Below are 72089 nucleotides of genomic sequence, written 5' to 3' on the forward strand. Positions count from 1 at the left end.
GAATAGTTAATCAGCACACCTATCACTTGAGCAGTATCTCCACAGCCAAGTTCCTGTCCAACTTCTCCAGATGTTACCTGACGACAGAGACACTCTTTCCTCTACTCAAGGCTTTTTGTCACTTATCCAGTCTTCGACTCACAGGGCTTACCACCGGATCATGGATGTGTTAGATCGAAATTGTAGACCTTCAATGGGTGCCACATCTCATCCTCAACATGACACTATAAGACACAGCAATTCCACTTTCGACACAGCAATGGAAGCAAGTTCAGAGGAGATGACTGCCATGGATGCAGCTTCATTGAGACGACAGATAATCAAGCTGAACAGACGTTTGCAACATTTAGAGGAGGAGAACAAAGAACGAGCCAAAAGAGAAATGGTCATGTACTCAGTTACTGTAGCCTTCTGGCTGCTGAACACCTGGCTTTGGTTGCGCCGCTAGAGGTGACCTCAAATCTCAAAAGTAATGTCTTGTCATCTAGGAAAATAGAGCTTGCCAACTTCTTTTTTGTTTCTGTCTTTGCTTTACAATGCCATTTCTACAACCCATGCCTCCTGCTAATGAATTTCTTCCAGGAAGTGGGAAGGGAGCGGGCAATGGAGATATAGTCTGTCATTCAGCTGTATTTACTTTGGACCAGTTCTATATTGATGGGATGTTAAGGAAGTCTTCCAGTTCTTGTTTTGAAGGCAAGAATTTAGCCATGAAGCATACAGTCTACGCAGTTTATTTAGCAAAGTTAAGCTAATCAAACACTCCAAAGAGTATAGCGTGGACTTCCTCAGAGTAGAACCCACTGAGCTCTATTTTGATAAAGGTGTTTATGAATATTTATGAGGCTGCTGGCACAATTGTGAACTAAGTAAGGAAATTCATTTTCCCTTCCAAATCATGATGGGCCAGATCTCTTTTCTACGGTAGTTTTGTAACGATTTCTCAAAAACCCAGGGGTCAAAACTACAATGCCATTGGGTCTTTTGGGAATGCATATCCTACATTAGTGCATATGTGTGGGAGAACGTTTTGTTGCCTTACTTTCTGAAGTGAGAACAACCTAACTGCAGCTTCAGGGATTCTTAACCACAAAAGCTTATCCTGATCATCAGGAAACACAGCCACCAAGACATAACTGGAGTTTTTCTCAGTTGCCCCATATCTAACTTCTGGCCTACCTCATATCAGTAATATCAATTGTAAGAACTCTTCCTGTGGGTTTTGTTAGGGAGATCTAGTTTTTTTAAGCACTTGCTTTTGTTTTGCCTCACTAATCTGTACAACTAATTAACTGAGTGGGACAGAAAGTACAGAAACAAAGGATTCAGAAAAGCAGCTGTAAATGAAAAGCAATATTCTGACCTGTTTCTCAGACACTTTTAGTTTGAATGGTTTCCTTTTTTATTTTTCTTTTGTTTTTCAAGACAGGATTTCTCTGTGTAACAGCCTTGGCTATCCTGAAACTAGGTCTGTAGACAAGGCTGGCTTCGAACTCACAGAGATCCACCTGTCTCTGCCCCCTGAGTGCTGGGATTAAAGGTGTGCACCACCACCACCTAGTGAATGGCTCTCTTATTAGGTATTCTTCCATCCAACTTTTCAATATTAGCACTTTTGAAATTCTGATCTGTTCTCAGGTTTAGTTTGTCTTTGAGAAGGAAGAAAAAGAAAAGAAAAGATAAAGGAGATGCAACTAAGGAAAGCATACACCTAAATTGAGTTGTTTTTATTCAGAACATATAAAGATATATTTTTTTCTTCTATTTTGAAGTATTTGAGCTTTGTTCATGTCACACTGGTGCTTCCTGAGATGAATTCCTGGCTATTGGGTTTGGGGATTTTGTTTTGAAATGGAGTATTGCTATATAGCTCAGGATGGTCTTGAGCTCTCAATCTTTCTGCCTAAGTTCCCTAAGTAATAGAATCATAGGCGTGGCATGGTTTTGTGGGACTAAGGATGGAGCCCAAGGCTCTATTTATGCTGTATCTCGAGTTCCTGAAGAACACAATGAGAAGAAGGATAATTTAATTATAAATGAGAAAAAGATTTAGAGATATTCATTTTAAAATACACAAGAATGAAAAATAAATAAATAATAGAAAATTGGAAACTTCACTCCTTAGAGAAATGTATCTTAAAATCGCAGCAAATGGATGAAAAGAAGGTTCAGCTATTAAGATTGCTTGTTGCTCTTACAGAGGACCGAAGTCCATGTCCAAGAACATACATGATAGCCAATGACCATAAGTTACTCCAATTCCAGAGAATCCAATGACTTCTCTGGTCTCAGTTAACAAGGAACAAACATTGTACATAGACATACATGTAAGCAAACACCCACACACATAAAATAAAAAAAATAATCTTTTAAAAGTGAAAGGGTGCCTTAACTACCCTTCCCCTATAAGTCAATTAATGACTACCAGCAATTGCCATCATAGTACCCTCATCCAGTAACTGATGGAAGCAGATGCAGAAATCCACAGCTAAACACTGGGCTGAGCTCTTGGAGTCCAGTCTTAGAGAGGGAGGAGTGATAATATGAGCAATGGGGTCAAGACCATGATGGGGAAACTCACAGAAACAGCCAACCTGAGCTAGTGGGAGCTCACTGACTCTGGGCTGACAGCTGGGGAAGCTGCATAAGACCAAACTAGGCCCTCTGAATGTGGGAAACAGTTGTGTGGCTTAGGAAGATTGTGGGGTCACTGGCAGTGGAACCATTATTTATCCCTAGTGCATGAGCTGCCTTTTTGAAACCAGTTCCCTATGGAGAGATACCTGGCTCATCCTAGATAAAGGGGGAAAGGCCTTGGTCCTGCCTCAAGTGATGTGACAGACTTTGTTGACCCCTCATGGAAGGCCTTACCTTCTTTGAGGAATGGATAGGGGGAAGCTGGGAGAGCAGAAGGAGGGGAGGGAGAGGGAACTGGAATTGATATGTAAAATGTAAAAAAGTTGTCCTGGTAAAAAAAAATGACATCTTGAAATTTGCATGCAAATGGATGGAACTAGGAATCACTATCCTGAGTGAGGTAACCCAGACTCAGAAAGAGGAGCATGGTATGTACTCACTAATAAGTGGATATTAGACATAAAGCAAAGGATAATGAGCCTATAGTCCACAACCTCGGAGAAGCTAGGTAACAAGGAGAACCCTAAGAGAAATACACATAGCTTCCCCTGGGAAGGAGAAATAGACAAGATATCCTGATTTCTCTCCTGATTGGGAGGGTGGAGTGGGGGTAGAAGAGAAGGCAGAAATGGATGAGGAGAGAAGGGGAGAAAGGAGAACTTGAGGGAACAGGATGGTTGAGATGGGGAAACAACAGAGAGAGAGGGACAGCAAGGAAAAAGATATCTTGATTGAGGGAGCCATTATGGGGATAGCAAAAAAAAAAAAAAAAAAAAAAAAAAAAAAAAAAAACAAAAAACCCTGGCACCAGAGAAATTCCCAGGAATCCACAAGGATGACCTCAGCTAAGACCCTAAGCAATAATGCAATAATGGAGAGGGTGCCTGAACTGGCCTCGCCCTGTAGTCAGATTGATGACTATTTTAAATATCACCATAGAACCTTCATCCAGCAAGCAATTGAATCAGATGCAGAGAACCATAGCCGAGTGTAACAATGAAAGGGCCTGCTTGTTTGTTGGGGTTTTCTGTCCTGCCCTGTTCCCCACAGCCGGCAAGCCCCAAGGAAAATCACACTTATAGAGAAAATATAACTTATAGAGATCTCTATAAGTTATAAAGCTGATTGGCCCATTAGTTCTGGCTACTTATTAGCTCTTATAGCTTATATTAATCCATTATTCTGATCTATTTTTGCCATATGGCTCAGTACCTTTTTCAGCTGGCAGGTCACATCCTGCTTCCTCAGTGGTCTGCCCAGGACTGGGAGGAATCAACTTCCTCCTTCCCAGAGTTCTCCTGTTCTCATTGCATCATTTCTACTTCCTGTCTGGTTTTCCCGGCTATACTTCCTGCCTGGCCAATCAGCATTTTATTTAAAACATGATTGACAGATTACAGACAATTCTCCTGCACTACTTCCCCCTCTTTAAAAAAAAAAAGAAAGGAAAATATCCATAGTCCATTTTTTAGGACTGTGGGCATAGTATTACAGGCTACTTCCAGCTGGTTGGGGGCACTAATAATCTTATGGGGACCTAAAGAAAATTTAGAGTTATGATCAAGTCCTAACTGAAGTATCCTGTGAGTCTTGATCATCTCAGAGGCAGCAGTCTTGAACCTTTTCTGGATGAAGAACTCAGACATCTGGGCCATCTATTCCTGCTGGAGATTTCTCAGGTAGTCTTCCCTGATCAAAGCTGATTTTTCTTAATTCGGAATAAATCCAGAGCCTCTCATTTTCTGTGGAAACAAAAGTAAAATCTCTTCTCCAAAGTAACATACCTTTTGACTTCAATTTTGAAGTCAAGGTATTTTCAAAATACCTATCTTGGGTTAATTCTGCAGCATTTATAAGCAAATATCTTTTAGTAACTGTTGCTCCTTCCTCAACATTCAAACAATTTAAAGAGAACATAATTGCATACAGTATCAAGATTCTTTGTGTATTTTCCATCTTTACGTGGCTTTATTTTAACCTTTATTTCTCTTATTTTTACTTTTAACTTTTGGCTTTTTGAGACAGGTTCTCTGTGTATCTTTGTCCTGGAACTCCCTCTGTAAACCAGGCTATCCTTGAATTCACAGAGATCCGTCTATCTCTGCCTCCCCGGCAAATCCTACTGGTGTGTGTCACCACAACTGGCTACTCTCTTTTTTCTTTTCCTTTTTTTTACTCTGAGAATGTTAACCTTTAACCTGTATATATTTTAACACACTGTAAACTATTTAGAGGTTTTCTTCCTCTTTGAATCTCTCTTTACTGTATATCTCTCTTTTTTTGACCACATGGGTCTTTAATTTGCTAAGGAATATAGAGAAGTTTTTTGCCACAACTCTATGGTGTTTTAAGGTCCTTGCCAGCAAGCAAGCTGCAACAGTGTGTCCACAGCTTCATAGTCAGACCACTTGCTTGAAAGAGTCAGAGTTTTCCCTGGCAGGACGGCCCAGAAAGCCAGCATTTTAAAACAGAGCAGCTTTTTTTTTTTTTTCCTGATACGGCTGAAAATCAAAATGCTTTACTCTAGTCTTTACCAAGCTTTCTCGGGCTTTCTGTGGTTTCAGTAATCCACGTGGGTGCCATTTGTAACATGAGGGTCCTGCTAGTTGGGGTTTCTGTCAAAACCAGTTCCCCACAAGCTGGAAAGCCCCAAACAAACAAGCAGGCCCCTTCACTGTTACAGCAGAGCACTGGACTGAGCTCCCAAAGTTCAGTCAGAGAGGGAGGAGTGAGAATTCAAGCAAAAGTGTCAAGATCAGTATGAGGATACTCACTGAAACAGCTTGCCTGGGCTACTGGAAGCTCAACAACTCCAGTCTGACAGTAAGAGAACTGGCATAGGACCAAACTAGGCCCTCTGAATGTAGGTGGCAGTTGTATGGCTGAGGCAGACTGTGGGAACACTGGTAATGAGACCAGGATTTAACCCTACTGCTTGTATTGACACTCTGGATCCCATACACTTTGGAGAAATACCTGACTCATCCTAGATATAGTGGGGAGGGCCTTGGTCCTGCCTCAGAGCAATGTGATAGACTTTGATGACTCCCCATGGGAAGCCTTACTCCTCTCTGAGGAGTGGATGGGGCTGGAGAGGAAGTGGGAGTGGGAGAAGGGAAAGGAGTGTGAACTGGGATTGGTATGTAAAATGTAAACAGAGAGTTTCTAAAATAAATAAATTTTAAAAAATGAAATAAAAAAGTTGAACATACACACACACACACACACACACACACACACACACACACACACACACACATAAAAGTAATCACCCGGGCAGTGGTAGCACACACTTCTAATCCCAGCACTCGGGAGGCAGAAGTAAGCAGATCTCTGTGAGTTTAAGGCCAGCCTGGTTTACAAGAGCTAGTTCCAGGACAGGCTCCAAAGGCACACAGAGAATACCTGTCTCAAAAACAACAACAAAAAAGTAATTGTAAAAAACTATTTATGACCACTAGTGTAACAAAAACCAAAAATGTTTCCCAATACCCAAGATCAGTATGAATGTAAACCAAATGAGCTGCTAAGTGTAGATAAGAACAGAAAGTGGTACAGTCGTTCTGGAGAACCATTTAGTAGTTTCTTATAAAAATTCAAGAAGAGCTACCTGCTTATGATTCTCAGTCACTTTCCTAAAAGAAAAAGAAATATGTGTCCAAAGAGAATGAGTGCTCATGAAAGCTGTGTCATTGTTAAAATCTCAAAACAACCAAAATGTCTCCTGGAATGGGAAGAAATGAACCAATTGTGATTGACCCATGCACACACTTCTAGTCAACAAGACAAATGAACAAATGGCAGACAAATATTACATGACTGAATCTCAAAATACTGTGTCAAGTCAATGCAGCTCAATTAAAAAACCTACAGATTGCAAATGCACATTTATATAAAATGCTAGACAAAGCATGGAACACAGACCAGTGTGTCCTGTACATGTGTGTACATGCATTTGGGGAAGGGAGTAGTGGGAATGAACCTAAAAAAAGCACAAGCGAGATTTCTAGGATGATAAAGTGCTTCATATCTAGATTGTGACATCAATTTATCAAATTCCTTCAAATCATATGCTTTAAATTGCTCTACTTTAATGTATGCAAAGTATGCATCAATGAAGTTGATTCTCTTAAAATCAATGTAACTCGCTACATTAACAAAACAAAGGAGCCCCAAACCAGATGATTATCTCAGTAATACAGGAAAAGCATTAATTAAAATTAACTATTGACTCATAGTAAAAATTATCAGCCTCAGAAGACCAATAAACTGCACTGAAAATTCTGTTTTACAAAGACCCTATAGTAAACATCACACTGGAGAGATGCTGAAAGCTGTCCCTTGGAAATGGATGTAGATATTTTCCACTTACTAGTCCATTTAGCATTGTAGTATATATCCAAGCCAGTGTCATTAGGAAATAAAATAAATATGATTCAAATGGAAAAACTAAAACTTACAGATCTGTGCCTGTAGGAAACATCTAGTTCATTTTAAACGTAAGTTTATCAACATTAATAGAAATTTAACTCCTCCTCCTGTATTTTTATATACCAGGAAAATCCATTACAGAGTGAATTTTTCAGTAAATGCAATGTACATCATCATAAAACATCAAATACTTAAACTCTAATCTAAAAGATGAGATATAATAACTCTACACAGAAAACTGAAAGAGAGAGAGAGAGAGCAAGAGAAAGTTAAATACTACACCAGTAGAAAGATCCCAATTGTAGCACATCAGGTAATGCAGTAAAATCTGAATACCACTTTTCTCAGACATATCACTGAAATTCCAATTAAAATCATAACTTTCTCATCAAAATTAAAAATGGAGTCCAAAATTTGTAACAAAATGCAAAAAGCCTAGAATATTCAAAGCAATATCAGAGAACATTGACTAAAGTAGCCGTCAAAACTGTAGTCCTGATGATAAGTACAATGTGGTATTGTCACATGAATAGGCAAATAAAACAGGAAGACAGAATAGCTATTGCAGAAATACAAATAAACAGTCAAAAACATTAGATTCATTATGAAAGGTGTTTTGCAGAGCAGTGGGAAACAACTTTTCAACAATATTGGATAAAGTGTTGGATTAAATTTCTACATTAAATTTCATGACTAACACCCAATTTAAAAAAATTTAGTCTCAGGAATATCATAGATTCAAAAATAATAAAGCTTTTGAAGTAGAGAAAGATTTTAGGAAGGGCAAACAAAATTATCATTTATTATTCAAGGGTTGATAGATTAGATTACATTAAAAGTGAAAATATTTCATTGTAGCCGTTCACTTACAGTTCAGACGTTCAGTCTATTACCATCATGGTGGGACAAAGCAGTATTCAGGGAGATACGGTGCTGGAGAAATAGCTGAGTCTTCTACATCTTGAAGGCAACGGGATGTGGTCTGTCACATTGGGTAGTATCTTGAGCATAGGAGACCTCAAAGCCCATCCCCACAGTGACACACACTTTCTCCAATAAGACTAGACATATTTCAACATGGACACACCTCCTAATAATGCCACTCCCTATGAGATTATGAGGATAATTACGTTTAAATGATCACAAATAACAGAAGACTTGTATCCAGAGAATTTATATAAAAAAGTCCCTGTGTAACAACTCTACCCAATGTAAAAAGTGAGCAAAATTTGAACAAACAAATCACGAAGGTGGATATTTAAATGAAAAATACACATATTAAAAGTACTCAAATTCCAACCATCTCATTCCCCCAAGCTCTCCCCATCCTCCCATTCACACTTTTCTCTCCCCATCTCCCCTTAGCCCCATCCCACCCCACCCCCAAGTTCCCAATTTTTTGCCTGGCAATCTTGTCTACTTTCAATATCCAGGAGGATAACTATATGTTTTTCTTTGGTTTCACCTTCTTATTTAGCTTCTCTAGGATCACAAATTATAGGCTCAATGTCCTTTATTTATGGATAGAAACCAATTATGAGTGAGTACATCCCATGTTCATCTTTTTGGGACTGGGTTACCTCACTCAGGTTAGTGTTTTCTATTTCCATCTATTTGCATCCAAAATTCAAGATGTCATTGTTTTTTATTGCTGAGTAGTACTCTAATATGTATATATTCCACACTTTCTTCATCCATTCTTCCATTGAAGGGCATCTAAGTTGTTTCCAGGTTCAACAAATAATGCTGCTATGAACATAGTTGAACAAATGCTTTGGTAATATGATATGGCATCTCTTGGATATATTCCCAAGGTGGGTGGATATGGGAGCAGGGAAGTATATATCCATTTTAGGGTTGGCAAGAGACTTGACTCTAGAGGGGTTCCCAGGTGTCCAGGGAGATGTCCCCAGCTAGTTCCTTGGGCAGCTAAGGAGAGGGAGCCTGAAATGGCCTGATCCTATAGCCATACTGATGAATATCTTGCATATCACCATAGAAGCTTCATCTGGCGATGAATGGAGATAGAGACAGAGCCCCACACTGGAGCACCAGACTGAGCTCCCAAGGTCCAAATGAGGAGCAGAAGGAGGGAGAACATGAGCAAGGAAGTCAGGACCGTGAGGGGTGCACCCACCCACTGAGAGGTGGGGCTGATTTAATGGGAGCTCACCAAGGCCAGCTGGACTGAGACTGAAAAAGCATGGGATAAAACCGGACTCCCTGAACATGGCGGACAATGAGGGCTGCTGAGAAGCCAAGGACAATGGCATTGGGTTTTGATCCTACTGCATGTACTGGCTTTGTGGGAGCCTAGCCTGTTTGGATGCTCACCTTCCTAGACCTGGATTGAGGTGGGAGGACCTTGGACTTCCCACAGGGCAGGGAACCCTTACTGCTCTTCGGACTGGAGAGGGAGGAGGAGGGGAGTAGGGGGAGGTGAAGGGAAATGGGAGGTGGGGAGGAGGTGGAAATTTTTAATAAAAAATAAATTAAATAAATAAAAAATAAAAGTACTCAAATTGTGTATACCACCACATTTAGTAAAGTGCTAATATTAAAATGTTAGATATTAAAAATATTTTAAGTGCTGATGAGGATATAGAACAATAGGCACTTCCACCCACAGTCTGTAGGAATGCGAAGTATAATGATCACCACGTAAAACTGTTTGGAATTATCTACTAAGGTTGACTTCACCATAGCCCACCACCTAACAATTCTGTCTCCACATATAATCCAAAACAAAGAGTGTATATGTACCATCAAGTTTCGACTGAAATATTTTTATCAAGGTTACTCAAAATAAAGCACACAACTGGAAACATGAGCTTACTAACATGGGGTTGTAGATGTAACTCATTGGTAGAGAGTGTGTGAGGCCCAGTATTCTATCTATTGCACTGCCAAAAGGTAAACAGAAGTTTACTTATGGATTAAAATGGAGGCATGAAAATGAGGAAGCTATACCTATAATGGTTTAGATAAAATGATGTGGTTCACTGAGGGACAGCGGCAAGCCATGAGGGGTGGCCAGGTCCCACCACCCAAGGCCTCTGTGGGTTCAGAGAGGGTGGGAGGCAGTGGGTGAGAGACCTTGGACAGTTGGCGGGGTAGCAGATTCCATGAGGAGATGGATAGGCATGCCATGCAGAGAGAGGGTTTGGGTATAGCTTATTCAATGGGTTATGGAAACAAAGGAAGGGGGAAGAAGGGAGGGAAGAAGAGAGACAGAGAGAGGGGGAAGAGAGATAGAGGAGGGGAGAGGAAAAGAGGCAGCAGCCACCTCTTCCAGAGAGGGAGGGAGAGAGAGAGAGAGAGAGAGAGAGAGAGAGAGAGAGAGAGAGAGAGAGAGAGAGAGAGAGAGAGAGAGAGAGAGACTGGCAGAGAGAGAGAGCTCACAGGCTGGAAGAGGAAGGAACATCTGCTTCCCTGGGCAAAAGCGGGGAGTGGGTGGGCTTGTCTCTTAAAAGGACAGGACAGACCATTACATTTCCATCTCTTTTTTAATAATAAAATGACGGGAGGTTAGGCACCACAGGTTAAAGGAATTGGGATGGCTGATTCTCAAGACTTGGGGGGTAGAATCCTGAGAAAGCTGGGTGCTGTTTACATCCTGGGGTAGCTGGTCTCTTTACTCCTGTCCAGGTTTTATGATATGGAAATGTCCAGTGTCTCTTAGGCCTGTTTAAGGTGGATCCTTCAATTCAGCTCCCTGGAACTCACAAGAATATTTTGGGTTTGTGAACACATAAGTTTTAAACAGCAGCATATTTATATCAGAATGACTGTGATGAGGGGAGGCTACAGCTACCTCTTGTGAAGAAGGACAGGGCAGAGAGAGAGTTTATAGGCTGGAAGGGGAAAGAAGATCCACTTGCCTTGGCAGAAGGGGGAGTGAGCAGGGCTTGTCTCTTGAAGAGACAGGACAAGTCTGTAGCAGTTCATAACATTCCCATATCTTTCTTATAATAAAATGCTATTATGGTTTAGATAAACACTGTGGTTCCCCAAGGGGTAGCAGCAGGCCATGAGGGGCTGTGGGGTCACACTATCCAAGGCCTCTGTAGGTTCCAGGCAGGTGGGAGGCAGTGGGTGAGAGACCTCAACACATTGACAGGGCAGCTGGTGAGAGACAGAGATGGATAGGCATGCCATGCAGAATGAGTATTTAGTGGGTTATTAAAGGGAAGCGGGGAGAGGGAGAGAAAAGGGGGAGAGAGAGAGAGGGAGAGAGGGAGGGAAAGAGAAAGAGAGAGAGAGGGAGGGGGAGAAAGAGAAACAGAAAGAAAGAAAGAAAGAAAGAAAGAAAGAAAGAAAAGAGAAAGAGAGAAAGAAAAGAAAGAAAGAAAGAAAGAAAGAAAGAAAGAAAGAAAGAAAGAAAGAAAGAAAGAAAGAAAGAAAGAAAGAAAGGGGGAGGAGAGGAGAAGAGGCTTCAGCCACCCCTTCCAAAGAGAGGGGGCATACAGAGAGCTCACAGGCTAGAAGAGGAAGGAAGATCTGCTTGCCTCAGTGGAAGTGGGGAGTGGGTGGTGTTTGGTCAAAAGTGAGATCCCAGACCTCTAAGACCCCTATATCCAAAGAGTCTGGAATGTAATATTGAGTTAGACTACAATTCCCAGCCTGCCAAGTGTTTGGACTCCAACTCCCAGCCTGACAAGCACTGACCCCTCCCTGAGAAGGGTCAGGACCACTTTAGGCTTGCAACAGAAAAAGGAACACATGATTTTGGGTTTGGGTAGGCTCCTCTCCCCACTACGCTGTCTCAGTACACCCAAGAGTGCCACATTTATTAAACACAGGCATTTGAATTAAGACTAATCTGGCTTGATTGGAGTTCTTTGTTGGCAGAGTGGCTTTTCTTAAGATTAAACCAAACAGGTGGGACTTGTCTCTTAAAGGAACAGGACAGACCATTACGATTCCTACAAACAATATGAATAAACCTCACAGATACTTTTAAATTAAAACTATTTTTATAGTAGTTAGTGATTAAACTCAGGGCCTTGAGTATGGTAGGCACATGCTTTACCACTGATTTACCTTCACAATACTTCTTTATCTTTTTTCCACTCCTCTCTCTTTTCCTGTATTTATTAATTTGTAACAGAGTCTCATAAAGTTCAGTCTGGTTATTAATAATCAAGAATGATCATCCATTTTTTTCTCTCATTTTTATTAACATGTACATATATGATGAATTTTAATTGTTTACACCCCTCAATTCTCCCTCTTATCCCTATCTCTCTCACTAAAACTTTTCTTCTCAACAAGTCCCCCTCCAACTTACATATCCTCTTTTTGTGTGACCCATTGACTTTATCTAGAGTTGTTTGCCTGAGGTTATTTACTAGAGCATGGCCAACTAATCTCTAGCTACATCACTAAACAAAATGATACCCCTCCATGAACAACCTAAGTAGTCTCTCAGGGAGGGGTGGAGCATTTTGGGCCCTTTCCCATGCATGGTGAAATTTTGAAGGGTTCACAACAGCTACAATGAGTTTATGAGTCTAATACCTATGCCATGTCTAGAAGACTGTGGTGAGCCCACAAGTATACAGTAAATGGCTGGCAGATCTATTAGACTAATCCATGGGAAGTGTATACATACACGTCCACACAGAGAAACCCGTTCAGCAGAGCTGTGGGAACTTATCTTTTAGAAAAGTTACTGTTAAATTTGTTAAAAACCTGCGAAGTCATAATTCTTCCCTTCAAAATGGGATTAATTCCCAAAATACCTCAGCAGTATCACTTCTGTCCAGAAAAAAGAATGGCCTGCCAACAAATCACATAGGAATTTCGAAAAAATAGGAAGACAGCATCTGGGTTTCAGGGACTTTTAATAACTTTATCTAATGTTTTGGAATATTAGGTATTTCCCCTTAGATGCTGGTCCCTCCTGAGTAGTGTCACCCCCTTCCTGTAGAGTTGCTTTGTCTGGTTTTACCTGCCCTTTTTTTATTCTGAAATGCATATCATTATTGTCTTTGCCTATGGAATTTTTTAACCATACCTGTAAAAACTAAAAGCTTGGTGAAAATCACCGCCTTTTCTTCTTCTCTTTGCTTCTTCACGCAAAGGAATAAAGAACATGTAGAGGTAACGTACACAAGTTGATTTATTCTGTTTACCCTCATATCCAGTTAGCCATGTTTTCACTTGCTATAGCAAACCTTAGCTTGACCTTGAGGGGGTGCTGGGGCTGGTAAACAAGGCCCTCAATAGAAGACATCTTTTTGCTGGACGTTTCCTCAATCCTTTGGCTCTTACTTTCTCCCAACCCCTCTTGTGATATGTCCCTGAGTGTTGCTAGAGGAGATATAGTTGTCTCATTTGAGGCTGAACACTCCAGCATCACTTATTTTCTGCACTTTAGCCAGAAACAACAGTATTATATTCCAATCTAGGGACAATGATGTCCCAAGCCACGAGTTCTTAAACAAGTTTATAGATTCAGGTCTTCGGCGGGGTCAGAACTTAGGAATAGGCCTCAAATCCAAACAAATGGCAGTTTGTGATCCCCCATAACAGTCATGCCACTATTGCACTAGAATCTACATCTTGTCTGTTAAGTTGTTATTGCAGCTTTCAAGGTTCACAGTTGAGTAATATTTACTCATTCTTCTACCTCAGCAGCCTGCATAACATCAGACCTTCAATTTCTGATCTGTCTCAATTTCCTTAGTGCTGAGATTACAAGAGTGGGCTGCCATGCCTAGTTTTATGCAGTTCTAGGGATACAACCCAGGGCTTTCTGCATGCTAGATAAGTACTCACTCAACTGAGCCAAATCACTAGCCCTTATTTTCATTTTTGAGACAGGGTCTTACTAAGTTTCCTAGAATGGCTTCAATTTGAAATATTCCTTCCTAACCTTCTCAAGTATCTAAAATGATAGACCTTCACCACTATGCCCAGTTCAGCCAACTTCCAGCAAAATAAGTCAAACAAAAAATTATAAAACTCTACTTACAGAAACTTCACTAACAGTCTTAGTGACTGTTAGTCCTCAAATTCAGGATGACAGTAATCTAGGAGTGCCCATAATGGTTGAGTTTTAAATCATATCATTATGTATCAATCACTGGAAGGTTCACTGATGTTTGGAACAAAGACACCCTATACTAGGAAGCGCCATGGAGGGGCAGTAAAATCTGGTGATCCAACAACCTCATTCCATATTATGTTACCTATTAACCATTTCCTACACAGAATCATAAATGGACATATGTTTAAATGTTCACTATAATGCTGCTGATGATACAAGAAATAAGGCATAGGCTCCATCACTGGAAATTGGCACTGGTAGAATGTGGTAGCAGCACTCCATAAAGTCCAACCCAGAATTTGGAGCAACATGAATAAACATTAAAAACAGTGCTTAATTTGTAAAAAGAAACAAAATGAGAGCTATCTAACACAGTACAACTCATGTAAATTAAACATTATCTGGACAAAATAGGGTACATTTGCTGCGCACCGTGCCCCCGTGTCTGTGTTCGGTACTCTGGCACCCAGTTCGCGAGATTCGGGCAAGGGTCTGGAGGTTAAAACACACACACACACACACACACACACACACAGAGAGAGAGAGAGAGAGAGAGAGAGAGAGAGAGAGAGAGAGAGAGAGAGAGTGACAGGGTCATCCTTGAATTCCCCAAGAATGCCCCCTTTATTGTGTTCAGGGGCAGATTATATAGAGATAGCCATGCCTGCCCCCCAAACCCACCAGAAACCACTCCTGCCATCAGGAACTCCTGAAGGTCTCGTGCTCAGAGCACCTGTAGGCACTCAGATCAGGGGATTACAAGAAATTCAGGATCCGGGGTCTCACTGCTCCCAACATACATTTATCAAAAATACACAGAAACTGACTGCATGGTGTACATTTTAAAAAGCTAGGAAAATAAAAATACAGAACGGTAAATAAAATGAAAATTTTGGGTGCTAGTTGTAGAGGTTATAGTGTAATTATTTCACATGTACTGGACCATAAGACTCTAAGTTCTATTCTCCAGTACTGCAAAATAATAATAGTAAGGAGCTTCGGAGATAACTACAAACAGATAATTTGCCTAACATATGAGGATTTAGTTGAACTCCTAGGACTACACAAAAGGGAAGCAGAATGTGGGAATGTATGAGGGATGAAGGCAGTATCAGATGGACATCTTCAGCAAACAGTCAAGGTTACTACTTCTGGTGGGACACATTCATATAAATGTGCCTGTAGATACCATGCACTTAAGGGCATAGCTTCTGTGGTACTGCCAAATGTGTAACTTAAACAAGAATCTTCTGAGCAAAATGAGGGGTAGTCAATGAAATAACTGTTCTCTAATCTTCCAAAATACCAGTCATTACAGACAATGGAAGGATGTGAATCTGTTTCACGTTCAGGACTAAAGATCTGGTAGCTAAGAGTTGAACTGAAGATGAGATGCTAAAGTAGAAACAGGACAACTGATGGCTCCTTGGCCTTGAGAGGGAGGGAGGGGAGGTATGGGTGGAGGGGAGGGGAGGGAAGGGGGAGAAGGAGGGGAGGGAAGGAGGAGGAGGAGGGGAGGGAGGGGGGAGGAGGAGGGAAGGAGATGGAAATTTTTAAATATAAAAAAAAAGAATCTAGAAAAAAAAAGAAATCTGAAGGAGGCATGTATGGCATCCTCATGTTAATTTTGCTTTCTGTCATGTACACATGATACTGACATCTGGAGGATTCAGAGCACATGGAAACCATCACACTAAAGTTTCAGGTATAAACAAACTAGGAATTTTACCAACTTCAAGTATCCAACTTCCCAGCACTAGAAGACTGAGGCAGGACGTCTGCCACAAGTTCCAGACCAGCCAGAGACACATGACAAGCCCATATCAAAAGAAAAGAAACCAACATAAAAGGTACAAGTTCTGGTACTCACAAAGCTTTCCAACCACCAGCAGAACATTAATTTCCAACTGTTTTCATCAGTCCAAGAGAGCAGCTTTATTCTCACTAGCAGTCACCCTCACTCCCTTCTATCCCAGCTCCTGAAAACCTTTATGTCTAGAGAATTGCTTACTGTGGCAATTGTGTGTCAACAGAACTGGACAGTATATGGCCTTCTGTAACTCATTTTCCTCACTGAGCATGATTTTAAAGTTCACCCCCATTGTAGTCTAAATTTCTACTGTTCTTTTTGTTTTCTAAGATGGGGGTCTCATGTTGCCAGTCTGGCCTTCATCTCCTGATCCTCTTATCTTCATCTCCTATCAAACCCCAGTTTATACTTTCTTTTAGGGCTAAAATTTATTTCAGTTGATGGGCATTGGGGTTATTTCTATCACTTGGCTATTGTAAATGTTAACATCACTGTTAATATACATACTAGTATTTAACTTTGCTTTCAATTCTTTTAGGCATATACCTAGGAGTGGCAACTGGATTTTGTTAAGAATCAGCATTTTTGTAGTTGGACCATTTTAAGTTTTCACTAGCATTTTTTAGTGTTTATATTTTGCAATATATTTTACTTATACATGTGTGTATCTCTCTACAGTTGTGTTTCTCACTTCTAGACAAAGCCACCAAACGTTTGGTCTATTTTTTCCAGGGGTCTCACAGAGACAAGGGGGGAAAGTTGGTGAAAAGGTATCTGCTCATTTGCACCCTTTAACCCTGTGTTTACTCACACCATTCTGATAAATGTGCCAAATGTCTTGGACTTCCATGACAGTGGCTGAGTGTCTACATTTAACTCTACTTTGCTACCTTCTCCTTGGAGCTTGCATCATATCGCAGACAGTACAAGCTCAATCTCACAGTACTACTTCAAATGCTAGTTGCTTGTTGCCATTTACATTTGTCTGTCCACCTATCTACATACCAATAGTTCCCAGAATACCTCATGCTGGGGAAATTGTGGTATAGCTCACAGAACTCAGGGAAGTTGACTTAACATTTCTCATTTATCTTAAGGGAACCAAGTAAGGAACAGCCCAACCAAAGTCATGTATGTGGTACCGTGTGTTGGAAGACACCTGGCTTCCATTCCTTCCGAAGGGCACATGCTCAGTAGCACATCCACCAGAGGCTTTTTGAGTTTCAGAGGTGGAGGATATTCCATTAAATTCATTAATCAGGCTATAATGAATGTGGCATTCATTGTTGAAACTTGAGATCAGAAGTGTAACAGTAGTAAGACTTTAAGATTTCAGGGGATACTGGAGTAAAATAAGTGTGTTAACAAGTGAAAAGGACATGAACAGGGAATGGAGTTAGGAGAAGAGTACCATGGTCTAAATATGTCCCTTTTAAAATTCCTGTTGAGACTCAGTGTAAAATACTGAGGTAGGTAGGTAAGTAGGGTATTCAGAAGTTTGACTATGTCACAAGCACTCCATGCTTATGGACATTATGGATGGTTTTCTTTATGTAAAAATTGTGTTCACCTCTCTTTTGTATTTTTACCACATGAATAAACACCAAGAAGGTGGCTATCAGACAACAAATGTTGATGTTTTGGACTTATTCCCTGGAGTTGTTAAAAATAAATTGTCAGATCTTAGGTATTTTGTTATAGCCACACGAATGGACTAAGAAAGTGATTGCTGGGCTGGGAGGAGATTGTAGTAATGGCTCAATGTACTTTGGAAGCATGGTTGGGATCCACACCTAATACTACAAATACAGAAAAAAAACCATCACCTATTCAGTCAGAAGAACAGGGGGCATGAAGCTCCAACCCACTATATCATGATGATTTGGCATCTAGCCACTTTCTGGAAGCCAATCAGGGTACCCCACTCCGCCACCACTTATCAATTAGCATATAAAAGATTGACTCAGTGCTCTAGACTCTAGTGACTTTGGATAGTCTTGTGTGAGGAATAGAACAACAACTACAATAAAAGATGCTCCTAGCATCCCTATTATTCAGTAGAGTACTAGGGCTTCAGACACTGTACACAAGTCCGAATATGTATTTCCTGTTATATCACCATATTTGGTCATACTTAGAACATCCATTCAGAATTGCTCTGTCACTTGGGAGAAGGAAATGAAACCTAGGGTATGAAACTCTTCACATCTGTCTCCGCAGCCAACACTTTGCTTAGTGATCGGCAAACAACTTCACAGAATTTCAAAACACTATCCTTTTGATAACTATCAAAATAGTTTTGTAATTATGATTTTAATTAAATTCATGCCATTTATCACATTTAAATTTTGTCAAATACCTGAATAAAGCCCCCCCCCCCTCCTTAGAAGACCAGTGGCTTGGGAACAAAATAGGGGATGGAATGAACTGGTATGTAGGAAATATAACCTCACAAAGAACAGAAAACACATCTTTTAAAACTTCTAAGTCATTAGCTTCATTTTATTGAATTCAGCACAAGATGACAAAAAACATTATATTACCATTATTGGCAATTAGTTAATTACATAGACATTTATCTTTATATCACTTTTACTCCTTTTCCATTTTTTAAGCACATTAATGTAAAATACATGATTTCTTACTAAAAATCTCTAGTTTATATAACAATTAATAAATACCCCTTTTAAAACTATTCCTCCATTGACAATTTTAGTTTCAATTTCTACTCTCTAAAAATATTCATAGGTGTAAATTTATTTACCGAAAGAGTGGCAAACAACCCATATTATAAAACTTGTGTTTCTTCAAAGCAAGTTCCATTCTCTCTTCCTCTCACCATGGAAAGTCATGCTTGAGCTCCTCAACTAAGCTCCTTCTCATTCCAACACAAGTTGCTCTTCTGCTTTCAGAAAGGATGATCAGCAGTAGTGGACAGTCCAGTAAATTCTAGGGCAAGCTTTCAGGGAACTAATGATGGAGTGAGATGTTGAAACACAATAAAATGTTCAAATTCTATTGAGACTGGAAAGTCCTTCATAAAAGTTTTGGGACAATGACAAAGAAAGAACAGAAGTAAACCAGGCTCCTGTAGATAGAAAAGAAACCAAAATGAGGAGAAATAGTGAGGTAGGGGAGCAGTGTGCTAAGGTGTTTTACTCTCTGTCAGTAATAACAAATAAAAAGCATTTATGATAACACAGTCAGTCTTTAAAAGTTGAGGCAAGAAGAAGAAGGATGACATTACATCTTATCTTTGATCTCTTCAGCTGACAAGGTTATTGAGACTTTTGGATAATATCACAATGAAACCATTAATTGCTAAGGTGATCAGCTTCATGGAAGTCCTTTCGTCTGTTCTTTTCAATGAGATAAGTCACACACTCATTTATGGCTCCTGGAAAAGTGACTCGGAAGTATTAGAGAAAAAATATTGATAAGGTGATCAATGGAGAATCGCTTCCAGGTAGCCTGAAACCCAGCAGACAATGTAGCTGTTGCCTAATAAACACAGAAATCTACATTGTATGCTAGGTTCACGCCCCAGACCTGGATGTTCAGCCTGCAAATCATTCAGATTATTTCAATGTAAATGACTGTTTTAACCAAGATGTTAACATTGATATGTGTCTTACTTACCACTGATAAAATAAAACAGAAGTAAAATTTACTGTGATTTACTTGTAGGTGAAATTTCTTCAAATAATGCTATTGGCCATCATTCATTATGTAATCTCTAACATGCCCTTTAAAGGTCAAGAGATATATGGAAGTACAGACAGGGAGATAGAAGGATGTCATGTTACGGATATGATACACAGATAGCCAAATAGAAAAAAATGTACCTTCATGGATGATAAGGAGAAAAACACGTAGAGGCCTCACCAGTCATAAAACTCTTGAAGTACAATGAATGACTGAAGATTAGACTCTGAAAACTGTGTTGTTCCAGATAAAGCTATCATTTCATTAACCTTGCTCTGGGAATCATAACTGATGCTAGATGATGCCATCAGAGACCCAGTAGCCAGATGTAGCTGCTGATTACCAAAGACAGGATCTACACTGGATACTGAGCCACAGAGGGCACCCTAGTCCTTCTGAGAGCTGGACAGTTTGTGGCCTTCTTAGAAGAGAATCTGTGGAAGAAAAGATGTCAATTACAGAAATTAATAAAACAATACCAAGAGTTTTCAGTTGGATATTTTTCTTGGGTTGTAAAAATATGTAGCTCTTAACTACCTCTATATTCACTTACTAAATGTCTAAAACATAAAATTATTAAAATGTAACCGTTGCAACAATATTCAAAGTAGCACCTCATCCGTTTGTCATTTCCAAGCTGTTCCCCTACAAGAGAATACAGGTCTAAATTACTAGCTAGTTTCTTATTGATCCAGCCATTCATTTATCTTTCTAGAAATACTTATTAGGACACCTTTCTGTAGTCTAGGACCTGAGGATGCAACATTGAAAAAAGATGCCTGACACTTAGAACTGAGAAAGATGACAATAAGGGTAGAGAAAAACAAGAAAACAATCCAGCACATATGTGGCTAGTTCATAGAATAATAAATAGTTGAAAGCAGTGGTACCTTTTCTAAGGTAGCTGAGCAGTGAGTGTGTGACTGACTGGAAGAAGAGAGGCATACATACATCTAGAGAAAGGGCCCTGAGGCAGGGTGTGTGTGTGTGTGTGTGTGTGTGTGTGAGAGAGAGAGAGAGAGAGAGAGAGAGAGAGAGAGAGAGAGAGAGAGAGAGAGAGAGAGAGAGAGAGAGAGAGAGAGAGAGAGAGAAACGATCCAATGATTTCAAGTAAGGCACTCTATCTCTGCTTTTGATCATCACAGGCAATCACTGTTTTCTACACTTAAGGTCACTGTCAAATGTAAATATAAGCACATGCACCCTAGAGTCCTGCCCCTTTTTTATTTTAATAATCTGCAGCGGGAACGAGAGTAGGCAACCCTTTTCGTCAAGATGGTGCCAAAAGCGAAGAAGGAAGCTCCTGCCCCTCCCAAAGCGGAAGCTAAAGCGAAGGCCTTGAAAGCCAAGAAGGCAGTGCTGAAAGGCGTCCACAGCCACAAAAAGAAGAAGATTCGCACATCGCCCACCTTTCAGCGGCCCAAGACCCTGCGGCTACGAAGGCAGCCTAAATACCCCCGGAAGAACGTGCCCAGGAGGAACAAGCTTGACCACTATGCCATCATCAAATTCCCCCTGAACACCGAGTCAGCCATGAAGAAGATAGAAGACAACACACTTGTGTTCATTGTGGACGTCAAGGCCAACAAGCACCAGATCAAACAGGCTGTGAAGAAACTCTACGACATCGATGTGGCCAAAGTCAACACCATCATAAGGCCCGACGGAGAGAAGAAGGCGTATGTCCGGTTGGCTCCTGATTATGATGCTCTGGATGTTGCCAACAAAATTGGAATCATCTAAACTGAGCCCTGCCGGCTAATTCTAAATATACACTTTCAACATAAATAATGCTGCCTGTCTTTTTTTTTTCCGCTTTCTGGTTGGGCTGCTGACATTGCTGTACTGTGGTATACACTGAGATAACAGTGCTTATATGGGGTGGGTGCTGGGAAGTGTTTTTCCAGCTCTGAGCAAAAAATAAATCTATTTACTCCATTGGAAAAAAAATAATCTGCAGCATTCACTTAGAAAGATTTAGGGGGGTTCTCATCAGGAAGAAAGCTCTCAAAGGCTTGCAACTTTCAAATAATACAAGATCAATGGACATGCAGCTGGACTATGGAATGATAGTCAAATACATGTACAACCAAGAAAAGTGGCTTATTACAATAGCTTAACAGTAAGGAAACACGAGAGGCTTTCTGGAACCCACAGCATACTTGGATCTTTTTGGGAGGACAGCTAGGATTGACAAGGGAAGTAGGCTTTTGTTTGATTGCTTTTTCCCCTTTTAATAATTATAAACTAACTTTATCTATTAGTTCTATTTTAATACTCTCTACAAAGGAGCATGCATAATAAGATGAGGGGGAAAATGAGCATTTGCTCAGGTTTTGGCAGGCTCTTACCCTTACTATTATATAAAGCATTTATAGAGACACAAACACACATCTCATAACACTGTACAAGTGTTCCTAAATCACCTTTTATAGAAAAAGCTTCCAGAGCTTAGTTAGGTTAGTTCCAATGCCAAGGTTAAACAGATGTTCATTTACAAATCTTAGTCCATCTTAGCTACAATCTGTAAACCCAGAGAGGTTAGATATGGAGGAAGGACAGGACGGGGAGGGTGTTACATGGATCTCCCTGGGAGAGGGAAACAATAGATTTTATGCCTGGAATGGGAGGATCAGGTGGTTGAGGGGAGGAAAGGTTGAGAGAGGGAATTTGGTTGGTCTAGAAACCTAGGGCAGTGGAAAGTTTCTAATGAATAATGGGGAAGAGAGTCCCAACTGGCTATATCACCAAATAAAGTTTCCACCTCTGGAACTGGATTACATCCAATTGAGGTGTTGGCTAAAGGAGTCCCATGGAAAAGTTCAAACAATCCAACCCATTGCAAAGAATATAGGTATTTCGCCACAAACAGATAGAAAAGTCCATTGCCGAACACAACACCCATACAACTCATTGAAGATGGAGAGGATCAAGCTGTTGCCTACATAGAACTCCTATATTCTGGTGTCTATGACACAGGAAGATACTCTGCAGGCTACCAAAAGAGAAATGCAAACACTAACCCAGCCACAAAACCTTTGATCTACAATCTTTCCTGTGTGCAAAATACATGCTAGGGCAATGCTGCTACAAAGGTTGTGGGAATAAACATCAATGCCTGATTTGACTTAAGATCTATTCTAGAAGATGGAACCTATGCCTAATACTGCTTGAGTGATCAAGAATCAGAGACTAGATAGCCCAGACCTAGGGTAAAACAAAATACTACTAGTCTTTTTAAAAGTAGTGTTAAAATGACTCATAGTGATAATCTGCTATAGTCAGGTACTATACAGCCATGAGAGAAGTTTTCTCCTGCAGCAGACAGAAACTAATACAGAGACCAACAGCCAGACAGGGAGAGAGACCTCAGAACATACAGCTCTAATAGGTTGTCTTCAACAAATTCCTCCCCTCAGAGCTCAGGGAACCTCAAGGAAGAGGAGGCAGGAAGAGTGTAAAAGCCAGAGAGGATGGAGGACATCGGGAAAATAAGGCCCTTTAAATCAACTGAGCAAAGCTTACAGTAAGCACAGGGCTCAGTACTAGGTAGGTCCTCTGCATATATATTATATCTTTCAGTTTAGTATTTTTAAGGGACTCCTGAATGTGTGAATGAGTGGGTCTCTGATTCATTTACTTTCTTTCAGGGCTCTTTTTCTTCTGTTGGTTTGCCTTGTCCAACTTTGATGTGATGGTTTTTGTTTTATTTATTTTGTCATGCTTGGTCGTTATCTTTTAGAAGCCTGTTCTTTTCTAATGAGAGACAGAAAGAGTGAGTCTGAATGAAAGGGGATGTGGGAAGGAACTGGGAGACAGATGGATAGGTAACTAATTAGAATATATTGTATGAAAAAAAGAATCTGTTTTCAATTAAAGGAAAAAATGGAGGGGAGGGCATGGAGGTGTATTTATTACTATCTAACAATAAAATTATTCAAAATGTAATTAGTCCTATTGTGCTTAAAAGTTCAAACAAAGGATGGCAATTTTTTCCCTTTCCTTTATATTCATACAGGTACCTGATAAACAACTATAAATAAAACTTTACTCAAGTTTATTTCATGAGTATCTACCACTAAGCAATACAAAAGTGAACAGTGATATAGAATTTTAAGTAACAGTACATTTTAAAAGTTCATAAAATTCAAAGAGAAGAAACATTATTAAACTACAAAGTCAAGTTACATAACATTAATACCTAATAATTAAACCCCGCATGAGGAAAAAACTGTAATCAAGGGATCCACTGCCTGAATCCAACTCACACCACAAAGAGACAAAACACAAACAATTAACACACAAAAGTCTCCATTCTGGCTGAAGACCATTAGTTTGTGGTGGGAAAAGAGAATTTAAATGGAGGCAAAGACTCATTAAAATTAAGTCTACAATCTACTGCCAGAGAGCCTGTTTGGAACCCTATTACTTGCAGAGTTACCCTGACATTTGAAGAGCCTACACCCCACAGTTAAAGAGGAGCAACCTACAGGCTGAACTAGATAGAAAGTTATTGACAATAAAGGCGAAGTTGCCAGATAGAACACTACACTTCCACCAAAGTTTCCCAAGAAATGAGACAAATGCTGCTTGGAGGGTCATTCAACTAAAGCGAGAATAGAATCACTCAACCTCTTTTGAAGGTTTCTTTCCTCAGGCAATTCTATTTTGCCTTCAAAAAGTGTCTCCAACTTTAGAAATGACAGCTTTGGGAAGAAATTTTGATCCTGAAGACTATATGAGAAGTAAATGCAGAAGGACCAGCTACTAGCACAGCACTGGCAGAATGAGACTTTGAAAGTGTTCAAAGGGCTTTTTAAAACTTAAAAGAATCTATTTTAAAAAAAAAGAGCTTCTAAACACTTTTTAGTTCTGTGATTTTTCTAATCCTCGTAGGTTTGTCTCACATATCTGTCTCCAGAAGCCACCCTAGTGGCATGTCACATGTAGCATATGGGCTACTAGCCTTCCATTAACTAAAGAATGCAGTCAATTTCTGTCACAAACACATTGATGGCACTGAAAGAGCACAAGTCAGTCCAGTCGTTAATTTAAAAGTGAATAAAAATGTCTCCCACTAGATGGGCTTTATATTAAATATTCCTTAAAAAAACAGACATATACACAGTGAAGGGGGACAGACAAAGGGACAGAGAGGGAAAGAAACACAGTTATGGGTGATAGGAATTATGATATCACATGTTTACATATATTCACACTCATCAACTGCCCACATAAAATGTGCTGCTTTTTGTCATACTTTAATAAAGTTGTTTAAGAAAACGCACATGCCTCTCCAATGGTAAAGAACAAAAAGTCTATTTAACCCTGAGTATAGACCAGTATAGCAATGCATGCACATACACACAGTGTGCCACAGGGCTAAATTATCCTGGAGGAGAAATCAACCTTTTAAATACAGGTGTCTAATTAAAGTACATTCCTGTGAACTTGGATTCTTTCTGCATTACGTTAGAGCCCTTGACTGAGGCTAACACCATAAGCAGGCACGTGGTGGCAGCCCGTCTCACTCTGGCATACCTAAGGTCCTGTGATTACATTGACCAGAAACATTTATACCAGCTGATGGTCACTTGATCCTCACATCTCTCTATTTAGTAAACTGTCCTACAAGTTTGAGGTAAAACTTTTCTGGGACATTCCTGCTCAAGGCACTTTAAAAAAGACAATCTCTGCCAAATAATTCTAGCCTGAACAGGCCTGAGAAGGGCTGGGTTGGCACAAGATCCGAAACACGATTCTAAGGGTGAAACCTCTTCCAGCTAATAAAGACAGACTCAGACTAGTTCTTAAAAATAATACTTAGCAATTAGATACATGCCTTTAATCCTTATGAGTAGAAAAAAATCAATTTTTTAAACAATTACAGGATGAAAACGTAAGTGGGTTTTGCTTCCTAAATACACTGAGAGAAAAAGGATAGCTGTTACCTAAGTGACACACTTTTTGTGTGTGTGGATAAATTCCAGAAATTAATTGTCTTAAATCCATTTTCTTCTCTCTCTCTTTCTCTCTCTAATTGGGAAAAAACATCTATGGCATTTTCTAGAAACAATGTTAGCAATGTGTAAGGCAGTGTAGGATTCCTGTCTTTAAAAGGGGAAATAAAATTATTTGCATCCCATTAATGATAAGAAAATAAAGACATGAAATAACCACTTTATGAACCTTTAAATAGAAAGAATAAACAAGCAAACAAACCAGTTAGTTCCTCAAAAAATGAATACCTTGTATTTTGTTTAATTTGTAAAGATATCTAACATCATAGGCTGTAGGCCTCATTTACAATATTAACCACCAAGCCTGTTTTTGCCATTGTTGAACTTTTACATCATCCAATATTTTCCATGGTGCTGAATTTTTAGTGCTTCTGTAACTCAGCTCAAACAAGCTAAAAGAGAAGCAAGTGGTGGGCCATCTGTGTGCTGGTTGTCCAGCTCCTCCTCTCCAGCACTAGGCTTCCTCACAGATGGGAAGAAGGATGCTTTTTTGGGGCTTGCTCACTGATAGGTCTGTGATGCTCGGAAACAAAGTCACGCTGCTCTGACATTAGTTGTTTAGAAATATGGCTTCCTGTGAGAACATAGGTGCTTTTAGGTAGTAATCAAGTCTCACTCTTTTCCAAGTCCCTAGATGCCAGAAGCATTCTGTAAACATTTTTCACCAAAGTCAATCAGGTCAGTCAACTATAAAATGTCTATAATAATAACGCACTTCAAAGAAACCACACACAGAAAACCCTGAAACCCTATGGATGAACATCTCCATTCGGGATAGCACCTGTGTATGTCTTTGTACACTTAAGAGCACTGAAGGGTCCTGTGGTCGGGCAGGGAGAGCTATCAGAAAGCCTCTTAACCTTCACTACAGCCCTTAGCACAACCATGGAAGCCTACCAAAAGTCAAGCCACACTAGATGCACCAACAGCTAGGGTTCTGTAGTTTTTTTAAATCTAAGTCTCTACAAACGGCTCCTACCATAAAGGAAAAGAAGGAAAAATGAGCTACCTGATGGAATGTGAAGATTTGGAAGCACCAAGTCAGATAATCTAAAAGGGTAAAAGGCTAAATTTGCATCATCATACATGCAGACCCTATTTGACAAGCTGTCAGCTACAATATGCAATGCTCAGCAAAGAGGAAAAGGGAAAAAATGTGAATTCTAGTGGAACAAGAAGAAAATGGAACAGGTAGGTGAGACTTCAAGGAGTAGTCGTTTATAAACTGTAGGGAATGTGAGAAAGACAGGAGTACACAATCCGCACTTCAGATCAAGTATTTGCTGCCAAACTGGTTGAGGCTGGTTGTTATACAGTGAAAATGAATCCATTTCTTCACCTGGTGAGAAGAGCAAGTATTTTGTTGGAAGCAGCTCAGTACAAACCAAGGACCATGCCACATCTTGCCACAGCATTCTTCTTCTGCCCTCAATTTAGTTGTAGAAGCTGGATTGTGGCCCTGCTGACAGAGGAAGGGTTTTCATAGCATATGGCCAGTTCTATAGAACACAAACAAGCACTTAGAGAAAACCACCAAGCCAGTTAAAACTCAAGAGTCAAAATTAAGATTAAGAAAAACCAAAAAGCCCAAATTAAGACTAAGAAAAGTAGGGCTGGTAAGAGAGTTAAGCCTGTAAAATACCTTACCATAAAAGAATGAGGACTTGGATTTCGTTCATAGCAAAGTTTGAAAAACAAGTCAACAACAGCAACGAAAAAGCGTATGCTAACGTTCAGCTGTAATCGTAGCAATGGAGAGAGACAAAGACAGGTGGACTCCTTGGGCTCGCTGACTAGCCAGCCTCCTCTACTTGATGAGTTCCAACAAAAGAAGCTGCCTTAAAACAAGAAACAAGATGGATAGTATTCAAGGACAACATTGGGGCTGACCTTTGGCCTATGCACCATATGAGATGAAATATTAGAGGAGGAAAGGACGGAGGAAGAGAGAAATCTGTTTTCAATTAAAAATCACCTATTTTATGCTGATATGCAAGATAAAAAGGAAGGCAGATACTAAAAAGGATCACTACTAGTGACAAAGTGCAAGGAGAAGTGATGACAGTCAGTGCAGGAAAACCAGAAACACGGATAAGTGAAGCCAGGTACCCTGACACTCAGTGGGGACATCAGCTTCCCGAATGGCTGCTCTTACCTATATAGACGATGAGAAATCCTGAAAGGCTGGAAAGAGGAGTGACTTTGATGAGTTTAATGAAAAAGTTTCGAGTCTAGAGACCACAAAAAAGGGAAGATTATTTCTAAGCCTAGGGGAAGGCAAGAGATAAAGGAAGGAAGTCTTTCTTCCTATGCAGAGGAACAGTAGCCAACTTCATTACTAAATTGAAAGGGGAAATAACACGAATAAAATTGCTGTTAATATTGATGGTAAGTAACACAGGGGAAATCTGGTTCCTCTTTCGATGAGGGGAGAAAGGGGTCAGGAGAGGTATGCCTTGAAAGGATTAGCTGGAAGTAAAGCAGGACTGGATACGACTGTTGAAGTGCCCTAGGAATACGACTATCAGGTAAGAAAGAAGGGTAAGAGGGCTGGGATGTAACTCGGCAGCAGTGGCTACCCTATCACGTGTGAGGCCCTGGCTTCTATACCCAGGTGCTCCCTCTCCCCGAAAAGGAGCTCCTGGCTCCAAGCCTAAAACCTCATGTTCATTCTCCTTCTTACTATCCTATCAAGACTGTTTCAGACTCTCATGGGAAATTACAATTTGCTTTCTGACATGGTCTCTTTTGTAAGCCTTCCTCTGATGATAAACCACTGTAATTTGGGGAACGAAGTAGGAGGGAAAATGCCAAACATGCTCATTCTTTTACTTTCCCATTCTAACAGTGGATGCATATATGGAAATCCCAGATAACTTGGAGAGAGCTGTCATGCCCATCACCACATTTCTTCCAGAGCGGTCCCTAAGAAACTAGCAGGGACCAGAATCATTAGTGATAAAAGAGATGTAGCAGACTTGACCAAAATGAAACAAAGCAATAGATTTCTCCTTGACTGAGTTTCATATCTAGACAGAACCTAACATTCTTTGTTCGCCTTTATTACTATAGCCCCTAATGCATTTAAAGCCAAAATTCAGCTAAATGAGTTCTCCAACCATGAACACAACACTCAGAAACAAGAAGTCTAAAGATGCAGTAAGAATGCAAGTTGTGTTTTGTTTCCAATAGGTGGATGGGAAATCGACAGAAAGCCCTTGGGAAAAATGTCATTTTATCAATATGTCAAACAAGTTACAAAACAGTATGTCTACTAGATCCCTCAACCAGGATACAAGTCACATAAACAAAAATAAAACCAAGCAAAGGAAAAAACAAACCCACAGTTCTTTGACTCCATTACAATAAGAATTACATACCATCTTTCTACAAATATAAAGGTACTGAGAAACCTAGAAGGCAAGCACCCTACTTGATGCTATTTCTCTCAGTATCTTAAATTTACTTGCCCACAGAACTCTCCTCATGTCTCCTCAAAACATGTTTGCTTAAGAAACATCTCCCAGAAAGCTTATTCCTTAGAGTTCATCACATATGCTGATGACAAGTTTGGATGGCAAATTATGTACTCTGGAGGTAATTTCCTCAAAACCACAAGAGGGAAAATGTATGAGACAATGAAGGGCATTTAAAGTGACAGGTACCTGGAAAATAAATATGCTACCAACAAAACCCAGATGCAAAAAGATACCAGGCATGGTCCAATCTTCCAGGGAATAAAACTTCAACAGCACCTGCCTTTATCTATGGCTTGTGGATCACTTGAAACCAATTATTTATTATTTAGTGTCCTTGTAGGAAGAATTGGAAATGAGCTGAGAGTCTTGACCATATAGTCAATGATATAAGTTTGGTAAAATAACAAGGTATATGTAGCAAGTAGCAGGAGAGAATGGTGAGCTTTCTCACCAAAGAAAGGGACACAGGGGTTCCATGATCCAGGAAACAGCTTGCCATTTCCTGAGCCTGTTATTCTTCAGTCAAAAGAAAATAATACTAACCCACTTGACCAAGGAAAGGTTTGCACACAATGAAGTAGGTACCTTACAATCTGAGGCCAGTCTCCGAAGCAGCAGCCTTCCTGCAGAGGAGCCCAAGAACAACGGTGTGGAAGTTCAAGTTCATAAGGCAAGCAGGCAGCTGCTCTACCAATTTGAGAATGGAGAGAACACTTTGTTAAAAAATACATTCATTTAAATAAGAAGGGAGTGGTGAAAGATGGGGGTGGTTATAGGCTACATTCACTGTTCTAATTTGGATGCTCACCACGAAAGTTCTATTATTTCTATACCAAAACCATTGAAACTCTATCAGGTTTTCCCACCCTAAGAGAGCGTAATCTTGATTTTACCAAACTGGGACATTTTGAAACCCTCCATTTTACTATAATGATGATATCTTGTTTTCTTCAGGTTCTTCAAAAATCAAGGAATAACCAACACACAATAAACCACACATAATTAAATTAGATGATCAGGAAGTCTGGAAAATAGAACCACCCATGAAATAACAACATAAATAAGAAAGTGAAATTACCCACTAGATCTAGTTTCCTTGTGCCCTTTTGCAACCCTTCGCCTCTTGCTATATCTACGCTTCTGTTCTCTGCTTGATACAATAACTTGTCTTAACAATTAACAATTTCTTTGCATTTTCCAGAAATTTATGTAAGCAGCATTATATTTAGCATATTCTCATAAGGGTTCCTCATTTTATTTAAGATAGTAACTTTCTCCATTGCTAAGCAGTTTTCATTGAAATACAGTGATGTATTTGTCCATTAAGTTGCAGTTGGACATTTGGAATTTTTCTCTTCTTGATCATAACTAATAAAGCTGGTATGAACATTCATGTATACATGGCTTTCTTATCCCTCTAAACAGGACAGCTAGATCACATGGTAAGTGTATGTTTGACATTCTAAGAAATTGCCAAATTGTCTTCTAAAATATTTCTACCACTTCACATTCCTTCATAAATGTCTGAGAGCCAAATCCCTGCATTCTCAACTTCCACTTGATAGTCAGCTTTTTCCATTCCAGCTGTTCAAATAGCATGTAGTTTTCATTTACATTTTCCTAATGACTAATGACACTAAACACCCTCATGCACTTATCTAGGCAATATGGGTATCTTCTTTAGAGAAATGTCTGTTGAGATCCTTTGTCCATGCTTTAATTTTGTTGGCTTCTTATTATTGAAAATGTTATCAGGTTCCACAAGTGGTTGAAGCAGACTCAGATTTTACAGAACTTATAGTCCACAAGCAAATAAAAATTCCCATGATATTTTCTAAAGCCCATGTTCTATTTATGATAAACCTGAAACTCTTTCACAGCTTGAAAAGAACTTAACTATTTAGATGACTTAACTATTTACATGACTACTGCTACAAGGATCAGAACTTAATTAGTGAATGAAGTAACCCTATTACTACATGGTAGACCCCCAAACCTCTTGGTTACTCCTCAAAAAATTACCACTTTTTATCCATAAGTCACATTTCATTCAAATCTTTGAACTATATATACAAATCCTACCAATTCTACTTTACAAAATAATAATTTCTTCTATTCAAACTCAAGCCCATATTCAAAAGTAAATAAGGTTAAAACCAAGTTACATTGTCTGTGCAATGGAGGCAGACGACAATGTGAAATGTAAACAAGAACATGAATTCCCAGTGGAGATTTCTTAACAGTAGCTAAATGGGAGGGCAGTTCTAGGCATTTCTGAGAGAAAACAGTCCTGGTTCTGTTGTGTGGCACCACCAGGTCGTCGCTCAATTGTTACAGTTGATGTGGGTTTCCTTTTAGATGCCTGGAAAATGACTCTGCTGACCACATCCACATTCTGAAATACTTTTTGAGAACTTGTAACCAAACTGCAGGAACTGACTCATTTTTGCAGTGCCCAGCCACCACACAATCGTTTCAAAGAGGCTCAAGCCGAAGGCAGAAACACCAAGGTTTCAGAACACAGGCAGAAATCTGTCTGGATTTTCATTGGAGGATAGGGAAACCCCAGGGCAAAGAGAACAAGGATTAAGTCCAGGAGATTAAGATTAGGTGTTGGAGGAAGGTCTGAGCAACAAAATCCTTATAGACAAAACATGTGCAAGAAGTCATCTATTTCTAGAAAGTAGATTCAGTGGAAGATGTACACAGGGCGATTTCATACAAAATGGTGCCTTTAAAGGCCATTCTTGAATTCCTCACTTTTTCTAGTTCCTCAAGCAAAATGATGCTCAGTCATGAGTACTCCCTTGCTTCATAGCCTATAAGCAGTAATGGACAGCATATCATGCCCAGGACACCAGGAAGAATGAAGGGTTGACACTAAGCCCCTGGGACTTCCGTACCTCCTCCCCTGTCCATTTCTCCATCTTCTTCTTGGCTCTAAATGCAACACAATCAAGAAGATGGGTGTGCACATAAAGCTCCAAGCCTCTCTGTATTCATACTTTCTTGAGTCAGCTCAAGGAGGAAGAAAGGCAGTAAATGGAGCCCTTCTCCTGGACACCACACTCTTCCTAAAGTACTCATTTCTCCTTCCGCTCAAGTGAAAGAGATCAGTCACTTTCAGCCAGAAGCAATGGTGATATATGGCCCAGTTGAACCAAATTTTAAACAACAAAACCGGCGATTCTTTATGCAGGTGAGCTCCTTGCTAAAAAAGAATATAAAGGTTAACAGGAATACATCACTAGCTAGTCAGGCCAGATGATAAGTTTTGATAAGGGCTCAGGTATCAGGAAATAAGATCCCCTTAGGTAAGATCTATGAGTGGCTATCAAGCTCCATTTATTCTAAGTCTGCTCTAGTCTGCTTGTCTACATAATGATATTTATATGCTTTATGTCTGGTCTCACGCTTGCCATGCATACTCGCAAGTGCCACTAACTGCCAATCCTTTATGCACAAATCAAGACTTTTGGTATTAGATTACAAAATAGACAATAGGGAGTATTAATTGCAGTCATTGCTATACCTTTAATGAATTGCAATATATGTTTTCAAGATAACTGTAAGAAAATTTATATAAATTCTTACCCTTCCCAACTGACCAATTGCTTTCATTTTCTTAGGTTCCCTTTTTGTCTCCAGTTGTAAAATCAGTAGGATTGTACAATTTTCTAACCTGGGTCAAACAAAATTTTCTAATAAGTTAGAGGGATGTTACTAATTGACTGAATATAAAATAGAACTAGTAAAAAAGTCTAAGTTGCTTCAAGTTGCAAACAAAGTGTAAAAAGCCATGCCCTATGGGAATAGAGTTATAGGAAACATAAGTGAATCAAAACACACCACTATTAAATAGTCAGGCCCCCTCACGTCTCTCTCTGAATACATAGGATTTCCACATTGAGCTCCTTCATTGTTCTTTACTAGGAGCTTTAACACACAAAACAATTAAAATCACAAAAGAAGCATTTTATCAAGAGAGTCCTGTACAATTTGCACCCACTTTGATTTTATAAGATGCAAAGACGTTTGGCTCTCCAAGTTCCCTATTACAAATACTACCCCTCCTCTAGTTAGTTTCTACCTCATACCTTTCAGCACTATCTTACTATGGAGAACAGATTCCTAAATGGTTCATCTTGATTTGTCCATTGCTGTTCTCCTTTTTTGATTCCTAAACTTCTCTTCCTCCAGCTACCACTGTAGCTGTGCCAGATCTCTCTGTACCCATATACTATATTGTTTCTCTGCACAAATGTCACTACATCAGAGGCTTTTCAATCAGCTCTAACCCTGCAGCACTCCCTATCCATCTGAGTTGGCTGTGTTTTCTGCCATAACATTTACTAACACCTGCCACATATTTATTTCTTCCTACCTACCATGTAAGCAAGGACTTCATTCACTGCTGCATTCTTAGACTGTGAACACTCAAATGAACCTTTCTCTTTGTAGTATCTCTGCCTATTAATTCTCCTCCATACTTACCAAGTCCAGTTGGCATGTGAAACAACTTTTATTAACACCTCACCAAAAAATCCAAACTTTAACGGGGTCAGGAGTACAGGGTCAAAGGAATGATCCATTGAGAGTTCATTGAGAGAAATTGTGCATAGAAGATAGAATAACTGCTCTATAACCTCCCCACAACTCAGGGGTAGAAACATAAGAGGGCTTAATAGGGTGTGGATGCCAACAGAATGTGGGAAAGTAAGAAACCCTGTGTTGACCAATTTGTTTTGCTTAACTTTGATCTACATTACCTTTTTATCCCATTGGACCATGTACTTACTAGGAATGCGGACTTCAAAAGTTACACTGAACTACATATTCTCGTCAATGTCTTTGTGGCTAAAAAAAAACACAGGTCATTCTGTTTCCCTGAGAAGAATTTGAATAGATATTTTTAAAAGATCTGTGGGTAGGAAATTCATGTTAAACTTACTACTTAATCACAAGGAACAATAGTCTTCAAGCTTTTTCTTCCATTTAAGCAAGGAAACTAGTTGACAGAAGATGCTTAAAGAGTTGGTGTCAGTCTGGGAGAGGTATACCGCCCCCAATGACAAGTATCAAACAAAAGAACTTTACTGAGGGAAAAAGAGCAAAGGAAGTTTACAGTTTCTACTTCTCTCTCCAACCCATTCCAAGGGCTCTTATTCTGTCCTTTCCTTCCCTTTGTCTTCAGGAAGAGAATGAAAGAGGAAAACTAAAGATGAATGAATGAATGAGCATAAAAATGATGGAATGAAGGCAAGCACCATTTCACAGCCCCCTGGGGGCAGGCCCAGCCCAAGACCCATGAGAAGGGTTAGATATTTTCAAGTACTCACAGACTTGGTTGGGCTGCCCTCACACACCTTCTAAATCAAATTTTAGCAAGTGCAGTAAAAAGAAACTATTAATTTTCAAGCTGAAAGTTAACTCCTTGTGCAAACAAAGTTTTTCTTTTAATGGGCATCAGTGTCTGCTTCCAAGAGAAAGTCTTCAGAACTAAATGAAGATAAAATTAAAAGACGTTCATGAATAAAAATTCTCATTCACTTTACCTTCCTCCCGAAAGTCCATCCTAGGATAACAGTGCTCACATAATTCTCCCCTCCACCCCCATCTTCAAATCGAAACTTGAGAGGGAAAAACAGGGGAAGTTAGATGAGTAAATGTATTAGTGATTTAGATCAACTGAAAACAAGGAATTCCCCTCCTGGATTTCAGTGGCCTAATTAAAACTCATAAAACACCCGTGACTAAGACTGTTCCTACTGATTTGTAATATAAGAAGTAGCAAAAGTCAACTGTGTATTTCAATATTGAGAGACCCAGGCCTGAAAGATGTGATGCTTTTTAGACAGAACTGAGAAGACCACTGCTTTCAGCTTCAGTCAAATTTAACTGTGCCTTTGAACCCAAAGGACTTCCCATCTGAGCTATCAACAGTCTATTTGGATTCAGATTCTGTTTCTACAACAGAAAAAGTGGCCAAAAGTAAGTTCCTTTGTTTCTCTGTGCTTTAGAGTCATCACTTATAAAGTAGAGGAGACAGTGGCACCAACAGCTAGCTATGAGCATCAAATAGGGTACTGCCACTGGAGTACCCACAGGAGCAACTACTCAAAACATACTAAGTGCACAACAAATGGCAATCAAAAACTTGTTGCTATTTAAGTTAATCTGCTGTGCCCAAAGTCAGATATGTTAGCATAAACCCATAGGCCTTGGCTTAACCCAAAAGGATTTGGGAAATGCAAGTGCGTGGGGCACCGTTACTCCAGGTTCCCTAACATGTACACTGCTATATATGATCAGGTGGAAACACCAGAACTTTCCTCAGGCTCTATGGTTTAGAGAAATCAATGGTGTCACTCAGGTACTGAGAGGCAAAGTACACTTAAAGCACAAGCACATTTGATCCCCAAGCTTGGGCCTCTTACAGAATTAACAGTTCAGATTTGGAGATAATTTTTGCATGCAGGTAATCAGAAAAGTGAAAGCTCTCAGCAAAGTATTGCTCTGCCTACATAAATTCAACCAAGTTTTCTTTGTTAAAAACTAAGCTAAGGTCTTTATATGTGTATAGGAGGAGGATATCAAGAGTCTCTTTTAAACAATATGTTATCCATTAAAAAGAACAAAGGCAGAAAAGCTACAATAATGCCAATAATAAGGTCCCCAAGCAGAACAGACAGGTGTTTCAGGAAAGAATTCTTTTTCGTGGCAAGAAGGAGACAGAGCCGTGCTTTAAAATGAAATCTTAGTCTGGCCACCCTGTAGCTTAGAAAATTTACATTTCTTTCCTTTTGGGGGGTTTTTCAAGACAAGGTTCCTCTGTAAAAGCTCAGGAACTCACTCTGTAGACCAGGCCAGTCTCAAACTCAGAGACCTATGCTGGGATTAGAGGCATGTACTACCATCCAGTCTCTGAAAGGTTCTATAGATCTTTGTAGTTATTTTCTTATTTTGTTTTGAGATTAATAGTTTTAAAGTGATTTCAAACAAAATAGATGTTATTTACTATAGCTAAGAAAACCAAATGTTTCGGTTGCTATACTGACTTATAAAAGCATCAAATCCAACTTCTATATGCATCAAATCTGTTCCTTTAGAAAAACTAAAGGAAAGGAGCTATAATGATGTATTTACATAACGACATAATTTACAGCTAATAGCATATGTGGTATGCCTTATGTCTTACATTAGTCTACACCCTTTAGAATGTATAAATTAGAATAAATCGAATAGTGAGAGATAAGTTACAATATGAAATCCTAAGGATTTGAACTAGAAGATGCTAATATTAAATCACTTCCATTTTTAATATATAGTATTATAGCAATTATTTTATATTGACTATTTTCCAAAGAAACAAGGGCAGTTTAGTAGGTAAGCATTGATATTTTACCTGAAATACATATTCTAATTTTGCTGCCCATCTCTATAAGTTGAAAGTAGTTCATAAAATGATTTTACTTTGCATGTTCTCCTTAATTTTTACTCTTGTTGACAGCAAGAAAATAAATTGCCAATCATCTCATTTCTAAATTTAAAAAAATATATACCTAATAACTCCATTTGAAACTGGTTCAGTTTTTCCTTCTGAATAAAAACATCTGTTCTCCAAACTTTGACCATGAAATCTACATGGTTTGTTTAGGAAAAATAAGATTTCAGAACTATTAATATAAAATGGTAAGTAATGGCAAAAAAAAGTTGTTGTCAGGCATTGGTGGCAGATTAAACACGGCACTCAGGAGGCAGAGACAGGCAGATCTCTGTAACTTTAAGGCCAGCCTGGTCTATAGAGCAAGTTCCAGGACAGACAGCCAAGAGATACACAGAGAAATCCTGTATGTATCAAAACACAAGGAAGAAAGAAAGGAAGGAAGAAAGGAAAATAAGAAAAAAGTCAGCAAAACATTTTCCCCCCTCATCTACAGTAGTTTGAAATGAGAATAAGGGAAGTTAAAGACAGAGATCAAAATACATATGTAAAAATCTCTACGTCTGTTCAAAGCAAACAATATGGGGAGTGGTTGGCTAAAATGTCAAGCAAGGACATAAAATGCACAATATGCCAAAAGGAAGTAAGAACTATAAAGAAAACCTACGTGGGGATGGAAAGACAAGGAAGTAAAACAGGGGAGGGCTGAGAAGAATTTTTTAATCACAAGAAACACATAGGTACAAGAGAACCACCTTAGACATATTTTTAAGAAGCACTCCTTTTCAGGATTCAGTAATGCTGGAGCTGCCTGATTTCCTGAAACCGTTTACTGTGCCCAGCATAACTCTCTCTGAAGTGACCATTTCTCCCTTCACATTCTAGACCTCCTTCTGGGTTAAAAAAAAAAAGTCCCAGAAAATAGCTATGGAAGAATTTTGTTTCTAACTATAAGTAAATTCCCTTGGGATGAAAAAAAAATGTACTTTTTTCCTGTTAGCTTTTAGCAACTAAAGAAGTCAGTTTGATTCACTGATAGAGGTTAGATCTCTTGAACTCCCATAATCCCACCACAGACAGTTAAAAAAAACATTTCCCACAGGACCATAGTAATGACCACAGTGGTGATATTATCGCGTTCTGATGCACTAGGCATAGGATAGCCAAGAATGAAGAAACCAGGTGATACACTCCTCTGACACAGCCAGGTTTCAGTGTTTGTAAAGTCTCGCTCTATTATTTTCTTCTATGCCATTTTGGGCAATTTGCTTCACCTCTCTATGCAGTTTTCTCTGCATAAAATGGAGTAAAAAATCTACTGGCTTTTCAGTTAATACATGTAATATATTTGATACTAAAATATATCTCCCGGGTAACAATCAGGAACTGGCAAGCACTGTACTAGATGCCAGGGATATATTTAGAAAAGTACCTAACACATAGCATGAGTCCAATAAATGTTAATTCAAGAGTCAGAAACTCTTATCTGGCAGGAGGTACTCAGATTATTATAAATCTTACAAAGAGGGTGATTACTTAATATACACACATATGTATGTAACTACAGGGGAGGTCTGGTATTCTATTCTAAAAGCAAGTATGCAAGTATTTCTGTGATAAAAAATACAGACCTATTGAGCTAAATAAAGACTACAAGTGGCTTCCTGTAAGCTCAAGTCAGGACTTGCTATCAGTTTGTGACAAAAACGTTTTCCCTCACTTGTTAGAACCATTTGGATTGAGAAGAAATGGTAGATTTATATTTATTAAGTAAGGGATAAACCTTACTCAAATCTTTCCCTCGCTAATTCTTAAGATACTACTGACAAAATAAATTACCAAAACCATTGAGTAATAGAAAATGGGAACAGAAAATGCCTTCAGGCAAGGAATATGCACAAGTGGATAATCAATCTAGGGACATTATTAGTCTAAACAGTCTCTTGCTGATACAGTGTTTCCTATATTCTCAGTCTGCCGATTCACTTCCATAAACAGATCTCAAAAACTCTTTTTAAAGTATGTTAAGTAATTTTTTTTTTGGTTTTCAAGACAGGGTTTCCCTGTAGTTTCTAGAGCCTGTCCTGGAACTAGCTCTTGTAGACCAGGCTGGCCTCGAACTCAGAGATCCACCTGCCTCTTCTTCCTGAGTGCTGGGATTAAAGGCGTGCGCCACCACCGCCCGGCTGTTAAGTAATTTTTTAATGTAAGAAATTTCTTAGGGTTTATGACTATTTAATAATGCAGTCCTGTCTATTTCATAGGAAAAAGACATAAGCTAGTAAATGGCAGATGCACTTGGTTGAAAAGCATGTTGCAGGAACACAGAATCTTCTGTAGTCAGCCTAGGGAAGAGGAATACTATGCCAAAGTGGTAAACCACCTACCAAATAATTCTCCTCACATTGCATTTGAATATTAGCAGCTCTTGGAGAGCCTACAATTATTGGTTCAAGATGTTCTCACTGCTGCTCAGCACTGGACAAAGATGTGCACAACTTCATGTATGCTGACTTATTACTCCATGTTGGTACTTATCTCTCCCAACTTTTCTCATTAAGATTTTGTATTTAAGTATTGCTATCCTCAAGAACTATGTTCCATGGTGATGCTATTACACAAAGGCAAGTCAAGGAGACATGAAAAGAATACAGTGTTTCCTACTTATGACACTTCATGCTTTCCCCTTCTCCTCCTACTCTATGAGACTGCAACAGAAGTTTTGAATGACATTTATGAACTGAGATCTTAAAGCTAAAGATCAACACTCAACTACTCAGTTGTCATAGGAACAACATTGTAAGGCTTATCTGAGTTCTAATAAACAGCCAGTCATTTCATTGGTGATTAAAGCCCCCCTTCAAATAAAGCTTACACACACAGAGAGAGAAAGACAGAGAGAGAGAGAGAGAGAGAGAGAGAGAGAGAGAGAGAGAAAGAGAGAGAAATTACCTCAATAAAATTCAATCATAAGTTTCTCAAATGTCTTCCTTTCACATTGTTGTTTTGCAAACCCACAGATACATGTCATTAATATATTTTACCGAATAAGCCAAAATACCAGTACTTTCAGTAACTCCAGGAGAGAACTCAGAGTAATGCTTTTAGATGTATATTTAAACATAATCCATTGAAAACAAAGAATGACAAAGTAAATTTAAAAATGAAGCTTTTGGTAATTCTTCTGGGACATACTTTGTAACATTTACTATCCCAGTTTACATTATATCTCATTTTTGTCGCTCAATACAATGGCTTCTGAATGCCTGAAGAACATTTAAAGGTTTTATAGTCTTTTTCCTATCCAGCATGTATTTAGCTTAATATTAAATCATCATGTTTTTCCAAGTATTTACATGAAATCCAGAGATGAAAATAAGTATTACTCCCTGCATACACACTAGCAGTAGAATATAAATTATCTAAAAATATTGTCATGCTTTGTCACCATTTGTCTTTCTCTCAAACCTATAAATTCATGTGGCACACAAAGTCAAATGGCTTGTGACACTCATACAAATTTGTGATGCCAATGTACTGATTTATGGCTGGGTCTGCACCTCACAGTCATACTTGTCTTGCAATTTAAATGGATGTCTTGGGAGCTATTTATGAGCTGAAGAAAAATGATCTTCAAACCCTCAAAGTATGTAAAGTGTGTGGGGGGGGGTTACAGATTCTACTGTACTCATTTTCCTCCTCCCCATCTGTACCCCACTCAAGTAACAGAGAGCCTGTTGTTTTGCTATCCTGTTATAACTTGCTTTTTTTAAGTTGGGAATTTTATAATTTCAAAAGCAGTAGAATGAGAACCAGAAGTCAGGCATGTTTGCCCGACTTTTAATTTAGTAGGAGATACTTAACGCAAAATAAACAATATTACACTCTTTAAAATTCAAAGCACAATTCTGTTCATGGGACGTAATTACATGTTTACATTCATAAATGAAGATTGCCCAGAATACCTATATAATTACTGACACTTAAAATATTTTCTCTCTAATTCTATGTAAGTATATATCACATGATTACTTCAACTGACCAATAAGAAACTGGCAAAAGTCAAGCAGCTTTGCTTGTTGTGCTTAACCTTTCTCTACAATCTTTATTCAGCAGAGCCAAGCAATCAAACATTCACATTTAATATAAAACTGTGCCATCTCACTATTTTTAGGAATATAGGTATTCAAAGGTTATTGTCTTTTTCTGGAAACCTTAAGCATAGGAACAGCTCAGACTCAAAATCTGAAAACTGAATTTCAGGTTTCAGAGAAAGGAAGCCAGACACAAAGGCACTACACAGCTAAGAGCAGCTCATTACCAACTTCAAATGTTATGGACTATATGGAAATAGGCACCCTTTTGCTTTATTAATGCAATCAAACAGAACAATTTCAAAACTGGTACATGAATGCAAAGCAAAATCCATGACCATCAGAATCTACCACTCACAATCAGATGTTTTGGGTGCACTGCTTCAACTTCCATTTTATAACGATCTAGACAAAGCACTCGACACAATGGGGAGGGAAAGGAGCAGACTAATTCTGAAAGTATTTCTTCAAATTTCAACTTGCTAGTAAGAATGAATGCAAATTTTTATCCATGGAAAGTTCATGCAGCAATTCAGTCCAACAGCCCATTTTGATTTTATACTTTCCTCCACTGAAAAGGAGCCCAGGTTCAAAAAGTAAGACCTAGTTACAACACGTATTTGGCTGCACTTGTAACACTCAGCTCATTTTTTTAATTACCGGGTTCCTTCTCAGCCTTTATGCTATACTGTAGGGCTGCCTGCTTTTAAAATTCCTACCTTTCATGTTATGTTTTCTGTTCTACACAATTGTTAGGGGTCTGTGAACAATTTCGCAATTCTCCCACACACCATATGCTATTTATTAGGGACAATGCCACTTTTCACTTACCGATTCTGGAAAATGCAGTGTTTCCTGGTGACAGAACACTGCAGCTTCCGTTTGCCCGAAACTCGTTCTCAGCTTGGTAAATCTGATTATAAAACGGCTTTGTTCTGATCACACGAGGCACTTTGCCTCTAAAAGTTTTCTAACGACTTATCTGCGTTTCATTCCTGTGACAAAATGAATCAGACAAAGGGGAAAGAGGAGACAGGGAATAAGTCCACACAAGTTCTTGGCACACATTTTCAGTTACATTTTTCTCAGTTTAATCAGTAAGCTACATTAAAGTGACAGTTACCAGTTCAGGAAGCCAGTTTGATCAAATCAGCCACAAGTTAATATGAGTGTCTTCCACTGGTGTGCAGACCCCCGGGGCAGCAATTACTTCATCATCTATCACAGGAGGAATCAGTAGACAGACCCCACCTGCACCCTACGCATCTTGAGCAGCAGTCAGGGGCTGAGTAGACAGTGAACAAAATCGCCTGACCCAGGACTTCTTATACGGACCCACCAATTAGCTGCTGACCAATCACAACTAACACCTAGTACCTAAGTCACATGACAGGGCAGTCCCTATGACTGTAGGATTTCTGAATTACTGGGGTTATACAAAGGACACTCATTCAGGAAAGGGGGGTGGTGAGCAAGCTGAAACAGAAAACGCCCTGGCTGCAACAATTCAAGCTTTAAAACAAGTAACACCCTAGCCTCACACAGACAGAGAAGAAGCTGAGACCCAGGCAGGCTAGAAATCAGAAGAATGTCTGGCATGTATTAAAAAATAATCCCAAAGCAGAGGCTGAGTTTAAGAACTCACTTCAGCTGTAAATGTGTGGCTCATCCTGCTTCTGCCAGACTCGCTGAAAATTCTACATTCAAAACTTACAGAGCCTCGTAGAACCCCTGTAGGGAAATGGGAAAGGGGCATAAACCTCTCTTTCCTTCCCTTAAAGGGCCCAAGAAAAGATCCTAAGGCAAACATGTTTTATTAAAGCAGTTGTAAACCGTAAGCAAGTTTAAGCATCATTAGGACAAATCCTTCTGCTAGCTACATATCATATCCCCCTTCCCTGTTCATTTTGTTTTGTCCATATAAAGCACACTCTTATTAAATAAACAAGCGCACTTCATGAAGTAGCTGCTAATTCATTCTTAATACCCCCAGTTTCTCGTAAATACCACTTCGGGAAGAAATTCAACCACGAACACCCTTCCATTTCTCCATTCTCTGAAAATGGTACTTACAAGTGTTCCTTGTTCGGATCTGTCCATTTCTTCTCCCCCTCCACTGACATTTAAAGCCAAAGAAAAATGGGCATAGCTTCATCTGTCCAAACCAGACACCCCATTTTGCTCAAGCAAAGCTGTAGCAGTCATTTCTCCGAGGCAAGCCCAGAGCACTGTGCTGCTTGCCATTCCCAATTTATGGAAGGAAGCATATGTCAAACAAACCAGGTGATGACTCACTCTGCCTCCCCCGGCCACATTTTCCCCAGAATGGGAGGGTAGTGTAAGCACAGCCATTTGGATATGAGTCAGTTTTATTAGACTGGCGGTTGCAGTTGATCTGACAAGCTCTTTTTTTTTTTCTTTTCTAACTTGTACATTTAAGGATCACAATGCATGTTCTAAAAGGTTTCAAAGCATTTAATCATGTAAACAAGAAAGCTCCAAGATTATTTCTGAAACCTCAGTGAAGCTCTGGCCCTACTCCTTAATATGTAATGTTACAGAACCATGTGTTGGAAATTTTAGCTCACACAGTGGGGAAATGTGCAGTCTGCCTCACATCTTCACCAGCGGAGGAACCCAGTTTAAATCTCGTGTTGGGGCCCATGTGGCAGCTTCTTCAGGAAGTGGTCAGGGACTTGAGAGACATGTAAGAGGCTTTCGCTTTTGTATGGACTGCAGTTCGCACTAACTTGACTCACTCACACAGAAACACAAATGTGACAATGACCCTGCCCGGCCCCAACATCTCAATAGTCTTGTAATATCAACTTATTTAAAAGCCAAAGGCAAAAACTTGAAAGTCACCAAATGGTCTCTGGGAAAAATCCCAAATAAACGGCTTAAAAATCAACTTTTCAGTAAAAGGTTCAGTAACTAGCATGATGGGAGTGGCATTACATGGAGTCAATTGTTCCCAGGTATTACGTAGACAGGAAGAAGCGGAATAATGAGTGCAAGGCTCCTGTAGGCAGCTGAAGCACAGTTATCTCTTTTCAGCATACTTCCTTTAACCTTGACCAAAGTCGACAACTGCTTTGACAGAGGCTTAGTATTTACTGTTGATTAAACCTTGATGGATAACCAGTGATGTGAGGTAGGACATACATTCTATTTTTACAACATAACACAATATTCAGATAACAATTTTCCAACTCATAGATGAAGACACAGAAAACATACACCCACTTAAATAATATTTAATAAAAAGCTAATTCTGGGGTTCATCACTCACTTTATTAAAAATTCCCCCGAAAGACTTCACTGGAATAAACACCACTCTAAATTTTCAGAGAATCAGTTTTTAGAAATTAAATCTAAACAGACTACTTGGAAGTGCGTTTCCAATTTATACCTTTCAAGTCTATTTTAACTACAAGAACATTTCTCAACTAGTTATTAAAACTTGTTCATATTTCAGCAGGGATATATTAATCTAGTCACTGAAAAACAGTTACCTCCCTATGGTACACAGAGAGCATCAGGTCTATAATTACATAGCTTTCCATGGAAATACAGAACTTTAATAAAATCATACAACCAAAACTCTGGTATCTGAAGAGACCTTTAACATCTTTTAAAAGTCTGGAGAACGGCTAGTGTTTCGATCCTGATTCCTTCATCCCTAGCTGTGCTCCTGAACTGAAAAGCCTTGGAAACAGTGTTTGAGACACACCCAGCAGAGTTATTCTGTCATAAAAAAAAAAACCATAAAACTACTTAATAGTGATGATAAACACCTGACCAAGCCTTCACTTCAGCAGAGCATTTCAGTATCTCTTTGGACTTTTCCCACCACATTTTCTGGGATCTCCTAAAGTCACTGCAGAAGGGAGCTAGGAACCAGATGGAACCAGTCAGAGAAAGGTCATTCAAAAGCTCCCATCACAACCAAGCATGGTGACAAAAAGCCTGCCATCTCAGCACATGCAGGAAGCTGGAAGGTTATAGGACTGTGGCAGGAGGATAAGGAGTTAGTTCAAGGCCAGCCTAGGTGAAACCCTGCCTCAAAATTAAAACAAAACAAAACAACAACAACAACAATAAAAAAAAACAGAATTCACATTCTAGTTGGCCCAGATAGGTCAAGATATTGGCACTGTTACCAGCCAGGATGAGTCAAGGAATTGGCAGGACATTAATAGCCCGGTTCAGGCAGAGCACTGTTACCTCCAAACAGCACCCAATAAGAAGGATAAAGAAGAGCACAGACCCAGGAAAAAGTACTCATGTCTACTCCTTTGCTTTATGTTTTTTATTCATAAGGCCACAGCGCAAAACCCCACTACATTTACCCTAAAGGAAACTCGGGCAGTTGGGTGGAAAGCCTCAGTATACATTCTCTGTTAGATTATCTTCAATTAGAAAATTATACAAGAAGCTGAATGCTTCTTGTGTAGCAAGAAAATGCTATGTGTAGCAGTTTAACCACTGCACAAGGCCTCAGGTAACAAAAGCTAACAGTTTTCAGTCAGCATGTGACATAAAGAATGCTAACAAGGACAGCAAGCATCTGAGGTGTGAGCACACTGTCCAAAATCCTCAACCACCCTGCTCTGTTGAAGGTCAAGCAACTGCTCCAACTTCTCTTTAACACGATGGGGGAGAAACAGCACGAGAGAGGGTGATTTGAGTTAAAAATGAAGAGTGGGAGAAGGCTCAGACTCACACCTTTGCATGGTAGCTCAGGTCAGAGGGAAATCTGGTTAAGCTCTGCACTAAAAGTTGATTTGGAGAAACAGCATAGAGTTGCCTCTCTGTCAGCAACTCAAATTACCAAATAATCTGACTTTGTCAGTTCCAGAAACCTCAACTATAGTTCAAGATGAACACAGACAGTCAGAGATCCAATATTGGCCCTGGGAGAGCATTGCCTGAAGGAATGTGAGAGTTACTTCCTTTCTGTTTTTCATCACCTGGAGAATGGACGTAAGCAAGAAAATACATGAAAGAAATAGAAATCGCTGTATCCGTAACGCTCAGCACATCACCGTGGGTGAGCAGCCGCCCCAGTAGTTGTCTTCCACTCCAAGCGTAGTTCGAACAGCCTCAAGCTTCTGAGTGATACTGTTCAGTTGAAGGCAAATAATGCCAGGTATGATGACACATGCCTATAACTCCCTGCCCTGGGAAGCAAAGGCAGGAGGCACACAAAGTTCAATAGCACCCTGAGCTACAGAATGAGATCCTGTCTCCAAAACAAAACAAAAGAAAACTCACTTACTGTTTAGCAAAGTACTCTGAGAGCACATGAGCTTTGTATATAGTTTATATAAAATTCCCACTATCAGAACTCCGAGGAAGTTGCCTCTATGGCTATGCTACGGGAACGACTCTACAAACACACACACAAACTACACAGATTCATGTAAGACACTTGGATCATGTCTCGATGAGGACTGGACTCAGTTCCAAGCTTTTCATGTCATATAAGGATCTGCCTGTCTTCTTGAAATGATTTCACACAGAAGCCGCATACTTCACTCAGAAAATTTTTTATTACTTATCTCCTGCCCCACCCATTTTTAAGAACGATCTGACTCATTTCTTTGATGACAACAACATCATGGGTGGGAGTGAATACAGGAGTGGGCAGGGTAGGAGGAGAAGAGGGGGGGAGAAGAGGAGAAGGAAAGAGGAAGGAGCCAAGAGCTGAATCACAGCCATGTGAGTAATCTTAGGGTTATTTTTCTTCTTCCTAAGGATATAAATCAAATTAAGCTTGTTTTGCTGTAGATGAAGGAAAGAGAATATAATAATATCATGAATCAGAGCAATTATCAACTATGTGACACTCACTAAAAATTAACTACAGTCACTGTTTTCTCACAAACTGTCCAGAAGATGCAAGAGCATTGGTTAATCAATACAATTTGACAAAAATCCCACAAGTTTGAACTCATTGACAACCCTCTTCTCTAAAAAACATTCCATTTACACATGTATTTCAGAAAAGGACTTATTTCAGAGCCCACTGTAAGATAATCTTTGGCCCTTGGGAGTTAGTGAGAAAAACACAAAGGCAATATTAGGTAGAGGCCAGGTTACACACTATGTTAGTCAAGACCAAATTCAGAATTTCTAAGAACAGTCGCTCAGAAAACGATTATAGCCTCTGAAAAGTATCCACTGGAACTGATGAGTGCATGCACTAGTAGGGCAAAGCCCCAGAAGAAAGCGGGCATCTCTGTAGTAAGAAAGTTACCATGGGAACCTTAGACTGAAATACATGAATCCCCAGGAATGAATGAATTCACTAGGAATGATTACAAAAAGATGGACTGAAGCCAAATAAAAATCAAGCATTAAAAATGTATGCAAAACTATTACATGGGAGGGGGATCAGCTCTCTTGGGCATACCTATAATCTCAGCACCAGGACACAAAGGCAGGACGACTGCTGAGTTCAAGGTCAACTCATACATACATGCTTTTCTTTGTTAACAGAAAAGTGGATAGATTAAATAAAAGTTTTCAAACAAACACATTAGTATTTTCTACTCTTGGGTAAAATGGAATTATTAAAAAGTTAAAAGGGCATTTTCCCTCTTAGCAATCTTGAGTCTGGAACCCAGGTATTCAAGCATGCTAGGCAAGAGCTCTATCACCTAGTTGCTTGCTGTTGTTTTTGCTAAAGCACGGAGCTCACAAGAGTGAACAAGACAGTGATTTCTACAAATCCAGCCCCTTACAGAATAAGAGCTCAAAAAGGATAGTGCTTTTATCATATTGCTAGCTTTTCCAAAGTTCGTTTCTATTTATAGGATAGTAATTTTGTACTAATACCATTAATGAGGTCTCTAATAAATTATTTCAAAACAACTTCAAATATGCCAAGGCTTTTAAGCTTCTTGGGTACTTTGAACTGCTCAATTTGGAAATTTTAGTTAGTAATGAGTTCTTTGTGGATGACTATTTGTATACCTGAGTTTACCTATCAGCAAATCTGCCTGAATAGTAATAAATCTTAACCAAGATAAACTATCTATTAATGCTGGGTTTATATAAAATAAACCACATCTGTTCTCAGACTGGATGACTTAGCTATCAACATCCTCAGCCTTCAATTCAATGACTCTTCCAAGTTACTAGGACTTAATTTTTCAATCAGCATTCTCCAAACTCATAATCTCAAATTTCCTATGTAACAAAACCAATATTCTCCAGCCCAATTTTGCCAATCCTGTTCTGTGCCTACTGTAAAGCCTAGAAGAAATTTCCAATTCATATTTAATTCTCTCTCTTTCTCTCTCAAAGGGAACAAAAGGTTCTGTAGCTGAGTAGATGGTTCAGTTGGAAGGTACCTACATTCATTCAGAGCCCATGTAAAAAAAGTCAAGCATTGTTGCACAAATCGGTAATCGCAGTGCTAGGCAAGCCAGACCAACTAGATCTCTAGGACTCACTGACGAGCATGGTCTAGCCTAGTCTACTTAAGACAGCTACATGCCAGTAAGAGTCCCTGCATCAAAAGAGTTGATGGTACTGGAGAAGTGACAAGGCCATGCTCTGGCCTCCACATGTGCACGTGTACCTGCACACACATACACACAACATGCAGATGTTCTAAATAGTAACTCAAGGGGTAAAAGTACCCTAAATGGACGAGCCATTGAGCACGCTGTTTAGGTACTTTCTGTTCCCTAATACACTAAACATTTGGAGTGGGAGCAAGGGTGGGTACAGGGGCTTCCGAGCATTTGTCAAGTTGTGGGAATCACAAGTTTCAGAGGCACCACAGATTTTAAGTAGAAGTGAATTTCAGACTGTTTATAATCAGTCATTAAGTATGGAATAAGAGAGACAAGAAAAAAATGTATTTGCAAAGACACCCTGGAAAGCAGGACTCTGCTCAAGGACAGTGATGTGCAGGTGGGAGGCGGGTGATCTTCGCTGGGAGGAAACAAAGCAAAGGAGTCAGTAGAGGCAGAAACATTTCTCTTAGAAATGTCCAGAACAAGGGGCATGCTGACATGGAAGGGAGAAAATTTCATGGAGTCCCATTCCTAGGCAAAGTACTAATAGGCAACTAATAACACTTAGAACAATAAGGACAATTAGCCTCTCCCTGGGATGAGCCCCCTCACTGGTTTTCCAATGTAGAGTGGTCAACCTTAAAATAATACACACAACCATCAATAAAACTTGACTGACTTGGTAGGTAGTATTTACACATATTTGTGCATACACAAAAACATGTATATAACCATAAAACAAAAAGAGGTTATCAACTTTAACTGGGCAGAAAGGGAATGGGGAAATGGATGTATTTCTTCTTCAATTAGAAACATTAAAATGGAGAAGGAGAACATAAAAAGAAGTCATTACTTCATTTGAAGAAATGTATTTTAACAATAAACCTTAGTTCCCAACCTTGTAGCTATTAAATCACCACTTTCCCACTTTTCCTTTAATGTACCTCACTATCTCCCTCCTAATTTACCCTGATTCATCATTATCCAGCATAAGACCAAGCTATCAGAACCATGCTACCTATGGAAAAGTAACTAGCAGGATGGTATTGGAACCTTAAATGACCACAACATTAAATGCATTTGGTGTGGACAGCATAAAGAGTCCTACCTAATGCTTGAAGTGTGGGGAAGAAAGTCAAAGCAAATGGAGATTGTATTGAGGCTCCAAACCAAAAAGAACACTTAAGAAAATAGGGAGGACAAGTGGGGGAGCCACTTAAATACAAACACCCCATACTTTGTTTTGTTTGTTAGTTTTTTTCAAGACAAGGTTTCTCTGTAGCTTTGGAGCCTGTCCTGGAACTAGCTTTTGTAGACCAGACTGGCCTTGAACTCACAGAAATCTGCCTGCTTCTGCCTCCCAAGTGCTGGGAGTAAAGGCATGTGCCACCACTGCCTAACTCACTCTTCTTCTTCTTCTTCTTCTTCTTCTTCTTCTTCTTCTTCTTCTTCTTCTTCTTCTTCTTCTTCTTCTTCTTCTTCTTCTTCTTCTTCTTCTTCTTCTTCTTCTTTCTAAAAAAAAGACTAGATCTGGAACCCACAGCCTTGTGTATCTTAGACATGAAGGACTTTAGGGTCAACTTGATTGCATTTACCATCATCTAGGAAACAAATCTGTGAAAATGTCTGTGAACATGTTTTCAGAGATGTTCAACTGAAGAGGGAAGGGCCACCCAGAATGTGAGCACCAACACCACAGGAACTGGAGTCCCAGCCTTAATAAAAACAAATGTAAACGTGAACTGAGTCCCTGCCTCTGGATGCAATGTGACCAACTGCCTTCGCTCCTGCTGTGTTAGTAGAACATGAAATGAAAAAGTGAGTAGAAAAATATCAAGCCTTCCTTTTCCTTCCATGACTTGCTTCTGTCAGGTATTTTGTCACAAAGCAACGAATACACCAGGCTGGACCCTAGGCCATTTTACTTTTCATTTGAGACAGGGTCTCTCAATCCTAGGATCAAATATTTCTCCCAGTTCAGCCTGCGTAGCTGAAGCATGTCGTGACAATAATATGTTCTAGCCTCACCTCAAGACCAGGAATTTTCCTCATGTAAGGAGCTACCCTTTTCTCTATATTTCACCCTATTAAGCCATTAGACAAGAATGTCAGAGCTTCTAACAGTTGTAGAAGATGTCAACACAGGTCAAAAACCAGATGCTGGAAAATTCAGACGTCTTTGCAGTGGTGACTTCTTACCTTAGGAGCCTACAGTATTTTCAAAGAAAAAAAATGAGAAGCAAACTTACATCTGTCTGAAAAAAAAGTTATACTTAAACCAACCACAACAAACAAAATCAAATCTCACCAATGTATTAGTCCCAATGCAGACAGGTAAAGACGTTAAGTGGGGAAACCAAGAGACCCTAACAAATGCCTGACCAGCCTTTACTGTTCCCTAAGTAATTCCTGTGAGACAGCAAAGTTTGCTTTCACAGAAACTGAAACGTTAACACTCCTAACAAAAATGGACAAAAATAAAATTCCTAAGCTTACCACACAGTTCTAAGATCCAATATTATCTACACTGAAACACTACTGACTTAATGAAGCTCCATTCTTTCAGATTAACATTAGGAAAGTAACAAACTTTGCCACTTAAGCACACATAAAATAGTACCTCAAAGACGTGGATGATGGTCAAACTCGTCATTTATTGCTCTGTTCTGAGGAACTGGGCAATACCCTTTGCCTTCACTTCACTGCTTGGAATGGATCAGCAGGTAAGTATGTAATGTTGTAATGGGGCATAATACAGCTTCAACTACTTCTACAGTCTGACATATTGTTCTGAAAGGTAGAGTCTCAATCATTTCCTCAGTTTCACTAATATTAAAGTCACTCCCTGCCACCATCATGACTTTCTGCATATACAAGGGCACTGACCCAATGCCAACAAGCAGGCACAATCTATACAGAACCAGGAACAGACAACACATACAGTCAAATAAACACTTACTGTGGATCTATTTATTGTGGATGCCAGAGTAAACAACAGCTATAATAACCAGTGCTGGGCAGATAACAATTGAAGTCCCTTCCACTGCCATATGCACCAATTTTAGAAATGTGAAGATCTCAGGCAGTGTCCAAGAGAAATCCCCTTAGACTATGTGAAATGTAGATGTTGTGGTTTTCCCTTCAACTGGGTGAATACATATTCTCTATCATTTATTCTCACCACACTGCCAAATACACTCATTCAATGTCTTACCAAATACTTTCTAAGCTCTGGGCACTATGCTGGGTTTAGAAAATACAGCCATGAACAAGAGACATAGGCTCTGCCCTAATGGAGTTTCTAAACTATAAGGAAAGGAAATAGAATCAAATAAATACAGAATAGGCAAGCTGGTGATAAGGTACCCAGGAAGAATAGAGGAGGCAGGGGAGAGAGCAGATTCCATAATTATCTAAGCAGGGAATGAAGAGGACATGGCAGAGAGGAAAGAACTTGAGGTGGAAATATGCCTTCTCAGGAATAAAAATCAGTAGAAAGTCCAGTGTTACAGCAGAATGAGCAGGGGAGAAAGAAGAGAGAAATGAGATTGATTAAGCTGGAGAGGCACTGGGAAGCAGGTTAAACAGGGCTTCATGGACCAGTCAAAAGAGTCCTTACTCCAAGAAACAAAACCATATGAAGTTTTTGATTGTGAGAGTGGGCTATCTAAGGATCTTTGGAGGGTGTTTTAGGACAGCTTTATTTCAGTTACTATGGCAAACTATCTGACATAACATAGAAGCTTTCACTGGGTTCAAAACTGGTTTTGTTCAATTGCTTTGGGTCTGTGCTGAGACTAAGAAGAGGAGAAAATGGTAGGAGGAGGACCGAGGCCCTTGAATGTGAAGGGGTTGGGGCAATGATAAGTAGCTCAACAAGGTGTATAGGGTAGTTTTATATCAACTTGACACAAGCTCAAGTCATCAAAGAGGAGGGAGTCCCAACTAAGAAAGCATGTCCATAAGATCTAGCTGTAAGGCATTTTCTTACTTAGTGATTGATGGGGGATGGCCCAGTCTAATGGGGCAACCCCAGGGCTGATGAACAAGCCATGGGGAGCAAGCCTGCAAGTAGTACCATCGCTCTATGGTCTCTGCCTCCAGGTTTCTCTCTTCACTGATTTTGATAATGAACTGTCATATGGAACTGTGCACTAAATAAACCATTTACTCCCCAAGTTGCTTTGGTCATGGTCTTTCATCACAGCAATAGTAACCATAACAAAAAGAACTAGCAAGGATACCCCTTCTTCAGGGAGTCAATGGCATCAGGAGAAAAAGTGACAAGCATGATAAGCTGGTGGATACCAGGACCAGTATATCACACTGAATTTCAACTGTGGAGGTCCTAGGTGCTTCTAGCAGGGGAATATGGAAACACCATTCCTAAAGGATGTGAGGCCTACAGAGCACAGGACAGAGAGGCATTCCAGGTTGCGCTAAGGGATAACTTTGGAACAGAGGCTTCAGGAAGAAGTGCATGGTAGAACAGATGAGTGAACACAGACAGGGCAATTGCAGGAGCCTACTCTTTACGTCTCTGATAAGGCAAAATGAGAAGTTTAGTCAGAGCACCCATGGAGGTATATTGGTACATCTGTTTGGTTTCCTTACAAGCTCATCTACCTTCTATATCACAAGTCTTTTTAAGACCTCTTCAGACTTGGGTAATTTTATCTCCTATATGGCTGCTTATTGTTGCTGCTGCCACACTGGCCAAAGGGAGTCGACAACCACAATGCATGTTTTATAAGGCAATGCGACAAAAAGCTTTGTTGGTAATATAACCCAGAATAATCTAATAGGTTGTGGTTATAGACTGAAGTATCTAGCAAACCTTAAACTGCAAGTGGTCAGCAGAGCTGTGAGCAATCAGTGAATGGTGCTTAGCTTTACTAAAAAACAAACTCTGAGCAAAAGCACATTGATAATTGACAGTGAATACTACTTCAGAGATAAAACAACCAAAGCAGCATACATTACTTGAAGACACCTAAGTATATGACTTATTCAAATCTGTCTCATGAACTAGAGATTGAACATGTCTCCATGAATGACCTTGAGAGCTCCAATAAGCAGGAATGGCACTAAGGGTTACCTCCCAGAGAGTTGGCAAGCACCGGGTAGAATCCATCTGTAGCTATACAACGAAGTCTGAGCAGAGGTCTTGGTAGCTGAGGACATCAAATCCTTCCAAACCCAGCATCTTGAGGTCCAGACAGAATGTACATTAACATTAACATTTTCAACTTTAAGAATGCTATATTCCAGGTATTGGCTATGAAAAGCAGCCTCCAAATTCTTAGGTTAATATCAAGGACACACACACAAAGATGGGGTACCTGAATTAGTTAACCCCAGATAAGGACAGTCAAATGGGGTTCAGAACACAAAATTCTCAGGCCAAATGCCAGCTCTACTCAACCCTACTACTGATTATAGGATATGTAACCTTGAAATTTTTCAGAATTAGCATAAAAACTTTTCAGGAGAATCACAAAAACAGAGCAGAGGAATGTTACATATCCTTAGAATACCAAGTGTACTATGAAATTTGAGGGCAAGAAAAGCTAAGGTGCTGCCAACATAGCTATCATGAAGATTAGAATCAGAATCACATTATAGGAGAAGGCAGAAACTGGAAATAGATTATATGCCTGCCTCAGGCCGTTTTTGTCCTCATCACCTCTGAGGTTATCTTCTGGAACTCCAGAGGAACAATGGCATAAAACACTGTCTACTGGATCACAGAAGACATGCTACGCTGCAGGAAAGAAAATGGCCCTATGAGGGCTCTCCACTATGAGAAGAGACAGATTGAAGCAAGCTTAGCAAGAACAAGGAGTGGATTTAGAAAGTGAACCAAGCAAGGCTATCAACTCTCAATTTTGCCATCTCTGCACCTTGTTGTGGGATTTTGGAGCCTCTTGAAATTACACACAGCTATTCAATGAAGTTGTGTTACTGTGTAGGTATAGTATCTTTTCTTTCTTTTTCTTTCATTTGGTTCATTGTTTTGCTTTTGTGGGTTTTGAGGCAAATGTCTATAGTGTTGCTGAGGATAGTGTAATCTAGGCAAGTGTCTGACCACTGAACTACATCCTTAGCCCTATAAGCTGTGTCGTCTGAGTGTGGTCTCTACCCAAAGTCTCATCAACACACCAGCCCTTGCTGCCTTCCCAATCTCAGATAACCAAGAACTCCAGTGGTACTTCAGCAAGACTTGTCCCCACATGTTCTGTAATATTAGCCCCAAATGGAAGGAAATAGGTGTTAGGAACTCGCTAGAACAAGATGGCATGAGTTGGTTTCCATTTTCAAAATGCAAATATTGAACAAGGAACAGATGTATCCAAACAAAGGGAAAGGATGTCTCAGCATATGAAACTATAGATCTGTATCACCTATATACTAGGCTCTCTAAAGACCACTAAATATTGGTTTGCTCTTAACAAAAAAAACACCTTTCAACCTTAAAATGTGCAATCCCATGGCTAGGATCTGTGACAGGAGAAATACACATGGTGAAGACCCAATCCTTCAAAAAGCAAGATGTGATCAGAGACCTGGCACAAGAGTGAGGAAAGATCAGACAGGGCATGTAACTCTAGTATATTATGCACAGTGGTACAATATTTACAGAAGCCCTAGGCTCTATCCCCAACACCACAGCAAACAGACAAACCAGAAAACGATAAATCATCTAAGGAAGCATGTGGACTCCAAAGGAACAGAACGAACATCGTCAGCTTTTCCATCCTTTCTTCAAATGATTGGTGGGGGAGAGCCCAACACAGTAACATCGACCAAGGCAAACCTTCTGCCAGGAGCTAGAAGAGTGTCTGTTAGCAGCTGTGTTCCCTACTGCCTGCCCTACTCTCAAACTCCCACAGCACCCAGCCTTAATAATATTCAAGTATGTGTTCTAGGATGAGCAGCACTCTAATGAGTAGCAATGACTGCCAAGACACAAGGGTGAGCTGGCTGCAGTGCCAAGGTTGGTCTTGGAAAGAGTAAAAGAACATGACTGGCAGGGATAGGAGACCCAAGGACTGGTACTATCACTTCCTTTGTTTTTGTTGTTCGTTCTTCTCATGCCCCTTTGAAAGACAGATCACCTCTATAACCTAGGCTATCCTTGAACACTATTCCCCATCTCAACCTCCCCCATATGCTGGATTTACACATTTGCAGTTTTCCGTCACCCAGGAATGACTTAGTCCCTCTACCTACATTTTTACTCCTAAAAAGAATGAAGGAGGAGTTGTAGCTGTGGCCAGTGAGCCATGCAGAGAGGGTCAGGAAGAGTTCCATAAAGAACACATCTCAGAGGTATCACCCAAAAGCAAGGAGTCCTACTCCCCATCTTAAGCCAGCATCCTGGCCCAGTTCTCACCCAAGATACCCAATTCCACAAAAAGATTCTTGTGAAACAGGAATATCCCAAGAACAATATCCTTCCCAAAGACCAAAGCTGCTCATACAGACTGAAGATGTAAGCAAGCAGTGCTGACAGTGCAACATGAACTTGTTTACCAAGAAAGGCGCTTCTCAGCAGCCCCATCTTCCTAATGTGGGGAGACAGGTCCAAGGAGACCCATTTCCAAGGTTGGGATTTTTTATGGGGTGGTTGGCTTTGTCTTTGTCTTGAGATAGGGTCTCCCAATGTAGTCCTGGCTATCCTGAAATTCTCTATGTAGACCAGACTGGCATCAAATGTAGAGAAATCCACCAGCCCCTATCTCTGTCTCCCATGTGATAGGTCTAAAAGCATGCACCATCATGCCTGGTCCAACTTCCCAGTTTTTCAAGTAGGAAACATACTGTAGTATAATGTGTATAAAGTAAAATAACATGCCAATGAACCACTGTAGTGTTCCTTCACTGCTCATACCTTCTTGCCCATGGTTTAACGTAAGTATGAGCTCAAACTATAACATAAAATCAGTATATGAGCCAGATATTAATTTGGGAGCAAATTATGTCAATGCCTTACATTCTTCCTCCTGAAAGGTGGTTGGAAGTGTATCTCAGCAGCAGAGTTCTGTCTAGCCTATGCAAGGACTAGGGTTTCAACTGGAGCACTATGTGCTAAAACAAACTAGCAATAATTATCACCAACAAAAGCAACCCCATGTTGTCATTGGGGGAATATTCATATCGCTTTAATGCAGATTCATGCTGACGTGCCCAAATTTTGCATGGGTGCTGGAGATCTACTCTCTAGTTCTTATGATTATGCTACAAGTATTTTATCAACTGAGCCATGTCCGCAACCAACATTTCAAGGCTATTAAAGTATTGACACTTCTATCAAGGGGGGTGGTCCTACCAGTGTCAAGGAAACAGATTTCCGAGGGTATTACAATACTGACTCTTTGGGACTGGAGAAACAGCTCTGTGGCTAAGGGCACTTGCTGGCTCTTCTTAGAGAAGGGCTTGATTCCCAGTACCCAAATAGTAACACACACCCTCAAACATGGATTCCATTGTATTTGATGTCCTCTTTGGCCTCTACCAGAACCAGACATACACATGTTGCACAAACAAGGATAAATGCAAACATTCATATACATAAAATTAAAATCTGAAAAAATTAAAGATAGTGACTCCAACAGTTGAAGTGAAAAAATCTTAAGAGTTTCAAAAAAAAAAGTGTTCCTGAAATTAGCCTTCTAGGAAAGTTACGACAAAATAAAGTCTTCTTCTCATTTAATGGACACAACTATGGAATTGATACTACAGCAGAGCAATGACTAGAGTAGGCTGAACTAGTGTTAGCCTACATAAGACAAGTTCATTCTGTGAAGAATTTCCGGCAGCAAGGGCAAGGTGAATCATAATTCCCTCACTACAACTAATGGATTTCCATGCGTGACCCTCCTCACATTTTCCATGGCTGCCACACAGACACTGGATCAGTTCTATATGAAGTACCTACTGCAGGTATACCTCAACTTATATCCAGATCTTTCCCTCCAACATTTCACAGATCTAGACTGTTTTGATTTTCTCTTTCTTCTGCTTCATTTAAAAGCAGTTTATGGTAGAAAACTTCAAAGTATATACAAAAATAAAGAGAACAGTATATAAGGTGCAGTTGTACCTTAAATAATTTATAATAATAACAACAACAACTCCGCTTTGATTTTGGGTAGTTAAGAAACCATCACTAAAAAAAAAATAAGCAAGTGAATACATAAACCTTTCTGAGGCCAACAGATAGATTTCCTTTGTTATTTGTTTTGTTTTATTTTCAGACAGAGTCTCATACTGTGATGCAGACTGCCTACAACTCACTATGTAGCACAGGCTGGCCTCAAAGTCATGGAATGCATCCTACCTCACCCGACAGGTGTTTAAATTATAGGCATGAATTCACCACATCTAGTGACGTTCAATTATTTAAATTTATTTATTGTGTTATATATGTATAGATGCATGCCGTGGCATGAATGTGGAGATCTGTGAACAACATATGTGAGTTGGTTCGAGCCTTCCACCATGTGGGTCTGGGGATCAACTCATCAACATGAGATAATTTTAAGACATAATTTTATAGTGTTTGGTTGTTTCCTTAAGGTTTTCTACAGGAGTTAAATTATTACCAAATGAAAAGTTAATATTCAATTAATCATATCATTAATCTCTAAGTCCATATTCCAAATTTGTTTTAAAAGATATTATGAAAAATTGTTTTTAAATGAGAAGTGATTATTTTGTATCCTCCTATCCTTTAGTTGTTTATTTGTTTGGCAGAGGTCAGGGTGGCATCTTCTTCAAAGTAATTTGAAGAGAGCACAGATCATTTCCCATAAAATCAAAGTAGATGCTACAATTAAAAATGAGACAACTGGTCTTCTTCCAAGAACTAGAATTAAATGCATTCATTGTATAAAATCAGCAGCCTACAGTTCTAGCTAAATCCCATCCTTCCTTTACCATTGTAACATTTGTATACTCACTACCACAGCCAACCCTCTGTTTATTAACCACTTCTTACCCTAGTCTATACTCAGCAAAATAAATGACAGTCCCTCCTCTTGCCAATGAGGATAGTGTGTCTAGAGCATGCTATAGAGAGCAATTCTTCTGATTCTCAAAATTCCTACATTGATTAGTACAGGGTTTGCAAGAAACCCATGTTTATTCTCTTGTCCACTTTCAGTTATCTCTAGATGACTTCATATAAGACAAATGTGGCATGTAAGAAACAACTGCATGTTGCATAAAAATGCAATGAACTTACTGCAAACATTTTGGACTTGATACTCTCCATCAAAATGCTCCCGAGTTCCTAAGTGCAGCATCTTCAGAGTACTCTCATTTGATGAAAGCTATTTCTGGCATGCAGAATAAACCACCATTAGTCTATGTGACCATCTCCAGTACCTTTCCATTCTTCATAATTCTTACCTTTTTTTCTTTCTAAGTTTCTCTCTCTTACAAGCTCTGCACAACCTCTTCATTGAGGTTTTAACATGTGGTAAGTCCTTTGAAATGTCTAAGAATGATAATATTATACGATATGTCATGGTTGGTTACTTTTACAGCTCTCTGATCACTTAGGACACTATAGAAGAGAAAGCACTGTGGGGACAGATGAGAACACACGCCCTTCTAAACTGCTATGGCCCTGTAATGCATTTCAAGGTACAATATAAACATTGACATACAGAACTTTGTGGGGTTGAAGAGGTAGACTGCTGGTTAAGAGGACTTGCTTCTCTTCCTGAAGACCCAGTTTTGATCCAATACCTGGTGATAGAAAATCACCTGTAGCTCCAGGAAATCCAACACTATACTCTCTTCTGGTATCTATTGTACACACACATGGTGCACATAAACTCACAAGAGCATACACACATAAAAATGGATAAATAAATCATTTTAAAGGAAATCTTTTTTTTTTTGTTTTTTTGTTTTTTTGTTTTTTTTTTGTTTTTTGAGACAGGGTTTCTCTGCAGCTTTAGAGCCTGTCCTGGAGCTAGCTCTTGTAGACCAGGCTGGTCTCGAACTCACAGAGATCCGCCTGCCTCTGCCTCCCGAGTGCTGGGATTAAAGGCGTGCGCCACCACCGCCCGGCAGGAAATCTTTTTAACAGCCGGTCTATAGTAAAGGCATGTGATGTTCACAAAGCAGTGTCCTTATAGTATGATATAGTTCTGTCTTTGCCATCCCACTGGCTTTTACGCTCACTAACAATCTCTTTACAGCTTTGTGTTATTCAAGGCTTGGAGGCAATTTAATAATGGCCTTTACATACCTCATGCAAATTATACTAAATGCAGACTTGGTCACCAGCTAATTATCACCTCATGACAAAGAGCTCTAGGCAAAGTGGAAGAAACCCAACAGATGACTGGAAAACAGCTTGAGAAAAAGTTTATCATAGACATAAAAACTTTTTTAAAAGGCAGATCATGCCTAAATCCTTAATGATAGTAAACTTCAGTTTCTATTCCTTGAGATTTGTCTTCCAGGCGTTTGATTTCCAAGGCACACTCATAAATTCCAAATATGACATTACATCCAAAATAATACAACTAAAGATCATACTGCTACCTTCTAGCATCTTTCAATAGGAGGAATGGAATTCTTAAGTTTCAGAAAGAACCTGAAGTAAATAAATGCTTCAAGTGTTTTATCACTTCAATGAACACTCCCAGGCAATCATAAAAATACAGCACCTTCAATAAGGATGCCTAATAATAGCAGCTCCTATACCCCCAGTACTTAGAAACGCCTCCCCAAGTTTCTATGGTGATTCTCACTCCTTCCCTCATTCCTCCCAACATATTGTATAATTTATTGGGGAGCCATAAAAGACTGAACATATATAGCTTTTCATAATATATTTTTCTCTCACAATTAAGAATTTAGGTAGGCCAGAGATCTTTCTAAGATACTAAATGCATAAAGGAAGTGTAAGAACCCTAAGGTGATTTTTCTAAGACCCTTCACATTTCACACTCGGCTTTCACTTGAGCCATTTTTAGTGCTTCCTAAATGTAAAGTTTAGCTGCTGTAGAGTTGAAAAGTCACCAGTGAAATATTAATTACAGTTGAAATCTGACATTCTCTCCTATGTTCCTTAAGCACAATAAATTTCCAAGATTAAAAATACATTCTATTCCTCTAAGTGCAAATTCAGTCTGTCAAACTGCATGACACCATAAAGCTGCTGAAATTCTGAAACTCAACCCGCTAAACATTCTGAACAGCCCTTCTTTAAGGAAAAGTTAAAAAAAAAAAAAAACTACTGTATCTCGTACAGCCATCCACATCTGAAAATTACACAAGGGTTTTTAAATCATCCCCAATAAAACTGCTGAATAGCAAACAGGACAAATTCTCAATCTAAACTTACATCTACACACTTGTTGTAAATGGTACCCAAATAAAAATTTCCCTTCTCCTAAGAACACAAAAGATCAAAGATCTCTGTAAGAGCCCTATAAGCAGACACTGGCATAAGACTCTGCATACCGTAAGTTGTATCTATAAAAGGTGTCAAAGGAAAGGAGAAGAAATGCTGTGATCTCCATCCATTGCCACTTAAGACTTACTGCCCACGCACTGTACAGCCCATGCCAGCATCCTGCATCCACCCGCTTTCATTCTATATTAGACCATGGAAACTCAGGATGTGTGGCCAGAGGCTCCTGCTTTGAATCCAGCTGGCCTGCCACGTGGCATGGCCATGACCTTAGACACACTTCCCCTGACATCCTGTGAGTGAGCTCAAGCTGGAGCCAGATCATCCCACTGTGCAACCCGCCCTGCTCCTGGAAATGCAAATCCTCACTCCTAAAAGATTCCATTCTAACTTCCACAACAGGGCTTCCTGCCCCCAACCCAGGAATAACAGGTCTTTGACTATCCCTCACCACCCTGGGAACACCTAAAACCATTTCCCCGTTCACTGCTAAGGGCAGGGTTTCCATCTTACTTGAAACTTCGAGAAAAGCTTATTCCCAAATCCTCACTAAACTATTTTAGTTATGGTCACGATAATCACATCTATAGAAATTATAAGCATATTTAAAACTCCATATCCCAAACAGGACTCTATATATAATTTATGTACAACCAAGTTCTTCTCGTGAAAGAGGTACCTGTTCATTGCCAGAGAGTGAATCTGCTGGATTGAATTCACAGAACATCATCTCCATGGTTCTTCTTCTAGGCTGAAATGAAAAGATTTCAGAAATTCTTAACTTTGCCTGGGCTTGATTGGTGCATGCCTATAGTCCAGCTACTTGGAAGGTTAGGCACAAAGTTCCTAAGTTCAAAAGCTGCCTAGGCTATAGAGCAAGGTAGGCTATAGAGCAAGGAGGATCGAAAAAAAAAAAAAAAGGTTGTTCAATCTTCAGTGGGGCATTAGAATAGAAGGAAGGGAGAAAGAAAAAATATGTATAATTTTTCACTTTGAAAAAGTCTCCCCCCACACCGTGTCTTTGTGTGTGAGTGTTTTTGCTCTGGAAGAAGCAAAGGGCTTTTTGGCATGTTTGCTTTTTTGCAAGAATTCTACCACTAAGCTACACTCCCAGTCTCTTTGCTTAAATGAACAGGTAAGAGACATTAAAAAAAATAACAAACTTCTCCATTCCAGTGAGGTTTTTAAGGTTTTGTTTCATGGGCTGATGGAACTAGGGATATTTGGGAAGAGCAGTACCAACACCTTTATCCAATTTTTTTTAATGTAGATTGTAGAAATGATTTTCAAGCAAAGATGTAAAGCTTGGGAGAGTTAGAATCAAGGAGTAGTTCATGTCTTCCATAGTTTAGTCTCACACCATTGTCAGTTTCCCAATCAAACACAAATGGAGTCAGCACGTTCTGTCCCGTCTTAACCAGAATTTACAATTACAAAACCTGGAGCAGTTACATGAGGACTCTGCAAAGTCAATATTAGCAGGCAGCCCTAGGATAGACAATCAGAACTTGAAATACAAACAAAAATGTGTGTACCCAAGTCCAGGCTTAACATGCTGTTGCCAGACACTGGCTGCTGGCAGAGGGAAAAAGATGAGCTGCCCAAAGTTCTCTGGCTCTAGCCACGAAAGAGAATTGCTGATATCTGTAGCATCCATTGCTCTCCTTCCCCCTGCTGTCTCAGGCTTCTATCCCCAAGTATTCCAGTGGTGTAGATGACAGCCAGCCAAGAGAAGTCTGCAAGGCTAAAACAAAGCCTTCCTCTGGGTTCAGCAGAGCCATGTTTCCAAGAAAGTGGGGCTGAATCCCATTATGGTTTGTTGTCCAGTCATTTGGCTACAGAAACATAGACACTGTTGTGAAGTTCATGCCAGAAGAGAGCAACTAAAGTCCAAAGTTTCTGGTCAAATGCCAAAAAAATAAATAAATTAAAATTAAAATTAAAATTAAAGATGGTAGAACTGAAAGGATCTCAAAAAAAAATCATCAAGAACTCAGGACCTCCAGCCCATGGCCTCTGCATCAGCTCCTGCCTCCAGGTTCCTGCTGTCACTATTTTTGATGATGAACTGTTATATAAACTGTGCGCAGAATAAACCCTTTCCTCCCCCCCCAAAAAAAAATCATCAAGAAGGAGGATCTTAGGAAACTAACCTCCCTCCTAATTGTTTATAAACCCTAAGGCCTAGCTCTCAGGCTTGGACATGTAGTTCTCGTCAGAAATAACCTACCAAAGAATTGGCAGTGAAGAGCTAAGACTCCAGGTTGGCCATCTACAGCAGACACACAAATGGTACTGGCCACAGCTTACTGAAGGTAAAATAGTTATTGCTTCTGGGGACTAACCCTGTCAACTGTGGGCTAAGATAAAAACACAATCCTCGATAAGATCTAGTCTCATAACATAATACTCAAAATATCCCAGTTGAAATTAGTATTATTCAACACAAAAAGTTAACACATGCCAATGCCAAAATGGTTAATCAGAAAAGTAAAAAGATATAGGGAAGAACTGTTGAAAATTTGAGAACTTAACAAGCAAATAAACAAAACCTGGAGACAGATCTAAATGTTAGCTCATCTGAACAGTAAAGAGATAAACTATCTGAAACAAAGCAAAAATAAAGGCTCAAATGTCAGAAGGTCTGCTACTTTGCACAGGAGAGAGGTGGAGAGAAATGATACTGTGCATTTTTTTTCAGTTGAGAAAAAAAAGCTGACAATATATTGATTGAAAATATGTTTCAAAGCTATATAAACACATGATTTCAAAAGATTATTATTACCTTATATAGGATAATCACAAAAGTTGGATGAAATTAATCTATAATAATCCCAAAGAAAATCAAGTTGAGAACTAGATGAGGCTAACAATTGAGTTTTCTATTGCACAACTCTATTTAAACAAATCAATATTCTGCCCTCAGTAATATACAGAAATAGTAAACTACCAATAAACTGAACCTATTACTTAGAAAACACTCAAACTAACAAAAACAGAATATGCATTCTTTAAAAGGAAAACAAAACCTTTAACAAGATAGACTATGCTTTGAAAAAGGCTTATACAAATTCAAAATAATTAAACTAATACAAAGTATGGCTTCTGTTCATGATGAACTTAAACAAAATCAACAGAAAGGCAAAAGGAAAATGTCCGATTACTTGGAAACTAAACTTACTTCTAACATATGGGTCAAAAAAACAATTTTGAATTGAACAAAATAAAAGTATAGCACGTCAAAATGGGATACAGCTAAACTTGTGCATAGAGAGAAATTTATAGCATTAATTCTTTCTATGTGAAACAAAGGAAGACCTCCTAAGCAATGATCCAAGCTTCTCCTTAAGGAAACTAGAAAAGAGGAAAATTAGTTAAAGTTAGAAGGGAAGAAGGAAATAATCAAACAGTAATAACTAAGAGCTGAGAGCGATGAAATGGAAAGCAGAAAAATGGGAGGAACGTATTGAAACCAGAGACCAATTCTTTTACAATATACACACAGCAGTTAAAACACCTGACAAAAATGATGTTAAAAATACACACATACATGCACATGCTCACATGCACATACACATACTAAAAAAATAAATAAATAAACTAAAAACCCCACAACCTATTAATCCCAACAACAAAAAGTGGGAGCATCATTTCAGATCTCTAGATACTAAAAATAGAATGCTATGAACATATCTTTGGCTAAGACTGTTTTTATGTTCATGAAAGATATTGGTCTTCAGTGTCTTCTAAAATAGGTGTTCTTGTTTCCTTAAATGTTTTCACTAGTAAATCTAAGCATCAAGATCTTGAGATCCCCTTTGAAAGATTTTTAACCATGAATTACAATTATTTGTGCTAACTATTTGCAATGGTTAATTTTGCTTAATCAATCAACTTAACTGAACTGAGAGAAACATTCATGAGATTAAAACAAAGCACAGCTCTGGGGAGCTCTTTGAGGCATCTATATAGAGGCCTCTGTGACTGCTCCACTGACTTAACCCATTAACGAAATTCATATCTCAAAAGATTATATTGGGAGGTGGTAGGATAGGGTAAGGTGGGACTTGGTTAGGAGACATCTAACATAGGCCTTGTGTCCTGTAGGCAGTATCTTGCCCTGGCCCCTTAATGTTATTTGTTCACTCTGCTTCCTGGATGCCGTGTCAAAAACTGCTCTGCTCTGCTAATACTGAAATAATCAGTCAAATGAACCTTTCTTCCCTGAAGTTGTTTGTCAGGTAATCAGTCACAGAGATGATAAAACTAATTGTAATGCTATTTCATCAGATGAAACTGCAAGAAAGAGTCACAAAACCCAAATGAATTAAAAGACACCTCTCCACCTGGCATCTTAATTATCACAGAAGAATCTCCAGTCTTTTAATAGCAATCAGATGGTTGGGAGGGGGTGAAGAAGGTAACAGGGTCTAACACTATATACTACTGTGATTATGACCATAGCCATTCAAATCCTTACAGAGTATTTGAAATGTTCTATGAAGTGAACTAGTATTTGTGTGGCTGCAGGCAAGAACAAGAGTGGGTGATGCTACAAGAGGAACCAGGTCTAAGAATAAAGCAGGCCAAGAAGGCCAAGGAATTCTTTCTGTACCTTCTCAAATTAGAAAACTACTTTCTGAGACTCTCCAGCTCTCTAGCCATTAAGCATAGCTTTTCTCTATACAAAACAATGAATCTATTAAATTCTTTCTTCCTTTGAAGAAATAAAAAAAAATAATGTTCCAGAATAAATTTGAAAGCCACTGCTTTAGATGTCCCAAAGGAGATGACTCGGGATTCTGGCATAGCTTCCTCAGCAAAGCTATGGGCCAGCCATTCCCAACCCAAGGCAGGAACTTGTAGAGTCAACTGAGGTTGTGAAAGAAAATCATGGTATCCAACTGACTGGCTACTGTTTTAGTCAGACACAAATAGTGCCTCATAAAGTTGAAAGAAACCTCATAAATCTCCATAGCCATACCCTTACTTCACGGATGAGGAGACTTTGGTCTAGCTATAGGAAGTGACTCCATATCTTGCTAAGGAAAAAATGAGATTGAGCCCAAGCCCCAGGGTCTCATCACAGTATCCTTTAGACTACAAATAGAAGTAAGCATTGATTGAACAGCTATTAAATGAGGCGATATGCTGGGGAGAGGGGATGCTGCTATCACAGAATTTAAACTGTAGTGAATATATCCATCAAACTACTACACAAAAAAAAATTAAGAAGGGAATGAATGTTAGATTAAGGAGGAAGGTAGAGTGCAAATAAATTACTAAAACAAATAAATCTTCAAAAGACTTAGCTGACCACCACCAAAACAGGCATAGTCATCCAAACCAAGAAGTCACTTTAAAAATTAAGGGACACATTCGCCTTCCTTTAGTGAGCAAGTAGAAAATCATTCTGTCACAATCTGAGAAGAGAACCTGGGGGTGGTAAAATAAGGAGTCAGACCAAAAACAATGACCATGCAGAGCAATAATGATTCTAAGCATAGACAAGGTTTTGAGACCATGACCAACTTTGGTCCAGATATTGCTGAGATGATAACCTTGGAGCTAGAGTTAAGAAGTCCCAAGTATAGGGTCCAGCAACCAGAATGACAACAGTCCAGACAAAAGGGACTTTTAATAGTTCTCTCCTTAAACACAGGAAGAGCAAGGAAAGGACATGATGAAAATTGCAAGGATAAAGCACCTCTTTTTTTTAACTAAACCCTAATACAATTAACACTTCTAATAGAAAATTTATAGCCAGGTTTAACAAGATATTTCTCTAGAGGGGCTCTCAGTGGCTGGCATGCTCACAGTGGAAAACATCCTGACTCTCTAATGTTCTGCTATGCCTTCAAGGAATATCTAAAACTTGAGGGGCAAGTGGCTGCCATTAATATTTACATATGGTAAATTATGACATGGAAGACTTGAAGAAAACAAGTCTTCAGTCTGCAGTACATAAAGCAATTCTACTACAGAAAGCTAATCGAAGAAAGGTTTGGTAGCTCAGGCACTCTGGAGACGGAGATTAGGAATAGTTTCTGCAACAGAGAAAATGAGGCCAACCTGAGCTACATGAGACCCTGCCTCAAAACAAAAACCAAAAGGTCCAGCTTTGTTATCCACAGCTATTAACAGATAAACAAAACTTGGTAACCAATCCCTTATGAAAAATAGAAATTTCTGAAAAAAAAAATCAAGTTACCCACAGGTGGCTGAGGTACTCAACAAGAAATTCCTGGAAGTGTCTAAAGCATATTGCAAACTGAGGTAAACAGACTTCTATCAGTTTGAAAAGGAAAATAAACAAACAAGCAAACTTGTTAAATAGAATAGCCAGTTTGGTACTGGATTCAGACCATACTAGTCGTAAAGGTTTGTGACCACTCGCCTGGACAATTTATTTGTTCATCCTTCCTTAATTTCTAATACAGTTAATTTGTTTTTATTAAAACATTAAATGGAAGATTCCAAAAACATAAAATGGAAGATTTAAAATCTTATTTCATGGGGGCAATAAGATTTGGGATTGTATTCAGCAGGAGCCCAGAATATACAATGCGCTTGGTCCCACCCCCAGCACTACAAAAATGAGTAAGTGCTTTCCTTTTCCACATATCAGTTTTAAAACTGCATTTGCTCCAGGTAGCACTGCTGGGGCAAAAATAATTTATAATCATTACAGGCGGTATGGAATACCTCCCATTTGAAAATTATTAATCATAAATTGGGTTAGGCTGCCATTCTCCCCTAGACACTAATAAGCTGTCTAAGAAAATTCTAAAGTACCCAATATATTTCAGTTTTTCAGAGAAAACAAGAAATGACAATGATTAATCTTAGTCCCCATTTTAAGCCTTAATAGTGAAAAATGAAATCCATATATATAAAACGTTCTTCAGTTTTTAATCTCATAATCTGGTAAAAAAAAAAAACAGATTTTTGCACGTGATCACCACTGCATCTTCAAGTTCTGTAACAGGGTCAATATATTTTTAATAAAAATTCAGTAACACTAAGAATCAGAATTGTCAAGTACAGGGACTCACACCTACAGTCTCAGCTACTGGGGAATCCTAGAATCCAGAAGTTTGAGACCATTCTAGTTTTAGTGATACCCGTCTCCTTAAAAAAAAAAAAAGCATAATTTATACTGATACACACAAAAAAGACATCAAGCACAATGCCCTTGTTCAGATACGTTTTTTCTTGATAAGGGTTGGTGAAATTACATGGGTGAGAGAAACACATGTCTCCTTTTGTTTGCTATCTTTGTGGACTTCAGACATGCCTCCAATGTCTCCTGTGTATAGTTACGGTCTTATTTCTAAACAAGGTCAAGCATCTTTTCCTCCCAATGTCAAGAAAGGAATAAAAAGTAGTAAAAACTGTTCTAATTTTCAGAGTCTGCTGTCCCTTCCCAGCTTCCACCCAAAATCCTCCCCCGCTTCATCCTCCCATCTTTGGGGCCACAAAATCCCACAGCCCACCCTGTTTGGGCGCCTGGACAGGGAATTGAGTGCACCCAGGCCAGTGGGAGGTCCCCTGCTTCATTAGCCTGCCTGCAGCAAGGTAGGCCCTTTGTCACTGAGCTGCTTGGCCTCCAAGGAGACCTGACTGTCTGCCAGAGGATCCATCATTCATTGGGGTGAGTGAGTGCCTGAACCGCGGCAGCTGACCTGAGAGGGACCACCTACACTCCCCGACCACCCCCCACACACACACACTTCCTGCTCTTCCTGCAGGGGTTATTCTCCCCAGATACTGCCTCTCTCTTCCTGTCCCTTCCCAGCTTCCACCCAGAACCCCCCCTCATCCTCCCGTCTTTGGGGCCACAAAATCCCACAGCTCAGCCTGTTTGGGAGCAGTGGACCTGGAATTGAGTGCACCCAGGTCGGTGGGAGGTCCCCTCCTTCATTAGCCTGCCTGCAGCAAGGTAGGCCCTTTGTCAGTGAGCCTCTTGGCCAGCAAGGAGACCTGACTGTCTACCAAAAGATCCATCATTCATTGGGGTGAGTGAATTGAATTCATTGGGGTGAATTGAACTTCTAAAAGAAGACCCAAAAAGGATTATTCAGAGGAAGAAACGGGCAGGCGCCAATGCAAGAATTCCTCCAACAATTTGAAAAACAACATGAAAGCACCAGAACCCAGCGAACTTATAACAGGAGGACTTGAACACACTAGTCAAGAAGAAGTAGAAAAAATTGATTTTATGAAAGTAATAGAGTCCCTTAAACAGGAGGTGAAAAACTCCCTTAAGGAAATGGACGAGAAGAATAACAAAAAGTTTGAAGAATTGAGTAAATCCGTAAATGATATCCCAGGAAACCAAGAAAAAACAATCAAACAGATAATGGAAACAATGCAAGACTTGAAAACTGAAATGGAGGCACGGAAGAAAACACAAACCAAGGGCCAGCCGGATATGGAAAATCTATGTAAACGAACAGAGACTACAGAAACAAGCATAACCAACAGAATACAAGAGATAGAAGAAAGAATCTCGGACTCTGAAGATACTGTAGAGGAAATAAATTCACAGATTACAGAACTAAACAAATCTAACAAATTCTTAACATAAAACATCCAAGAAATCTGGGACACCATGAAAAGACCAAACCTAAGAATAATTGGAGTAGAAGAAGGAGAAGAATTACAACTCAAAGGCCCAGAAAACATATTCAACAAAATTATAGAGGAAAACTTCCCCAACATAAAGAAGGATATTCCTATGAAGGTACAAGAAGCCTACAGAACACCAAATAGACAGGATCAAAAGCAAGCATCCCCACGCCATATAATAATCAAAATACAAAACATACAGAATAAAGAAAGAATATTAAGAGCTGCAAAGGAAAAAAGTCAAGTAACATATAAAGGTAAACCTATCAGACTAACACCTGACTTCTCTATGGAAACCATGAAAGCCAGAAGGTCCTGGATCGATGTTTTGCAGAAACTAAGAGACCATGGATGCAAGCCCAGACTACTACACCCAGCCAAGCTTTCATTCACTATAAATGGAGAAAACAAAATATTCCAGGATAAAAACAAATTTAAACAATACATAGCCACAAATCCAGCCTTACAGAAAGTAATAGAAGGAAATTCACAAACAAAGGAGTCGAGCATTGCCCAAAATAACTCAGACATCTAGTGACCCTTCACCAGCACATCTCAAAGAAAGGAAACACACAATCTCTACTACCAAATAAAAAATGACAACCGGAGTTAACATCCACTGGTCATTAATATCACTTAATATCAATGGACTCAATTCACTTATAAAAAAGGCACAGGCTAAGAGATTGGATATGAAAACAGGATCCAACATTCTGCTGTTTACAAGAAACACACCTCAACCACAAAGACAGACATCTACTCAGAGTAAAGGGTTGGGAAAAGGTTTATCAAGCAAATGGACCTAAGAAACAAGCAGGTGTGGCCATACTAGTTTCTAACAAAGTTGACCTCAAACTAAAATCAATCAGAAGAGATGGAAAGGGACACTTTATACTCATAACAGGAAAAATCTATCAAAATGAAGTCTCAATCCTGAATATCTATGCCCCTAATAAATAAGCACCCACTTATATAAAAGAAACATTCCTAGAACTCAAGGCAGCCATCAAACCAAACACACTGATAGTGGGAGACTTCAACACTCCTCTCTCACCAATGGACAGGTCAATCAGACAGAAACCTAACAGAGAATTAAGAGACTTAATAGAGGTAATGAACCAAATGGACATAACAGACATCTATAGAACATTCCACCCAAACAGGAAAGAATATACCTTCTTCTCTGCGGCTCATGGAACCTTTTCGAAAATTGACCACATACTCGGTAACAAAGCAAACTTCCACAGTTACAAAAACATATTAGTAACCACCTGCATCTTATCGGATCACCATGGATTAAAATTAGAATTCAACAACAATGCTACCCCCAGAAAGCCTACAAACTCATGGAAACTGAACAGTCAACTACTGAACCATGATGTAGGTGTGTCTTCTATCTATCTGATGATTTCATTGGATAATTAATAAAGAAACTGCCTGGCCCATCTGATAGACCGGCCCTTAGGTGGGTGGAGTAGACAGAACAGGAAGAAGGAAGTGAGGTAGATGGCTCAGTCAGATGCCACGCCTCTCCTAAATTAGTGAGACCGCCGTGCCTCTCCTCAGAGAGAAGCCAGACGCGATGAAGCTCCAGCCCAAGATGGACGTATGCTAGAATCTACCTGGTAAGGCACCACTTTGTGGTGCTACACAGATTATTCGATATGGGTTAGTCAAGATGTGAGTAAGAGGCTGAAACTAAGGGCCAGGCAGTGTTTAAAAGAATACAATTTGTGTGATGTTATTTCGCATGTAAAGCTAAACATGGCAGGAGCAGGGTGGTGGGAATCCAGCCCACAGCTCCTCACTACAGAACCACACCTGGGTCAAGGAAGAAATAAAGAAAGAAATTAAAGTCTTTCTTGAATTTAATGAAAATAAAGACACAACATGCTCAAACTTATGGGACCCTATGAAAGCAGTGATAAGAGGAAAATTCATAGCACTAAGTGCCCACTTTAAAAAAAAACGGAGAAAGCACACATTGGAGACTTAACAGCACACCTGAAAGCTTTAGAAAAGAAAGAAGCAGACTCACCTAGGAGAAGTAGAAGACTGGAAATTATCAAACTGAGGGCAGAAATCAACAAAATAGAAACACAGAAAACAATCCAAATAATCAGTGAAACAAAAAGCTGGTTCTTGGAGAAAATCAAGAAGATTGACAAACCCCTAGCCAAACTAATCAAACGGCTGAGAGAGAACACACAAATTAATAAGATCAGAAATGAAAAAGGGGACATAACCACAGACACAGAGGAAATTCAGAGAATCATTAGATATTAATACAAAAGCCTGTATGCCACAAAATTGGAAAATGTAAAAGAAATGGACACTTTTTTAGATAAGTACCATATACCAAAGTTAAACCAGGACCAGGTAAATGCTCTAAATAGTCCTGTTAGTCGCGAAGAATTAGAAACTGTTATCAGAAACCTCCCTACCAAAAAAAGCCCAGGACCAGATGGGTTCAATGCAGAATTCTACCAGAACTTCCAAGAAGACCTAATACCTATACTCCTTAAGGTATTTCATAATATAGAAACAGAACAGTCATTGCCAAATTCCTTTTATGAAGCTACAATTACCCTGATACCTAAACCACACGAAGACTCAACCAAGAAAGAGAATTACAGGCCAATCTCTCTCATGAACATTAATGCAAAAATTCTCAATAAAATACTGGCAAACAGAATCCAAGAACACATTAGAAAAATTATCCACTATGATCAAGTAGGCTTCATCCCAGAGATGCAGGGCTGGTTCAACATACGAAAATCTATCAATGTAATCCATCATATAATAAACTGAAG

The 72089-nt window shown here is 39.4% G+C and overlaps 1 protein-coding gene and 1 long non-coding RNA gene across 2 annotated transcripts; one reads left to right on the forward strand and one right to left on the reverse strand.

Annotated features, from left to right (window-relative positions):
- Nucleotides 1-18404: 18404 nt before the first annotated feature.
- LOC119805142 lies at nucleotides 18405-41949 on the reverse strand. Its single transcript, XR_005283876.1, has 4 exons — nucleotides 41798-41949; nucleotides 41506-41669; nucleotides 29722-29823; nucleotides 18405-19020 (listed from the first exon to the last, which is right to left on the reverse strand). It is a non-coding gene; the product is annotated as an uncharacterized LOC119805142 (long non-coding RNA).
- LOC119805141 (60S ribosomal protein L23a-like) lies at nucleotides 20913-21449 on the forward strand. The gene has a single exon (XM_038317016.1). The coding sequence runs from the start codon at nucleotides 20913-20915 to the stop codon at nucleotides 21378-21380; it is 468 nt and encodes a 155-aa protein (XP_038172944.1). The 3' UTR covers nucleotides 21381-21449.
- Nucleotides 41950-72089: the final 30140 nt, after the last annotated feature.

This window comes from Arvicola amphibius, chromosome X, assembly GCF_903992535.2.
Source record: "Arvicola amphibius chromosome X, mArvAmp1.2, whole genome shotgun sequence".
NCBI lineage: Eukaryota > Metazoa > Chordata > Mammalia > Rodentia > Cricetidae > Arvicola > Arvicola amphibius.

Bases quoted from the DNA above. Each gene is read 5' to 3' on its own strand.
- LOC119805141 (XM_038317016.1), top strand. From the start codon at position 20,913: ATGGTGCCAAAAGCGAAGAAGGAAGCTCCTGCCCCTCCCAAAGCGGAA.